This window comes from Nuphar pumila, chromosome 6, assembly GCF_984573655.1.
Source record: "Nuphar pumila chromosome 6, dmNupPumi1.hap1.1, whole genome shotgun sequence".
Classification (NCBI taxonomy): domain Eukaryota; kingdom Viridiplantae; phylum Streptophyta; class Magnoliopsida; order Nymphaeales; family Nymphaeaceae; genus Nuphar; species Nuphar pumila.
Window position 1 is genome coordinate 5,382,499 of NC_143254.1, and position 59,786 is coordinate 5,442,284.

Consider the following 59,786-nt stretch of genomic DNA (forward strand, 5'->3'; position numbering starts at 1 on the left):
TCCATTGCTTCAATAAGAGAATATGTAAAAGAAGTGGAGAGAGAGACAATATTTCACCTTGAAAGAATCAGATGGCTCTGATACCATGTAACGAGATATGTGAAAATATAAAGTGCTATAAGCACTTGTAATGTCCTACAATGGACAAACAAAAGAGACAATAGCCAAGTCCACTAAAGGACAACACATATACAAGCCTTGAGAAAGGCAAAAATATAAAAGCCTCTTTATTGAGAGAGAGAGAGCTCTCAAGCATAAAAAAAAATACAAAGGGGTTCATCCCTATTTATACACAAAGAAATGAGAGGAAGGAAGGTCACATGGCCTCAAAAGAAGAGCCAAAAAGGGGGCTTCCATGGAGTCGTTGGGAGCCCCCAACAGTTACAATTGTGACCGTTGGGGGGCTCCAACGACTCTATGGTGGGGCCCCTTAAGTGGCTAAAAAGAAACAAAATAAAAAAATAAAAAATAAAATAAATAAAAAAAAGAAAAAAAACAAGTACCCCTATCGGGTATTGAGTGAAATGACCATAATACCCCTAACAAGTATTATGGTGTATTAAAAGATATATATATATATATATATATATATTAACATGTCTCTCCTCTTCAGAAAGGATGATAGAAGACCTGCCTGGTGGACACACATATCACCCACATAGTGGGGTTCCTACACGCACACAAAGAAAGGCACAAGCACATTCCACAGAAGTGAAGAGTACACAAATGTACTGGCATGAACATGTTCAGAGAAAGTAAAGAGAAATGGCTAAGTACATATTAGTGATTCCAGCAACCAACCATATATACAAAGAGCAAACCAAACACTGCATATGCAAGTCTTTAAAGGAAAACAGGAAGAATGCAACACAAACCAAGACCCACATCTTTTTCAACACTGAAGATCATAACACAATTGTTAAGAATGAGAAGAAGATGACTGAAGTAGACCATCTCTAATCTGGGTTGCCACATCTCGAATAGCTCCAGGCCCATGTGGGATGAAAACAGCAGAAGATTTTGATGCAGCTCCAATTTCCTTCATTGTGTCAAAGTATTGTGTCACTAACACCATGTCCATAACATCTTTGGCAGTTGTTCCTGGCACATTCTCAGAAAAACCAAGCACGCTGTCCCTCAGGCCGTCTACAATAGCTTGGCGCTGCCGAGCAATACCCAGGCCTGCTAGGTACTTTGACTCAGCCTCTCCTTCTGCTCGTTTGATTTGTAAAATTTTCTCAGCCTCTGCCTTTTCATTTGCTGCCACCCTAAGCCTTGCAGCTGAAAATAATTAACTCAAAGTTAGCAACAAACTTGGTGAATTACCCTTGATGATTCTTTACTCCAATAGCATCTAGCTTCCTATAACAATGTAATATCTCACACTGGGTAAATCCTTAGCCCTTTTCACGTGCATGTGTGTGTGCATGTATCATGGTACCGAAACATCATAAGTTATGGCCATAAACTCTTGAATTACATAGATCTAATCTTAAAGCAAGAACTAATGTGTCTACTTTGGTACCAAACCACCCTAACTTCTGGGGGTAAACTCTTGTTTTGCATAGATCTGATCTTCAAAGTCAAGAACTAACCTTTGGATCATGTTTAACATTCTATTCACTGTTTTCATGTGTTTAAAGTTGGCACCAACATCATATTTTGGGCCACTCTTAAACGATCCTCATCTTAATGAATTGTGAGTTGTAGATTTTTTGTTACGTTGAAACATTGAATCTCATCATATATTGGAGATAATTAAACCAATTAATATGGTAAAAAAAGCCATGCTAAATGTATCTATATGGTTAGATCCAACTCTTAAAATGTATTCTTCAATCATTGTAATCATATATATATTATATATATATATATATATATATATATATATATATAAAGGTTTATATATATACATATATGGTATATATGTATATGTATTTACCTAATTATATATATAAAATATATATTTATCTATTATTAGCCGTAGGGGTAGTTTAGTCATTTCACTTAATTTTATGCATATTCTATCTAACAAATATGATTGTAATCCTTATTATTTTTTATTTTCGTACTTCTCAAAGTACAATAAGAGGCCCACTCTTAGAGACGTTGGGCCCCTCCAACGGGGGCCTCCAATGTCTATAAGAAGAGCCCCTCCTTACTTCTCTTGAGGGTTATAAATAGGGGACTTTCCCTTGTATTTTAGATATTCTTGAGGGAGCTTTAGCTCTATTGTAAAAGGGTTTTTACCCTATTTCTCATAATAAAGAAATATTCTTTTAGTCTTTTGGCTTAACCCCTTTGTGGGTTTATGGGTTTAGCACTTTATGTGCTTTTGGTTGCCCCTTAGTGGGTTTGTGTATTTGCACCTTAAGTGTGCATTTATGGGTTCATTATTGAACCCTTTGTTTTCTAATATGGTATCAGAGCAAGGCTATGATCGAGTTGTCTTTTGGTGCATCAGAAAATGTGTCGCTCAAGAAACTTCAAAGAATGGTGAAACATTCATTGCTTTTTTTCTCTTTCATGAAGCTATTCGGTATATATCTTTTTTTCTTAAAGTATTATGCATTATGAAACTATTTTCTTGCATGTATTTTGCACATTTTAGTGTTTGTGGTACTTGAGAACCCTTTCTTTTGGCATATCACATTTCATTTGTTCGCATGTTTTAAAATTTTTCTTTTTAAAATTGGTAAACTTGTTTGTTTTCTAGATATATGATTGCTCAAAAATGGGTCTTATATCATATTTTTTAAAAATTTAATGTCAATCCTACTTGAACTCGTGTATGGCTTTAGGAGTTTTATATTTCTATGTTGACTTCAAGTATTAAAAGCTTGAAGTTCATTTTTTCCATGCCTTTGTGCACTTGTGAGAGTTCTTCTTATGCCCTTGTGCACACTTCTTGTTTTTAGCATTGTGTTTATACACATTTTTTTTTATATAGAGATTTTTACATAAATGAACACACATGGTTGTAATAAAAATCTTTTATATGTGTAGGAAGCTCTTAAAGAAAGTTTGGTTGAGATTAAAAATTGTAGTATATGAAGGATTGTGATAATTCACTATGCATTCATCGATTACCCATCACATATAATAATAATTTATGTTTTTTCAAAATTGTCTTCAATTATATAAGATTGATGATTTTTACATAGTTGTTTCATGATTGACTTATAAGTCAACTTCTAAAATTATATATGTTTTCTTGCTAAATGAGTATTATTAGTTTTTGCTTAATACTCTTGAGTCTCATACGAAACCTAATTTGTTTTGAGGTCCTCTCTTGTTTGTGTGTCTTAGTGCACTTTTTGCGAAAAATTGATATATGAATTTGGTAATTCTTGAATATGAATTTCTCACATTTGAATTAAGTCTTTCTTTTTGTATGAACCCTAAGTGGTTATTGTTAATGATAACTATTTGTGAGAATTTCACGATCTTTGTGAAAAGAAGGATTGTAAAGGTCCTTCAATGTTTTTGGTTTATTTAAAGAATCTTTAAAAGTTTTTGTGGTAAGCAGTGTTATTAAAAACGTGCCTCAAAGCGCAAAAAGCGCGCCTTGCCTCGAGGCAAGGGCCTTTTTGCCTTGAGGCACACTTAAAAAGCATAAAACCCGCAAGGCGTACACCTCATGCACCTTGAGGCGTACGCCTTGAGGCGAGGCATGCCTCACCGTGAGGCGCACATTAGAAAATTGGATGGGTCCAGACCCAAGTTCGACCCGGACCCATATGCTCGAAGGTTCGAGAGAACCTATGTCTTTAAAAAAGACACAGGCGCCTCGGGCGAGGGGCAAAAGCCCTCGCCCCTTTTCTCTCCACTCCGTCCCCTCTCGTCCCCCACGACCACTGTTGCCGGCCACCACCCGCCGCCGGTCATCGCCTCTTCCATCTTCTTCTTTCCTCTGCTGAGAAGGCGTCGGCAACCCGCCGGCCACCACCGTTTTCTTTTCTCTGTTGCGAGGGTGCCAGCGACTCATCGCCACCGTCGTCCGTTCTGGCGACCTCGACCGACTTTCCTCTGCGTTTTTTGGTGACGTCGAAGTCGTCACCACCAGGTAAACCCTCTTCTTTACTTCTTCTCCATAAGGGGTCGATCGACAGGGAGGCAGAGCCCCCTGTCGTCGCCTCTCGTCGACAGGGGGTTACCCCCTCCTCTGCTTTTCTCTCTTGGTCGACCGACAGGGGGGCGGAGCCCCCTGTCGTCGCCTCTCGTCGGCAGGGGGTTACCCCCTGCCTTTCTTTTGGGATCGTCCAACAGGGGGGTGATGCCCCCTATCATTGCCTCTCGTGGGAAGGGGGTTCCCCCCTCTGCTTTTTCTCTCTTGGTCGACCGACAGGGGGGGCGGAGCCCCCTGTCGTCGCCTCTCGTCGGCAAGGGGTTACCCCCTGCCTTTCTTTTGGGGTCTACCGACAGGGGGGCGGTGCCCCCCTGTCGTCGCTTCTCATGAGCAGGGAGTCCCCCCCTCTCTGCTTTTCTCTCTTGGTTGACCGATAGGGGGGCGAAGCCCATTGTCTCTTTCTTTTTCGGTAGGGGCTCCGCCCCCTGTCGCTCACCTTGTCGTCAGGCAGGGGGCTCTGCACCCCTTGTCCTTCTTGCTTTGCCGGCAGGGGGCTCCACACCCCCTGCCATTTGCCTTGTCGACAGGGGGGCTCTACTCCCCCCTGTCCTCCTTGCTTTGCCGACAGGAGGCTCCAACCCCCCTTGCCATTTGCCTTGTCGACAGGGGGGCTCTGCTCCCCCATGTCCTCCTAGCTTTGCCAACAGGGGGCTCCACCCCCTGCCAGTTGCCTTGTCGACAAGTAGCGAGGAAGGAAGCTAATAACTGTGACTGTTTGCAGGGTTTGCTCTCTTATATCTCTCTCCCTCTTTGTTACTGTCTTTTTAGATTCTTTTTCTTCTAATACATATTTGGTTGTTTATGTTAAGTGTTATTTCATTGATACAATTCTTTATAGATTTTCTTATTTCTTGTTTTTACATTTGTTGATTTTCATGCTAGTGGAATATTATGTATTGAAGAACGTCTTAGTTTATTATGTTTGATGATGTGTTCCAGTATTTAATCAAATTGTTGATGATGGTCGCCTTATTTATCATTTTATTTAGTTGTTCTATCATTTTGTAAACAGAGTGATGTTTCTAATTCATGTATAATTTTTAACTTTTAGTTGTTCTGTCTCTCCTCGAGGATTAGCTTGTTTCAGGACAATGCTATAGGCCTTGGATATGTCTGTCCATGAACATGAACTTGCTTTTGATTAGCTTAGGCTGGTATAGGTGTCATGCCACTGGATGTTGGGTTGTACAGTATACTTCTATATGCATTGTTAGTAATTTATCGCTGATTCACATATCAAATTTGCCTAAATGTTGGCATTGTTCTTCTTGGATTAGTTAACTACTTTTAACTTTACTTTTAGTTGCTAATTTGTGTTTGCATCACTACTAATTGTTCTCTGCATCGAGTGTCTTATTGTATGCTGATTTTTAGATTTCTTTAAAAATCTGAATAAACATGACAAGTTTTGAATGTGGTATACACTTTTTGCATTTGTTTTCATGTAATGTGGTAAGCAGAATACATGATGTTAATATATATTTTGTTATACGTATTTTTGCAGTTGAACAATGGGAAAAGATGTAAGATGAGATCATGAAGTTAAAGTTCCAAATCCAATTAAAGATCCCAAACTCGTAGGACATGTAATTTGCAATTACTATCATAAAGTGACTACAGGAGGCATCTATAGGCTAAAACATCACTTAGCTGACACAAAACATGGTGTAAGCATGTACGAAGCAGTTTTACCTGATGTGAAAAGTTTTTTTCAGAATCATCTAAATAATAAAAAACAAAAGAAAGAAGAGTTAGAACAAAACAAGTAGGATATCGGGAGAAGTTCTTATTTTGGGTCATCAACAGGCGATAATGTGAATAAAGAAACTAGTAGATCATGTAGTGATGCAAAAACAAGTACAGGTGGTCCTATAGACCTTTTTGTGAACAAAGAAGCACGACAAACCACAATAAACACTGCTTTCAAAAGGGATGAAAGAAAAAATGTATGTCGTGCCATTGGTAGATTTTTTTATGCAAATGCCTTATCATTTAATCTTTACAACAGTCCATATTTTGGTGCAATGGTAGAAGCTATTGCAAATTATGGGCGAGAGTTCAAACCGCCTTCTTATCACGATATTAGAACGTGGATTTTCAAGGACGAGGTAGATTGTACTCATGAAATTTTAAAAGAGTTCAAAAAAGAATGGCTAAAGGTTGATTGCAGTATTATGACAGATGGAAAAGAAAGAAGCTTAATTACTTTTCTTGTGAATAACTCATTTGGGACAATATTTTTGAAGTCCGTTGACATCAGCGACATGAAAAAAACTGATGCAAATTTGTGTAAGTTGTTTGGAGAAGTTGTTAAAGAAGTTGGTGAAAGTAATGTAGTGCAATTCATTATAAATAATGCACCAAATTATGTGGCAACTGAGAATAATGTTAACAGTAGGAAAAACATGTTTTTGAACACCATGTGCAGTGCACTACTTGGATCTTATGTTAGAAGATATTGGAAAGATATCAATTTTTAAAGATACAATGGAAAAGACAAAAATAAATTACAAGATACATTTATAGTTATGCATGTGTATTAAATTTAATGAGAAAATTTACAAAGAAGAAAGAACTTTTGCGTCCAGCCATCACTCGTTTTGCCACAACATATCTTACACTTCATAGTATTGGATGTTATAAGAAAGAGTTAAAATCGCTGTTCTTATATTCAAATTTTAGATCATCTAATTACTATAATAAATCTGATGCTAAGAACATTTCTTATATTGTTCTTAATGATCATAAGTTTTGGGCTGCCATATCATATGCAATTAAAGCTACATTATCTCTCGTAAAAGTGTTGCGACTAGTTGATGCAGACGAACCTGCTATGAGATTTTTGTATGAGGCAATAGATAGAGCGAAGGAGGAAATTGCTTCAAACCTTGACAATGTCGAAAGAAAATATAAACCTATTTGGGATATCATTGGTAGACGATGAGACTTGCAACTTCATAAGCCTTTGCATGCAACTGCCTATTATTTAAATCCACATTTTCATTATGCTGACAACTTCAACCCTGATGGAGAAGTTATGAGTGACTTTTATGATTATGTTGAAAAATTAGTTTCTGATGCAAATATTTGGTTGAAAATTACAACACAAATCGATGCATTTAAAAAGGCAAAGGGGTTGTTTGGCAGAGAGGCAACTGTTACAACAAGAAAATTAAAAAGTCCTGGTAAGTTTGCAATTATGTTGTTATTTGTCAATAATTTTTTTATGTTTTTTGTTAATTATGACATTCTTAATGTTTTTATCATTTTTTATTATTTTATTTTAATGCAGCTGATTGGTGGAGTTTATTTGGGAACGAAAATCCTGAGTTGATGAATTTTGCAATTCGAATTCTAAGTTTGACATGCAGTGCATCGGGCTGTGAGAAGAATTGGAGTACTTTCTCATTGGTTTGTGATTTTGTATTTTATTTTTGAAATACATTTTTATAAGTTTAATTATCTTATATTTGATTATCAATAATTTGAAATTATAGGTGCATACAAAACGAAGGAATAGACTTGAACAAGAGAAGATGAATGCATTGGTTTTTGTAATGTACAATATGAAATTAAGAGAGAGAAATATGAAGAGGAGGGCTACCAAAGACCCTATATGTCTAGATCATATAGACTCAGACGATGAGTGGATTGTGGAGAAGGAAGATCCAGTGTTGCCAAGTGATCCCAATTGGTTGGGGGATTCATGGTTGGATCCGAACTTCGACATAAATGCCATTGAGCATATGCCTATTGAAAAAGTCACTTCACCTCATGTTTCACAAAGTGGTTCTAGGCAAGACATGTCTTTAAGAGATCGAGGTAAAGTTATATTCATTTTACCTAGCTATAAATATAAATATATTTTTTAATTACATAACATAAATATTTAATACATGATTTTTTATTGAAGGAAAAAGAAAAGCAAAAGAAGTAATTGAGGACGTGGATGAAGAAAGTGTAGATGATGAAGAGTCAGAGAATGAAGAAGAAGAAGAACCTATTTATATGGATTCTTCAGATGATGATATTGAAGACTTAAATATTGATGATGACGAGACACAACAAGAGCCTAGGCCCTAATTCATATCATAGAGCTATTGGCCATTTATATGTTTTTTGGGTCTTTCAGTTGTAATTGTGAATGTTAACACTCTCATTTTGAAGAGTTCTAGACAAATACATTAACATTTGGTTATTAATGCTAACACGCATTTTCTAATTATGACATGATGTTGTAAGTGCTAATATGCATTTTGTTGTTAATGTTAGTTTTTTATTGAATGAATGCTCATATTTAATTTCTTAGATACTTACATAGATCAAGTTGTTGCATTAATGTTACTTTTACATGTTAATCTCATGTTTTTTCCGTATTTATTTAAGATTTTTTATTTCGTGTTGGTTGGAGCTTCATCAATAAAGCATTTCTTATTTATTTATAATTTTAGATAATTTTTATAGTTTTTTTTAAGTTAAAAAAATATTTTTTGAGGCTTACGCTTTGCGCCTCGAGGCTTACGCCTCGCCTCAGATTTTGGTGGAGCGCCTCGCTACGCCTCAACGCTTTTCACAACACTGGTGGTAACTGGTAAGTATTAAAATTTCATATTGTATTCATTGCATAATAAGATCTTTTGGTATAAAAGATTTTATTAGTTTGGATTTTCTTCTAATGGTGCAAGTTTATAAACTTGTTCGTTTGTATTTTTCACATGAGATTTTCAAACCCCTTGATTATATCACTTCTATTAAAAGATGCCTACGTTGGCCGTAATATGTTCTCATTTTCTTACATTGAATTGAAAATATAATTGCATAATTAAAGCTTGAGAGTCTCAAGTATTGCCCCCTTTCAATAGATACATGCGTTTGTGAATGTTTGCTTACTTTTACTCCTTTGTGCATATTTGTTCAAGTGTTGTGTGAGTGCCTTTGTGCATATCTTCTTCAAAGTATTTGTGCTTGTATGTGTATTGTCTCTTTTGTGAAAGTATTAGTGTTTGTTTGAATACTCTTTAAAGAAGCTTTTATATTTTAGTATCTTTCTCAAGGCTTGTGTATGTATTGTCCCTTAGTGGACTTGGCTATTGACTCTTTTATTTGTCCATTATAGGACACTGTAAGTGCTTATAGCATTTTTATGTCTCCGCATATCTCATTACAATCAAGGAATATTAAAGCATGGTTTTAGTCTTGATTATCTCAAAATGATTCTTTCACATAGCATTGCGTATTCGAAAGAATGTTGTCTTTAAAGCGTATTCTTTGCCTTTTATGACACTCTTATGTTGTCCATCACAAGTTGTTATATAATGCATCATTTTTTGGCCTTATTATTACATAGATGTTTGTTGGGGTGAGTTATGTGCACCTTGTGTTATATCATTTTAGATTGTCAACTTATAGTTTGACTCTAAATGACATGTTATGTGATCTCTGATTATGAGTGTGTCACTCATTTGTTTTTTGCCATTGATTTTATTTTGGATGCTTTTAATTATGTATACCTGTGATGGATGTCTAAGGTTTGAAACTATAGTGTTTCAAGGTATATTGAAAAATTAATGTTCTTTAATTGTATTTTCATTACAAGCTTTCTTATCTCAAGTGTTTTCTCCTTTTATGCCTCTTATCTAAGTGTCATCATATGTAGACAAGAAATATGTTGGCCTTGTTCTCTTGATCTAGTAGCTGAAAACACTTGTTTTGAGTGTCATTATATAGTAGACTAGATCTTTTTCTTGATCTAGTAGACAAAAAATATGTTGGCCTTGTTCTCTTGATCCAGTGTGTGAGGAAAGTTTATCATTTTTGTGAGTTAGAACATAACATTTACATCAAAAAATTCTTAGTCTTCTGTAGTCGGGAGACATATTATAAAGTTTTTCAAATGGAGAAAGATTTTTTAAAGCGGAAGATGGTGTTTTATTGATTAAATATGTTGAGGTTAGAACCGCTTCGGCCCAAAAATATTTAAGAATATTCTTGAAAATAAGTAAAGTTCTTGTGGTTTCTATTATGTGTCTATGTTTTCTTTATGCAAGACCATTTTGTTGCGGAGTGTTAGGACAAGAACGTTGATGACAAATTCCATTTTCTTTTAAGTACATTTGAAATTCATTGGACATATATTCGCCTCCCGAATCAGATCTAAGAATGGATAAGTTTCCTAAAAATTGGTTCTTAACCATTGCACAAAATTCTTTGAAAAATGAAAAAAACTTTAGATTTGCGATTTAGGAAGTAAATCCAAGTAAATCAAGTGAAATCATCAATAAAGATCACATAATATGAAAAACCTCCTTTGGATAAAATAAGAGAAGGTACCCATACATCGGAATGAACAATTTCAAATGGCCGAGTGGTGACATAATTTCTTTGAGGAAATGGAATAGCTTTCCCAAAAATGCAATCTTTACAAGTCATGCGTTTGACTTTACAAGTATTGTCCAAAAAAGGAAAAAGAGACATTTTAACAAAATTTGGATGACCAAGTCTCTCATGCTAAACTTCAATACTTTTATAGTTTACAAAGTTACAAAATGACTTGGACGGAAGAGTAAAAAAATCCATAAAATAAAGATCGCCCCTTTTATAGCCTTGCCCAATCAGCTTCCTTAACTGAAGATCCTGCACGGTGCAATCTTTAGGTGAGAAAGAGATTTGGCATCCATGATCGGTAATTTGAGACATAGAAAAAATATTTAGATTAACTTTTGGAACCACTCTTACTTTAGGAACATAAAAAATTTGAGAGGTTTTTAAATCAAGAGTTCCAATACTTTCGATTTTTAAAGATGTCCCATCGGCCGTTGAAACATAAGAGGATATGGATTCGGCAAAGACATTAGAAAGAAAGTTTTTATGAGATGTCATATGAAAAGAAGCACCAGAGTCTAGAATCCACATACCTGGAGGTGATGAAGAATAGGCTATGGTGGCTCCCAATGTTGAAGATGAAGTAGTTTTGAGAAGATGTTGGAGAACTTCGAAAATATGGCTAAGAGTTTCTTTGATATCTCCTCCTTTGATATTTTCTTCTTCCTTCTTTGGAGAATTCTCTTCAACCGTGGTCACTTTTCCTTTAAGCTTAAGACACACCGGCTTAATATGCCCTGGTTCATTACAATAGTGACAAATCACTCCCTTTCTATATCTATTATTTTTGTTAAAATGAGGAGGTCTATAAGCTTTTACATTTGATACGGGCCTAGTAATTGCCAAAAATTTCATCACTCTTAATACTTACGCCAAGACGAGTTTCCTCTTGGCATACTTCGGCAAGAGCATCTTCAATAGGTAAGGCTTTACTTCTATGAAGAAGGGATGCCCTAACTTATTCAAATTCCGGCCTAAGCCCATGAAGAAATTAGAACAAATGTTTTTTTTCAATTTGTTCTCTTCTTAACTCAACATTTTCTGGAGCCACCCACTTAGGCTCAAGAAGAGCAAGTTCATCCCAAAGAGGGGTTAAGGCACTAAAATAGTCACGAACACTCATATCCGCTTGTCTAGTGGATCTAATTTTTTCTTGACAAAAAAATTGTCTAGCAAGATCCTTTTGAATATACATAACCTTAAGAAAGAACCATGTCTCATTGGCTCTTCTAAATTTAGCAATGTTGGCACAATTTTTGAGGTCAACATTGTTCATGAACCATGCCAAGATTTTGACATAGTTACTTTCCCAATCCTCTACTTTGGATTGTTGATCATTAATAGCTTTGATGCGTTCATCACCATCTAAAGCATTTTCAACTCCACTTTCATTTTTGGTGAGAACAAGAGAGGGTTCGGGAGTAGTTCCCATAACAAAATTTCAAAGCTTCTTACCTCTTAGATGATTTTCCATAGCGGAGGCCCACATGAGGTAATTGGATCCATTGAGCTTAAAAGAGAGCTCCACTTTAGATTCGTGCTCTATGAATGCAAAAAATAGTCTTTCTTTCTTCAAACAAAATTGAGAGGCACGTATCCTAAGGCACCAACAAGAAGAGAGGCACGATCACCAACCTTGCTCTGATACCATGTAATGAAAAAGGCGAAAGCATCAATAAAGCAAACCACTCTTTTAGAAGAGTGATGCCAAGAACACAAACACTAAAAGTGTAAACAAAACCCACTAAAGGGAAAAGTGCCTAAAAGGCATAAGTTGGATATTATTGAAGAAAGAACGAAGAGGGTGAAAAACCCATGACCATACAAGAGAGAGCTTCCTCTATTTATAGAGGAGGAAACTAAAGATGAGAGACCACAAGGGGGCTCCCATCTAGTCGTTGGGAGCCCCAACGGTCATAAATTATGACCGTTGGGGCCCCAACGACTAGATGAGTGGGGCCCTTGTGGTCTTATAATATGAAAAACAAAAAAGAAAAAAAGAAAAAAAGAAAAAAAGAAAAAAAGAAAAAGAAAAGGTAAAAAAAGAGAGAAAAAGAAAAATACAAAAAGAAAGAGATTACATGGGGATTTACCAAAATACCCCTATTGGGTTTTTGGGGTACAAGAAAACAAAAAAAGAAATATGTATATATATACATATAACTGAGGTAAATTTTCTAACTGTGGTTTTTCACAAAACACTTTTTACATCCCAGTTACTTCACCTAAAACTTTTATCAAAGTTAATATTCAGTTTTGGGAAAAAACCGCAGACACCAGTCTCAACGGGTGGGCCATTTCTGCAAGGCAACGGCTCCTAAGGGTGGTGTATCTCATATGTTAATAAGTTGAGAAATTCTCTAAGGAGACATAAAGATACGAAGAGTAAGAAACAAATAAAAAAACCCTTAAACGGTGCCGACCTTGTCGATTCGCAGCTGAGAAGCATCTTGCCCACTGATCCTTGTGGCTCACCCTATTAATTGCTTCCGCTGCTCTCGATCCTACATGTGTGTGTCTATGAGAGAGAGAGAGAGAGAGAGAGAGGGAGAGATAATCTATTGTGGTTCTGAACTACAATAACTTATGGTGGTACACACTTTCATTTATGTGTATCTTGCCACCATATGTTGGTGTTAGAAAACAAAGAGTTCAATAATGAACCCATAAATGCACACTTAAGGTGCAAATACATAAACCCACTAAGGGGCAACCAACTCACATAAAGTGCTAAACCCATAAACCCACAAAGGGGTTAAGCCAAAAGGCTAAAAAAATATTTCTTTATTATGAAAAATAGGGTAAAACCCCTTTTACAATGGAGCTAAAGCTCTTTCAAGAATATCTAAAATACAAGGGGAAGTCCCCTATTTATAACCCTCAAGAGAAGCAAAGAGGGGCTCCTCTTATAGACGTTAGAGCCCCTCCATCGGTCACAAGTGTGACTGTTGGAGGGGTCCAACGTCTCTAAGAGTGGGCCCCTCATTGTACTTTGAGAAGTACGAAAATAAAAATAAAAAAATAATAAGGATTATAATCATATTCGTTAGATAGAATATGCATAAAATTAAGTGAAATGACTAAACTACCCCTACGACTAATAATAGAGAAATATATATTTTATGTATATAATTAGGTAGATATATCATATATGTATATGTATCAACCTTTATATATATAATATATATATGATTACAATGATTGAAGAATACATTTTAACACCCCCCCTCAAACTTTGCGTGAGGGAACGAAAAGATTGAAGAATACAAGAGGAAGAATCTCAAGGCTTCAAGAGTCTTCAGTAAGGATGTCATTGAAATTTGCAAATGTCTTCCTCTAATTGTCTTTAATGGTGAGCACCTTCTATGAAAAAGATATCTTTGCACTTTAATCAAGTGGAATATTCCAAACAAGATGAATCAATCAAAATCATGTCATATGATTCATAAAAAAAAGAACAATGGTGCAAAAATATATTATATACATAGTAAAGGCATAATTATTTTATTTAAAGCACAGTATCCGTCAGGACAAGATAATTACTTATACATGCAAACTGTTTTTAGAAGACCAACCTTTAAAAACATATCCTTGAAAATAAGTAAAAATGAGAAAATTTTAAAGTGTATATGAAAATGTATAATACCATGTAAGAAAGTAGGCAAAAATTAATAATAAGAATGCTTAATGCATTCATAAAGTCCAACAATGGACAAATACGAACCCACAATGAGAATAAAGAAATAGTCCACGAAGGAACAACACAAGAAACCTTCAAAGAGGTAACACATAAGAAAATATATGAATCTTAATTAAGTGAGGGATTAAAAAGCCATTGTGAGCATACACATACGATATCATGTAATGAAATGAATCAACACTAAAAAGGTCATTTAATGAACATGCTCCAATCATACTTTAATCAGGTATATTACTTGAGCTTACAAGACGAGAAAGACAAGTGTTATTGAATTGAGCAATTCTCTTAGAGATTTCAAAAAGGAAATGAGAGCATATGATAAAAGAGAGTGTAACACAAGAGTTCAAAAGTTTCACTTATGAGGCAAAACAACCAAAATCTATTCTTTGATTAAAAGAAAACATGTGCACGTAGCAATTGTGCTATAAAATAAACATGAATTAGAAAATCTCATATTAAAACCAAATTTCAAATTCCTATAAATATGAAATTTTATAAATCTCAACAATAGTTCATCCACTACAAGCAATCACCTTATTAGACCCCCAAAAACCCTCAAATCAAGTGTATAAGCGACTAGAACAAGAACATAAATATAATGCCACCAAATGGCCAAAGACACACACGAAGGTGTGTAAACATCTCTTGTCTACACATAATAATACTTGAAATGAGTGTATCAGCGACTAGAAAAAGAGTACAAATGCCAACATGGACTAAAAATCACACATAAAAATATGAATAAACAATTCTTGTCTACATATAATGACACTCTAAATCAAGTATGTTCAGCTACTAGAACAATAGTACAAATCAAACCATGGGTTAAAACAAACACTAAGGTATGGCAACACATCTCTTGTCTACATAAAATGACACTTGAAATGAGTATATCAGCGACTAGAACAAGGACACAAAAGCCAACCATGGGCTTGTTAAATTATGTATAGATAAATATATATTTATACATATACTTATATATATATATACATACGTATATATAAGTATTTATATAGATCAGGCTCCCACTAATTACGTGAACTCCGGATGCGGCATACTTGGCCACCAGACTTATCTCTAAGGCTAACATAGATGTGGGTTAATGTTTGCTACAGCCGATTGTATTTACAATCGACTTAGCAAACGTCTTTTTTTTTGTTTTTTTCCTCACATCTAACACCATAGATGTGATCTACACGTTTATATTAGTGGGAAGCAGCTTCCATATGGTCGGAACCCAACCTGTATACAAGTTATTTTGGTCCAAAAATCAATGGCTATGAATGCATCAGTTTCCCGACTCATAAAAACATATTTTCGCCGAAAAAACATGATCCAAGGGTCGATTCCTACTAAATCGAGCATGCTCAACACATCTATGAGGTTAGAATCTTGAGTCAAAACAACTCGCATCATGGGATTCCAACTCCATTTTAGGTACAATCGATTGTAGCAAATATGTGTGTGTGTGTGTAAAAGGGTGGGTGTGCACTCCCCAAGTGCACTTGTGTAAGACTCCACTTTTTGGCAATTTTCCTGTATAGATGTGTCTGGCATGTTCCATTTGTTAGAAACATTTTTTTTTCAAAGAAAAAATACATTTTTTATAAGGTTTAAAATTTTTAAAAAAATGTGAGCCATTGATTTGTCAACCCTTATAAAAACCTGGCTGTGTTGGAATTGGATGATTCAAAAGCCGATTCTCACTAATTTGGCAATGTAGAGCACATCTGTATGGTCATAAATTTTTAAAAACATAAAAAAATTAGTGAAAATTGGAATGCATTCCGTGCTCATGGATAAATCCATGCACACCTAGAGAGAGAGATTTACCTGCATTTATTTCATTCATTGCTCGTTTCACATGCACATCTGGTTCTATATCAACAATGAGTGTCTGCACAATCTCATATCCGTATGCTGACATTGCCTGTAATAGACATCAACGTGAGAAATAGAATCTGAGATTCATAAGGGACCCTATTAAATGGTGTCAATAATCCTAGAATTACTGAACCACGGAGTTAATATGAAATCAAACTGAATTGCTCCAATTAGCTTTTGAGTGTTGATAGGATGGGTGATCAGGCGTAGGGTGTCAAGATAAGAGCATCACACTGCCATGTTTATTGAGGCATGGGTGCTTCCAGAAATAACAAAAAAAATAAAGGATAACTCAGAAAAAAGAATTCACAAAAGCTTACACATGGCAGCAAAAGCAACCATCATAACTTATTTTTCAGTCAAGGATCATAGTTCATAAACATTCTGCCCTTTCAAACAGCAATCTGGGAATTCCTGAAATTCTTCCAAAAGAATACTTAAACATTACCTTTTCAAGTTCTGCCTCCACAGCTTTTGCAATCTCATTCTTTTGTTCAAAGGCATCATCCAAATTAAGCCTTGGAATGCTAGCCCTGATCACTGAAATTGAATAAACAGACCAGTCTTCAAGCCATGTGCACACACACATACACATCAAAGAGACAGACATTGAGGATTACCATCAAAAACATATGCCTGGATCTGAGACCTTGTGTTTGTCAGTTTGTAGAATGCGTCACTTGCCTTGTCTGCCAGGGCACGAAATTGAATAGAAGCAACAACATTGACAAATACATTGTCCTACAGTCAAGAAAAAGTTCAGAAGTTTCAATACTAAATTCGCAAGTCACATTTTCATGTGTACCCTGTTGAATGGAATGAATGACATGTTATTGTGATGGATTATTTGCCATTCCTTAAAAAACAAGAAGCTGGCCAACCTACCACGAAATAATCACAAATGTAAAAGCTTATAGAATTCAACAAGATACTCTATCTGCAATAAAAGAATCAGAAAGCAACAAGTTTAACAACAGTTATCAAGAACAGCATCCTTATATTGGGACCACAGCTATTAAACTGATTAAAAAACCTTGCACCGTTTAACACGAACTATCTATTTGACCTAGTCTAGTGAATTTAACAGAAAATGAGGATCATAAGTAATTTTATTATATGAGAAGACTTAAGTTAAAATTACAAACTAAAACAGATTAATAGGTCTGAAGAAAAAGCAATTGATCCATATGCACTAGAAGCCTTGAAGAGAGACTACTGTTGTTAAAAGCAAATACATGACATGCCAGACATGATGTTGCTAGAGAAATATTATGGCCCCTTCCATTCTTCTAACTAGACATTATTGGGAATAAGGACAAAAAAGATGCTGCCAAACCTAAGAACTTTGCAAAAGTTAATTGTTTCAGCACTCTAAAGGCACCAAGTAAAGTACTATAAGTTCATCTCTACATGACAGGATGGATGAAAGCCTCCAACTTACAGGTTAAAAGTTTTGCTTTGATTCAATTTCTCTTTTCTTTTCCCACTTTCAGTTTCCAAATTCCATCATTCTCATTTGTTCATGAAAATCAAACTAAAAAGAAGAAGATGTTATTGATGATGAAATATACTTCAATACAGTATCTTCTGAGCAGACATAATGCTTCAAGAAATAGACTCAAGGAATAGGGTTTAGCTCCTGGTAAGTCATTTCAAAAGCTGTCCACCTATGTCACATAGATACGGGTGCATATATGTATGTTTGCATCATAGTCACCTGTATCGTTAAAGGTAATTTCTCGGCGAGGGTATTTCTTGGAGAGATTTTCAAAAGTTGATAAATCTTGGGAATATCTCGACAATATATAAAAATTAAAATAAAAAATCTAAAAATAAGTAAAATTACAGAAAATAGATAAATGAAAGAAAACTAAGATAAAGACCTTAAAATAGACAAGCTAAATTGATAAATAAGCAACTCACTTAGCAACCAACAACTAACAAGCAATAAATTAGTAACTACATAACACAACATAACAAGTAACAACAAACTACATAACTAAGTAACAAAAAAATCACAAAATGTGCAAAACTCATCGATTTGATTTGGTTTTTGAACTAAATGTAATGAAGTGCCAATCGAGAGAGGCAAGAACTCCAAGAGCAAGCACGGAAGCATGCACATACACAAGAGGCCACTAGAGGGCACACAATAAACCACAAAAGGTGGTCAAGCATACAAAGAAGAAAAAAATATATTTCATTCACTAAATGCTTCACAAGAAGCTTAAGAGATACATGGGGCCATGCCCCTTATTTATACACAGCAAGGGACCCAAGGAGGGGCTCCCATAGGGACGTTGGAGCCCCTCCAACGGTCATATTTATGACCGTTGGAGGGGGGTCCAACGTCTCTATGTGGGACCCCCTTTAACAATAAAAAGAAATAAATAAAAAAATAGAAAAAGGAAAAAGAATAAGAAAGGAAAAAGAAAAGGAAGCATATCTAGGATATGCGTGTACATGTGAAATGACATAAATACCCCTATCGGGTATTACAATATAAATATATATATTTATATATAGATAGACATATAGACATATATATGTCAATATATATGTGTATATGTCATAATCTAAATATATAAATATATATATACAACATATTTTAACACCCCCCCTCAAACACACGGGGAAATCACCGAGAGTTTGCTAAGGAGAAAGAAGAAGCGAGGCGATGGCAAGGCTTTGGTGAAGAAATCCGCCAGCTGATATTCAGTAGGAACATATGGGAGTTGAATGGTGCCCCGTAAGAACTCATCACGAACATAATGACAGTCCATTTCAATGTGCTTTGTTCGTTCATGAAAGGTGTGATTGCTAGCAATATAGATAGAGCTCTTGTTGTCGCAACACAACTTTGAAGGAGTTGAGAAGGAGACACCCATATCTTTAAGCAAGCGTCTTAACCATACAATCTCAGTTGTGGTAGTGGCTATCGCACGATATTCTGCTTCGGTAGACGAGAGAGAGACTTTATGCTGCTTCTTACACCTCCATGAGATAAGTGAATCACCAAGAAACACACAATAACCTGTGGTAGAAATACGATCATCGGGGTTACCCCCCCAATCGGAGTCAGTATACGCAAGTAAAGTAAGAGGTGAAGAAGAGGATAAGAATACTCCCTTAGTTATGGAATTTTTCAAGTATCTGATAATCCTCATTACTGCTGCCATATGAATAGTAGAGGGAGCAGTCTGAAATTGGCTTGCACTATGAACTGCATGAGAAATGTCGGACCTGGTGATAGATAAATATGTTAGAGATCCAATCAGTTGACGGTAAGGCGTGGGATCTGCTAAAGGAGTGCCATCACTGGCTCTCATCTTGGCATTGATGACTTCTGGAGTCTCCACCCTTTTGTCATCTGTCAGCCCAGACCTAGCAATAATGTCAGAGGCAAGCTTCATTTGAGATAGGACATACCCCTTGGGGGAGTATGCAACTTCAATACCTAAGAAATATCTTAGAAAACCCAGGTCAGACATATCAAAATTTTTCTTAAGAATATTTTTAATAAGGTCAATACCTTTCTTATCATTACCTGTGATAATCATATCATCAACATATAGCAATAAGATAGTTATGTATTCATTAGAGGATTTAACAAACAAAGCAGTATCGGTGTAACATGAAGAAAAGCCATTATCAAGCACTACTTTGCTAAAAAGATCATACCAAGCTTTTGGTTCTTGTTTAAGACCATAGAGAGCTTTGTTCAACTTTAGAATATTTCCTTTCCCAATTTCAAGACCCGGCGGAGGATCCATAAGAACTTCTTCACACAGATTTCCATTTAGAAACGCGTTTTTAATATCAAGTTGATATATCGGCCATTGCTTAATGGAAGCTAGAGCAATTAAGGTTCGTACACTAGTCATCCTAGCTACAGGAGCAAAGATTTCTTCATAATCAATCCCATATTCTTGGGCGTAGCCTTTTGCAACCAAGCGAGCTTTGTATCTTTCTAGGGATCCGTCACATTTGGTTTTTACTTTATATACCCATCTACACCCAATTGCTTTTTTTCCTAGTGGTTGAGGAATAATGCTCCAGGTTTGGGCTTTATTAAGAGCCTCTAACTCAATTTTCATAGCTTCAATCCAATGTGGATGATCTTTAGCTTCCTTAAATGACGAAGGTTCATGGTATGAATGTATTAACATAAGGCAAGACCTATAATTCGGAGAAAAGGATTCATAAGACACAAATTTTTGTGGTGGCCTACTAGTACGAGAAGATCTCCTAGGTGGATTGTTGTCAATAGATTCTTCTAAGGAGAAGTCTTGAGAGTATCTGTCAATAGCAGGTTGATGTTCATTTCCTAACCGCCGGGTATATACATTTATATCATTTAGACTTTCATTTTGGGAACCATTATCTTGTTGTGAGATATCATTATAGTGTAAGATGCCATCACAAGTAGTATCACAAATAATTGCCTCAGGGGATTCAAGTCTAGGAGCTAAGTCAAATAGAAAAGAATAATCAATGTCTTCCCTAGATGTGTGGATATCGAAACCATTTTGTTCTTCAATGAAGTTCACATTTCTTGACACATACAATTTATTATTTCGAATATCATAGCATCTATAGCCTTTTTGATTCTCACCATAGCCAATGAATACACATTCAAGAGCTTTAGGAGACAATTTATCTTGTCCTTGACTAAGTACAAAGCATTTGCATCTAAAGATTTTTAGTCTATTAAAATCTGGAGTAATTTGAAATAGTTTTTCAAAAGGTGAAATATTTTTTAAAGAGGAGGAAGGCATACGATTTATAAGATATGTTGCGGTAAGAAGGGCTTCGGCCCAAAAGTTTTTGGGAACTTTTTTTGACACAAGAAGAGTTCTTGTGGTTTCTGTTAAAATGTAAAACTGTACATATATGTATATATAATAATATTATATTATTATATATATATATATAAATACATTTTTTAATTTCTTTCTTTTCTGTATTTTTTTCCTTTATTTTTATTTTTTGTCTTTATGTCATCTAGTTCAGTTTGAACTAGAATGACTGTTGCTAGTCAAGTCCTGTCCAGACTTGACTAGCAATAGAGCTGTTGGACTGACACAGTCCAACAGCTCTTAATAGAGCTGTTGGACTGACACATTCCAACAGCTCTAGATAGAGCTGTTGGACTGTGCCCAACAGCTCTATTGAGTCCTCTTTCAGCTGTGTATATAAAGGGGTGCAGCCCCTCTTGTATTTCACTCCAATGCTTCTTAAGCAATTGGTTTTTCATATCAATAAAGAATACATTTTTATTTTTATTTTGTTTCCAGTTATACCCTTTTTAAGGGTTATGCTTTAGTGTCATTCTTGACACTTGCTCTTGTTAATCAAAGCTCGTGTTTCGAAGATCCCCATTTCATTTCATGGTATCAGAGCCGCGGAAGTACTAAATCTTGAGGAAAAGCTGCCTCGGTTTCCGTGCCCGTTTGCAAAAGTGTTCGCCACTTGAAGAGAAGTGTTTTATCACTTCATTGGAAAAGATTTCACATCTTGTTGTATTGTTTTTTTTTCTTTCTTTCTCATTTTCCTTCTTGTTTCTCTTCTATCCCTATTATTTCTCTCCTTGTAATCGATGGATGACAATGATAAAGTCACCATCATGCCTATGAAACTAAGCGATACGAACTATGTAACATGGGCTTCAATCATGAAGCACCATATATGGGGAAAAGGCTTATGGGGGATTGTGGATGGTTCCGATTCGGAACCTAAGCTATTTCTTACTAAAAAGGAGGGAGATAAAGACGTCCCTCTATCGGAAGAAGAGAAAATCAAGGCTATTGCCTCATACGAGAAGAAATGGAAAGAATGGAGAATATCTCATGCGAAGATAATGTCATGGCTTATCAATAGCGTTGACATTAAAAAATGCTCAAGTCTTGCCAAATTTGATCATGCCGATAAGGCATGGGAATACCTTAAGAATATGTATTCCCTTAAAGATATTGCACACGTGTGCAACCTCCAAGAAAAAGTTCGAATGATGACACAAGGAGACAAAACTATTCGTGAATATTACAATGGGTTGTCCGAACTTTGGGACGAACTTTCCCTTTTAGAACCAAAGTGGCATTGTGCCGAAGACATCGAGCTTCGTCAGAAACAACTCGATGTTGAACATTTTTACCAGTTTATCACTGGATTAAGGCCGGAATTTGAAACCACTAAATCGGCCCTACTTCACCGGGGAAAAATTCCTTCTATTGTTGAAACTATTGAAGAGTTAACAATGGAAGAAAATCGTCTCCGGAAAGGTTCTTCAAAAATTGAAGATGATTCCGTTTTAGCCGTGTCTAGACCAGGGAATCATGTTCGATCATATAGGCCTCCTCACTTTAACCGACAAAATGGTGACTATGATAAGAAGAAAGTTATTTGTCATCACTGTCATGAACCGGGACACTACAGGCCACAATGTCCCAAACTTAAGGAGCTGAGAGAAAAAAGAGCTGCAATTGCTGGATCGGAGCCTAAAGATCAGGATGCACCAGTTTCCCTGGCCCAACTAATGGAGATCCTTCAGCCTCTCATCAAAGGTGCCTCTTCCTCATCTGAAGCTTCAACCGGCGCAGCAGCCTCATCTTTTTCTGATTTAGGTAAAATTTCTTGGCTTCTTGACTCTGGTGCATCTTTTCATATGACCCCAAATAATCAAAGTCTATCCAAATGTGTTAAAAATAAAACAAGTGTGTCAAAGGTCTTTACTGCTGATGGGACTTCTCTTGAAATAGAAGGAATAGGAGATTTTGAAAAAATTTATAAAACAAAAAATTTTTTTATTCCAGAAATTAGACATGTTCCCAAATTAAATTTAAATCTTTTATCTGTATCTCAAATTTCTGATTATGGGTGTAATATTTCTTTTTCTTCTCATGGTTGTTGGGTACAGGATCGCCAGTCAGGCAAGCTGATTGGGGAAGGCCATAGAGAAGGAGGACTCTATTACATGGATTTTTTGGAAATGCCGAAGAAAGCTTTTTGTTATAATATTCAAAAAATAGAGTTGGAACTGTGGCATAAGAGACTTGGTCACCCACATATAGCCAAAATCCAACATTTTCCAAATCTAGGGAAATTTTGTAACTCTGAATCATTTGATTGTAAAGATTGTATTCTCGGCAAAATGAAAAGATTACCATTTCAGAACAGAACCTTTTTCTCTTCAAGACCACTTGAATTAATACACTCGGATGTTTGGGGTCCTGCACCAGTAATTTCTAAAGGAGGATTTGTTTACTATGTTATTTTTGTCGATGATTTCTCCCGACATACGTGGATGTACTTTCTCAAACATAAGTCTGAAGTATTTTCATACTTTCAAACTTTTCATAATATGGTTAAAAACAAATTTCAAAATGATATTACTATTTTTCGCACAGATTCAGGGGGAGAGTTTTTATCCACAGATTTTCAAAATTATCTTAAATTGCATGGCATCACACATCAAAGATCTTGTCCTTATACACCTCAACAAAATGGACTGGCAGAACGAAAACATCGCCATATTATAGAAACCACTAGAACTTTATTAATAGCAAATCAAGTCCCTAAAGACTTTTGGGCAGAAGCTGCCTTAACTGCCACCTATCTCATTAATAGGATGCCATCTTCTTCGTTACAAAATATCACTCCCATTGAAAAACTTATGAACATTTCTCCAGACTACTCTAGATTAAGAATATTTGGGTGCAAATGTTTCATATTTACTGACAAAAATGATAAACTTTCCCCTCGTGCGATTCCCTGTGCCTTTTTAGGATATGCTGAAAACCAGAAAGGTTATAGATGTTTTGACTTCAAAAATAATAAACTATATGTGTCTAGAAATGTTTCCTTTCTTGAAAAGGAGAGCTTCTTTGATTTTAGAAAATTAAAAGACGTCACTGAGTACTCCTTTTTGCTAGATCTAACATCAACATCTGATGAATATGACCTTGATTATAACTTTGATGATGATCCAAGAATTATTGATCTTAATGTTGAAAATGAAGAAGTTCATAGAGATACTAGTATTCAATATTCCAGGCGACAAGAGTCTAATACTCCATGTGCACTTGAGAAATATTCTAACATTCCAACTAGACAATCATCCCGAATCTCGAGGCCTCCAGAAAAGTTTGTATCATACGAGTCTTTCTCACCCACATATAGGGCAGTTATTGCATTAATTCACTCATATGAAGAACCATCCACATATTTTCAAGCAAAAAATGATATCAAATGGATAGAAGCCATGAAAGTTGAATTAGATGCACTTGAAAAGGCTTCTACATGGAATATTCAAGATCTTCCTCTAGGGAAGAAAACTATAGGATGTCGATGGGTTTATAAAATTAAAACCAAGAGTGATGGTACTCTTGAAAGATATAAAGCCCGTTTAGTAGCCAAAGGTTATGCCCAAGAATATGGGATTGATTATGAAGAAACCTTTGCTCCGGTGGCTCGTATGACTACTGTCCGAACCTTAATTGCCTTAGCTTCTATCAAAAAATGGTTTATTTTTCAAATGGATGTCAAAAATGCTTTTTTAAATGGAAAGCTAGTTGAAGAAGTATATATGGAACCCCCTCCTGGTCTAAGTATTCCTAAGGGTAAAGTCCTTCGCTTAGAAAAAGCTCTTTATGGACTTAAACAAGCACCAAAAGCTTGGTATGATAGGTTTAGTCGTGTTATGATTGATATTGGTTTTCAATTCTGTTTAACTGACACTGCTTTGTTTATTAAGAATTCTGATGCAGGGATCATTGTGCTTCTTCTCTATGTGGATGATATGATCATCACCGGAAGCGATAAACAGGGAGTTGAAACAATCAAAACACTTCTTAAATCTCATTTTGAAATGACTGATTTGGGCTTGTTGAGATATTTTTTAGGCATTGAAGTTGCTTATTCTCCTAGAGGATATTTATTATCTCAGACTAAATTTGCTTTTGATATTGTTTTCAGGTCTGGTATTACTGATGATAAGAAAGTTGACACTCCAGAAGTTGTTAATGTTAAAATGAAGATTGATGATGGAGAACTTCTTGCAGACCCTACTCCTTACAGACAGCTTGTCGGGGCACTTTCCTATCTATCCATTACCAGACCAGATATAGCACATGCTGTTCATACAGCAAGTCAATTTCAACATGCTCCTACTTCTGTTCATATGGGAGCAGTATGCGTATTATCAGATACATCAAGTCCTCTCTTTCACGAGGACTTTTCTTATCTTCCTCCTCTTCTCTTGATTTAATTGCATATACTGATGCTGATTGGGGAGGTGATCCCAATAACAGACACTCAACCACTGGCTTTTGTGTCTTTTTAGGGGAATCATTAATCTCGTGGAGGTGTAAAAAGCAGCAGAAGGTATCTCTCTCATCCACCGAAGCTGAATACAGAGCCATGGCAACCACGACCATGGAAGTAGTTTGGCTCCGACGACTGCTTGCTGACATGGGAGTTGAAGCAACAAAGGCTTCACAAATGTGTTGTGACAACAAAAGTGCGATCTACATTGCCAGTAACAGAACATTCCACGAACGCACCAAACACATCGAAATGGATTGTCACTACGTCAGAGAGGAATATCTACACGGGATAATTGATCTGCCATATGTCACTTCAGAATATCAGTTAGCAGACCTCTTTACAAAGCCTCTCGCTGCTCCCCGATTTCACTTTCTCTTAGACAAACTTTCGCTCATTGTACCGTAAGTTTGAGGGGGAGTGTTAAAATGTAAAACTGTACATATATGTATATATAATAATATTATATTATTATATATATATATATATATAAATACATTTTTTAATTTCTTTCTTTTCTGTATTTTTTTTCCTTTATTTTTATTTTTTGTCTTTATGTCATCTAGTTCAGTTTGAACTAGAATGACTGTTGCTAGTCAAGTCCTTTCCAGACTTGACTAGCAATAGAGCTGTTGGACTGACACAGTCCAACAGCTCTTAATAGAGCTGTTGGACTGACACATTCCAACAGCTCTAAATAGAGCTGTTGGACTGTGCCCAACAGCTCTATTGAGTCCTCTTTCAGCTGTGTATATAAAGGGGTGCAGCCCCTCTTGTATTTCACTCCAATGCTTCTTAAGCAATTGGTTTTTCATATCAATAAAGAATACATTTTTATTTTTATTTTGTTTCCAGTTATACCCTTTTTAAGGGTTATGCTTTAGTGTCATTCTTGACACTTGCTCTTGTTAATCAAAGCTCGTGTTTCGAAGATCCCCATTTCATTTCAGTTTCAATTAAATGTCTATGTTTCCTTTCCGCAAGACCATTTTGTTGCGGAGTTTTAGGACAAGAACGTTGGTGCACAATTCCATTTATTTTAAAGTAATTTTGAAAATCTTTAGACATGTACTCTCCTCCCGAGTCTGATCTAAATATGGCTATATTGTTTTGAAATTGGTTTTGAATAAGAACATGAAATTCTTTAAAATTAGTAAAGACATCGGATTTATTTTTAATAATGTAAACCCAAGTATATCTAGTAAAATCATCAATAAAAGAGACATACTAAGAATAACCTCCTTTGGACATAACAGGTGTCGGCCCCCATACATCGGAATGCACAAGTTCAAAAGGTCTTTTTGACACAAAATTACTATGTGAATATGGAAGAGAGTGAATCTTTCCAAGAATGCAATCATTACATGTAAATGTATTTGTATTACAAAATTTTTCCAAAAAATGGAAAGAGATTTAACTTGGAAATACTAGGATGTCCAAGCCTCTTATGCCAAGTCTCAATATCTTTAGTTTGGACATAATTACAAAATGATTTGGATGGCAAAGACAAAAAATCCATATAGTAAAGATCCCCTCTTCTATGGCCTTGCCCAATCCGCTTCCCGGACCGGAGATCCTGCACATAGCAATGAGTAGGTGAAAAGGAGACATTACACTCAAAATCGGTAATTTGAGACACGGAAAAAAGATTTAGGTTAAGTTTTGGAATAATACGAATTTTGGGAACAAAAAATTCTTTATTTTGGTCATAGATTTTCTCAAGATTTCCAATGCCTTCAACACCCAAGGATGTTCCATCGGCAGTGGAGACGTATGATTTAAATTTATTGAGACTTGGTTTTGACAAAAGTGATGCATTTGGGGTCATATGAAATGAGGCACCCGAGTCAAGAATCCAAGAGGTCATACTTGGAAAAGAGGAGATGGCGGCGCCGGACGTGGAGGGTGAAGACGATGATGAAGAGTTCATCTTTATGAATTGTTGGAGAGTTTCAGTTAGATGAGCGATGGACTCCTTTATGTCTCCATCCTTCTTTGAATCTTCATTGGCGTTTGGAGGAGTTTCACCAACGGAAGCCACCTTCTTCTTGAACTTGGGGCAATCCGGACGAATATGGCTCGGTTCATTACAATTATGACAAACGATTTTCCTTCCTCCACCACCATTATTCTTCCAAAAATGTGGTGGTTTATATGTTCTTACATTGTTGTCGGGTCTAGACACGGCATGAACTTCATCAACATCTCGTTTTAAAGCCAAACGAGTTTCTTCTTGACATAAATCGGCTAAAATATCACTTAGAGGAGTAGAGGCCCTATGAAGAAGGGATCCTCTAAGTTGCTCAAATTCGGGGCGAAGCCCATGAATAAATTGAAAGAACCTTTCTTTTTCCATTTGCTCTTGCCTCATGGCAATAGCACTACCTTCCCATTGAGGTTCGAGAAGGACAAGTTCATCCCATAGAGAGGATAGGGCACTATAGTAGTCCCTAATACTCATATCACCTTGCTTGGTAGCCCTTACCTTCTCTTGAAGAAAAAAGTGTCTAGCAAGGTCCCTTTGAGTGTACATGCCTTTCATAAAAGACCAAGCTTCATTAGCCTTCTTGAATTTGGCAAGATTTGCACAAATCTTCAATTCGACATTGTTCATGAACCATGCTAAGATTTTAGCATGCTCACTTTCCCAATCTTCTATTTTAGAAGAATAGTCAAGGATAGCCTTCTCCTTTTCTTCTTCATTTAATGCTTTTTCCTCATCACCTTCAAATTTAGTCAACTTCAATTGTGGTTCCGGAACGGTTCCACATACATAACCCCAAAGTTTCTTACCTTTGAGATTGTTCTCCATTGCGGCTGCCCACATGCGATAATTGGTCCCATCCAATTTGAATGAGAGATCGATTTTTGCATCCTTGTTTGCCATTTGTAGAAGAAGACTATGAAGGCAAGAAAGAGAAGGATATTGCTTGTCAAAAGAGGATCCGATGAAGCTTTTTCAACCAAGGCTCTGATACCATGTAATGAAGTGCCAATCGAGAGAGGCAAGAACTCCAAGAGCAAGCACGGAAGCATGCACATACACAAGAGGCCACTAGAGGGCACACAATAAACCACAAAAGGTGGTCAAGCACACAAAGAAGAAAAAAATATATTTCATTCACTAAATGCTTCACAAGAAGCTTAAGAGATACATGGGGCCATGCCCCTTATTTATACACAGCAAGGGACCCAAGGAGGGGCTCCCATAGGGATGTTGGAGCCCCTCCAACGGTCATATTTATGACCGTTGGAGGGGGGTCCAACGTCTCTATGTGGGACCCCCTTTAACAATAAAAAGAAATAAATAAAAAAACAGAAAAAGGAAAAAGAATAAGAAAGGAAAAAGAAAAGGAAGCATATCTAGGATATGCGTGTACATGTGAAATGACATAAATACCCCTATCGGGTATTACAATATAAATATATATATTTATATATATAGATAGACATATAGACATATATATGTCAATATATATGTGTATATGTCATAATCTAAATATATAAATATATATATACAACATATTTTAACACTAAATCAAACCAAATTTTGAGGCCAAGGTCGGGTTTTTTATTATAGTGATTTTCCAAAATTTTATCTTTAATAAATTTGGGGATTTTTTTAAAAAGCAAAATATGAAAACAGACGCAGTTTTCTGTAGCGATAATATCGTGAGATATATAATTTGCTAATATATTGAAAATATCACAATAGATTCCCAATATTATCGGCTAGCTTGAAATAACCAATAATATCACGATATTTTCAATATATCGGCGACATCGGTAACTCTGGGTTGCATATATGTATGTGTTTTTTGAGGAAAAGTACGTGAAAAAACTACAACAAAATACCTTAAAGAACTTCCGGAATTTGAAACTGAGTATAAGAAGCACACAACACATACATACACGGCATGTGAATGCATAAACATACAACACATTAATGCACAAGAACATACATTCAAAAGATCGCCACTTCAAAGTAGATTTAGATCATCAAATTTCAGTAGCAGTTGTTCCAGATTCACAACCAGCCTACTAAACAATTAGTAGCTTGTTCTTCAAGTACTCTCGGTGACAGAAAACAAAACCTTCCATATGAAACTATCTCTGGTTTGACATAATATATGCTTATGTTCGCTTATGTATGCATATGTTTCTACCAATCTTTTGGTAAAGATTTTTTAAAAGCCATGTAGAGAAGTGCTTAAGCCTAGTTCATCATTTATCAGAAATAATAATCAACAAAATAGTGACCGTGGCATTTGTCTTTAGGCATGCTTTTCCAAGATATTCCCAACATATTAACAACAGATCATGACAAGAAGCATATATCAATTTAGCTAAAGTTTTTCCACATTAAGCTGCAAGTCTGAAAGAGCTATCAACAGCATGTTCCTTTCTGGAACTTTAGTCAAACAAATTAGTGAAAATATAAACCAGAAAAATAACCCATAAAAGAAGATTGAAGAGTTGAAAAATCAAACACTAGACAACAAAATACCTCTGTTGTGCATTGGCATGTGCACATGCACACCAATATGCACGTTTCTATTCTTGCATGCATGCAAGTCTAGGTTCATGAAAATCCGCCCCCCCCCCTCTCTCTCTCTCTCTCTCTCTATATATATATATATATATATATATATATATATATATATATATATATAGTGGCACTTCCAGTACAACTACAGAAAAGAGCAAAACTCAGAAAAAAATTGCCCTATATTAAACGGAAGTATCAAAGATTCATATTTGTGCTCAAACACCACATCATTGATATCAATTAAGAAAGGCACAAAAGTTTTAGGAAATAATCTGAAATAAAAGTAAAAATTTTCTTGTGCTGCAAAATCAGTCTTTCAACCATTTCAAACATCAATCAACATATTCTAGGTGGTTGAAATAAGAAGCCATGTGAAAGTTATTACTATAAGAGAACTGGAATATGGCAAACCAAGTATCAGTGTAAACCTGTCATGCAGTCCACTGATTGCTTTTAGGGAAAAGGCAATTCTAACATCAGACCAATTTTTAGAAAAAACTATCCTGTTATGCTGTATCAAATAGAAGTTACAAGCTTGAAATCCAATAAAGCACACAAGTTGAGGAAGATGCAGGCTGCAACTATAAATATACTCTCAAAACAGAATAAAACATGTTAAATGCATAAAGTATCCCTATTGATGGATAATATGCAACATGGAGTTCTTAAAGGATAAACAACTAGCAGCACTATGATATATGACATAAACAAAATCAGTGTACCTTCGTCTTAGTTTCACAGCGAACATCCAGTTGTTGCAACCTAAGGGTGAGAGTTCCAGAAAGCTGACTACCAAGAAACCAAGGCAGGCAATGGCATCCTGGCCCTAGTACCTCATCAAACTTTCCAAATCTCTCCTTGATGGCAACACTTGATTGCTTCACTTGTACACAGCAACAAAGATAATTTCCCATGGTTTACTTTCTGTAAAGAAACATATTAAAACCATGGAATGTTAGAAAAAGCACACTGAGATACAAGTTTAGAAGTCTTCAAAGATATATCTCCTATTTCAGCATCATAAAATATTAAAATGATCATAATTACCATATCTAGCTACATCAAATAATTGAGAACAGCACAGCACCGTAAAAGATGGTTCTACAAATTCTAGAATCACTTATATGTGTGATAGAAAATCACAAGTTAAAAAAATCTCCAGAAGTGAACTCTAATGAACAAGATACAACTTTAGATTAGTTGCAGAAAAAAATACTCTAAGCTCTATGTAATAGTAAGAGTTCCAAGTAAATTTAAGGTAGTGATTTAGTTTTTGTTTTTGGCAACAATCTTATGCCAGAATACGAAGTTTCTTCGTTAGCAATATGTTTGCTCACTTAAGCCATGACCTATTGATTCAACCTTTTGATTTCTTACCAGTAGGCACCTCCTGATCAAATGATCAACTATCTTAATGTCATCATGAAATGAAATATCAAACTAATAGAAAATCAATTCTTAGACTTGTCTAACCAAGGGTTTCTGGTTCGAATCCCACGGGAGTTATCCCGCAGTTTACCTATCAAAGAAAGGAAAACAAATTCTTCATGCAGAAAAGTCTAAATCTAATACTGGCAACATATTTAGTCATGTTTCATAGTCCAGAAACATGTGTACAAAATAAAGTAATAAATACATTATATGTATATCTGTTTTAAGATACGAAAACAGAAAAAATAAAAAAATTACAGTTACTAAATATAATTATCATAGCCCATGACCAACTCCACATTCATATAGAAACTTTGAAAAAGTAACCATGAAAATTAGAAAGATACAAGTTTGACATATGTGTGGGGAATTGGGCTCTTCATTGAATGGAAACCATGGCTAATGAACTCGATACATTCAATAAAGAACAACAAAATTACACATTCCCCTGCATTTAGCAGCAGGAACATATAGAGCCTGAGAAACTTCAAGGACAAGATATGGGCCCAAGAAAGGTTCGAGAAGGAAACTTCTTTATCGGCATATCCTGTGCGCTTGTGAGCTATCAATCTATGGTGGGTAATGCACCTATTCTAATTTCATTGCTAACCAAGTGAACTTGACCTAAAACAAAGATGATTAAACATTTGAGACATTGGCTGTCTTCATAACACAAGTAGGCCAAGTAAACATCACTAGTCAAGTTCATGCATACCAAACAAAAAGGTTCTATTGAAAAAGTCAAAGAATCAAACATATCTCAACCTTGAGCAATTTTAATTACGAACATTTGATTGACATCCATTGCTATAGGCCTGAAAATTAATGCAAAAACTTCTCATTTGCACTAGTATGCTACATATAATTATAATAGACACCCATCCCACTAACAACGATCTTTCAGCAACCACATAGGCACAAGATAAATCCAATCAAATTCCACATTCTCAGGCCACCTAGAAACCTTCCATGGAACACAAGAGGCAAATTCAGATAGTTCAATATTGGGAAAATACCTCAGCGTGGAGTTCTTGGAATCTTAAACCGCGTCCCCTGCTTGGAGATAGGCAACCTCCCCCTTTGCTTGGTTGACAGGTAGCCTCTCTCTCTCCAAGCAATTCATTAGCAAGTTCTGAAGCCTATATAAGCAATGCATTTGGAAGTAAACGCCTATAAAAATCTAAGTGGATATGCATGGCAACAATGAGCTGGAACATGCTGAAAGTTATCTCTCATATAAATTTCAAGATCAGATATTTGTAATAAACTAAGAGTTAGTCTGTCCCTGAAATCAGACTTGTAACAAGGCAACGTGAACAGTAGAGAAGAAAATTATTGAAAGTGATATAAAATAATTAATTAAAGGCAATGCCATCCCCATTCCCCACAAGTTGGCCAATAGCAACCCTCAATTCCTCAGAACCGCTAAACCGGCCTTAGACTCTCCAAATTGACCAATAACCCATTTCTAAACCGAATTTCAAAACAAATATACCTTCCTTCCCATTCTTCTTTGGGTAAATTGAAGAAGACATTAAAAAAATAAAAGTTTCAAATGATGCATTAAAGAAAAGCATAGGGCATTAAAAAAACCATAGGATAGCTTACAATTTAGCTCTAAAGTTATCTCATCCTCTTAAAAGATTGGAAAAAAAGAATTAGAAAAAACCCAAGTGGGTTTCCATTGCTTCTTCACAAATCAAACCAGAACAAAGAAAGAAAGAAAAGTTGAACAAAAACAAAGTTGACATCACAAAAATTCTCCTCAAATTACGATGGGTTGCTGAAAAACTAAGCAAAAACTGCTTGACATTACTATCAATCTCTTTAAGAAACTTCCTTGCATACGGTAAGATAATTGACAAAAATCGATACGCATCCACCATCCCAAGAAGAAACCCAACAAACCAAGTTGGGTCACTGTTGATTTCAGCAGGTAATCTAGAAGAACAAAAAAAAAAAAAACAAGACTAACCTTCAGGAAGGACAAAGTAGGCAGCTCAAAAACCAAGAAGTTCCACCCAATAATTTCTACCTCTTTGTTAAGCTTTACATAACTAGAGATTTTAAATAAACAAGGGAGAGAAAATATCTCCTACCTCTATCTTGCTATGCTCTACATGTAGAAAGCTCTTTCTTTTCGCATCACAATCCATATGCCTCCTAGTTTGCGTCCTGGTTTACATCAAATCTGTGGGTGGTTGGAGTCCGACAAACATAATTAATTTAATTACCCCCTTCACTTTTGTACTGTTTAAAAATGCCAGTTGGTGGTGAAGGAATCAGTGATGAGTGGATCAGTTTTTGCTTTCTATGGAAATCTGTTGAAAAGATCAGGTGCAACATGATTGCACAAATATTTGTGCATTAAGCACTGATCGCCCTCCGTCTTGGGCACAGGCCCGTCAAGTATGGGGCCAAGACTTGATGGATGGCGATCGGATACCTAATGCACAAATTTTGTGCAATCATATTGCACCCGATCCTCTCTATTAACATTGAGGCCTCTTTGTTTCATGCAGCTACTGAACTGGCAATCCTGATGTAATATTCTTTCATCATTAATGAGTCGGATCGGTTCTAAGCATTATTAAGTCTGACTTAATCGGGCATCGGGCTGGTCCTAATTGAATTTAGGATGAGGGATAAAACCAAACTTAGATCCGACTAGCTTAAATACCGGTATTTACACTTAATTGGCATGGGTTTTTAGTCAGATTCATGTTTTGGCTTTGAATGCAAAGCTTTGTATCAAACCCAGAACTGATTATTAATGGGATCGAAAATTTAGCTGTCAAGGGTATCGGATTGCACCTGAACCATGAACATCTTTACATGATAAAACAAACATCAAATCATCATGGTAGGAAAATGTCATTTTCACAAGTGGGTCCTAGTCTTTTTCACCGCATACTACTTTTTATAAGTCTCTCAGCGAAAGTTTTCTTAGGAAAAGGCTAAGCTGGCAAGATTTTTTTTTTAAAAATCTATTTTTTATACGTCTCTCAGTGGAAGTTTTCTTATGAAAAAGGCTAAGCTGGCAAGATTTTTTTCTAAAAATCTGTACTCTATGCACACGAAAAGCCTTTCCTTTACAGAGAGTGAAACAAACGAAGCCTCACTTGTCAAGGACCGAAAGCACCTTCCTCCAAAGAACAAGTTGAATTTTTTCCCCTATGCTTTTATGAATTGGTTAAAAGGATCGGTAGGGCCTGTTTGTTTTTCAACACTTTTTCATGGGAAAAGCCCGCACTGACAAGAAACGAACACCAGACCAAAGGGAGGTCGACTTCAGCTTTTTCCCACCATGGTTTCATCAGATCCAGTTCTGAATGGGGTCTAATATTTTGATCCAGAAACTATTAAGAGTCGGGTTCAGATTTTGGATATGCTATTTATTTCAGACTCATATGGGGCCATGGTTTGGGTGTACATCAGGAACGGGTCAGTCTGTTTCGGGTGTCAATTGTAAAACTGCACCACGTCTAACGCTTTTGTTAAAATTTGAAACATGTCGGGTATGTTTGCAATGTCCTGTGATTCTTGGATTTAGGGATGGTGTTGGACCGGGGGGAAATGGGCCCCGCCCCGCCTCACCCTGTTTGAACCGAGGATGAAGGATATGAAACAGAGATGGAGGCGGGGATGAAGGTTAAAATCAAAACCTGTGGACTTACACTTTCCCCCACCCCGATCCCCACCTTGTCTTGCCCCGCTCTGTTCCCAATCCTTCTAAGGGATGGCAATGGACCGACGGAGCCTCGTCCCACCTCACCCCTGTTTGGACCGGGGATGAAGGACATGAAACGGGGATGGAGGGGGTGAAGGTTAAAATCCAAACCCGTGCGGAGATGGAGGCAGGGATTTTGAGATGGGGCGAGGGTGGAGACCTTGTCCCCCGCTCCGGCCCCGGTCCATTGCCATCCCTACTTGGATTATGTGATTGTAAATCACAATCACCATACTTTCACAATCACTGCTACTTTCTCACCTGCCAAAGCAAATATGATGTTCAATTTTACTTAGCTTGGGTAAAAATTTCAGGCTTTATTTAATTCGGGCGCGAACTAGGTAGGTTAGCCATTTGGGTTGACTAAATGTAGGTAAGAGGATTGAACTTTTGTAGGAAACCCCTTAAGGGTATCAAGAGTTGAATATAGATATTGCAAAGAACATTCACAAGTCATCTGATAGGGATGACTTGTGAATGTTACCAAGCTGAAGGGGACATCTCCAGTTTCAAACTCATGGGTGCATGTATCACGCCACCAGGCTGAAGCTGGGGGGAGCAGATCAGGTCATGCTGAACTGAACATGAGCGTTTTTGCTCATGCGGATATCGTGGCCGTCTGTTTGCATTTTGGATGAATGCCACGTGGTTTTGTTGACTTTTAAACTTTTTAAAATGCAAATCGGACGGCCATGATGTCAGCATGAGAAAAAACACTCATGTTCAGCATGACCTGATCCGCTTCCGAAGCTGGGTATACTCGGTAATGGACAAGGATGGTATGGGGTTTTTACATACATCATCCAAAGGAAAAAAAAGATACAGCTAATTTTGATTAGCCAACTTTATAAGATGAAAAATATCTGAACATTCATAGGGTTTGACACAACTTCATTCTTGGCTTTTTCTGCGAGTCCTTAGCAGTTTGGGTGGTTATGGGTTCAGGTATAAATCAGTTCGGGTGCAAATAACTTCGGATCCGAGTTTGGTTTGTGTTTGTGTCGATTTGGGTGTGTGTCATAAGGAAGCGATTGCATTGGGGATATCGATGAATCGGGTACAAGCAGGTTCCATTTTAACTTTTCATACCCGAGTCATTGACCGCCCCGTTTGAAGTCTTGGACCCAACTTGACTCACGTTTACTAAATTAGGGTTGGGTTAGACTTGATCAATTTGGTTCATCTGTTTGGATCGGGTTTGGCTGACTAACTTCCACCTTAGTATCACCAGTTCAGATTAATAGCAGATTTGATTTAGATCCACTTGAATAGATGGAGCAGAAAGATGAATGAATCAAAGGGTGACCAAACTTATATTAGAATGTTTTCTTTCATACTCTCACATCCTAGCCCACAAGACTCCAACTCCTCTGATAGGGCGGCCTCTAGTACAGCTGAGGTAACGGTTGAAGATATCTAAAAAAGAAACAAAGAATAAAGCCCACGTGACAAAGGAGTCGAGGTGACAAAGACAAGGCATCGAATGAGAAGACACCCACCTGTAACAATGCATTTATGACAAGATAACAGACCAACCTGAAAAGTCATTGAGTGGGTCTATTGGCCTTATCCGAAGGCTGTACAACCGCAATCATGAATATCACATATCATGGAGATATTATCTTCTGCGATTACACTACACAAATGCATATCATGGAGATATTTATCTCCTTTATCTCTTTTCTGTTTTGTTGTTGTACTTTTTTTTTTCTTGTAACATCTTAAATACCACGATCTTTCATTGAATCAAATACAACAGTTTTCAGAATTATCTCTTGCTTCACTTGGTATTAGAGCTGTAAGGGCGATCCCGTTTTCATCATTCTACCATGGCCAATCAAGCTCAAGCAGCACATCATGTTTACGATGCTTGTCAAGATTCATCCTCCGAAACATGAGTTGATGTCTTATCGCCATATTTGTTGCATCACCTCAATAATTCGAGAACCGTGCTTGTTACATCGATGCTTACGGGTGATAATTACTCAACTTGACGACGTGCTATGCGGATGACCTTGAGTGCTAAAAACAAATTTGTGTTCGACGATGGTTCTCTCCCAAAGCCAACAAGTTCATCCAACGATTTTCAATCTTGGTGTCGATGCAATGACATGATTCTGTCTTGGCTTCTAAATGTCCTTTCTAAATACATCGTCAATAGTGTCATCTATGCATACACAACTTTGGATATTTAGGACGATTTAGAAGAACAATTATCTCAAAGAATTACCACTCAAATTTATCAATTGAAGAAGCTGATTTTCGATCACCATTGGGAGCGAAATTCACTCGCGACCTATTTCACCACCTTCAAAACACTTTGGGATGAACTCAATTCACATTCCTCTCTTCCCACATGCACGTGTGGCGCATTCAAAGACTTCAATGTATGTCTTGAGCGAGAGAAAGTATTTCAATTTCTTGTGGGGATGAATGAAATATTTGTTGCGATTTGAAACCATATTTTGACTATAGAACCCATTCCAAATATCAACAAAGTATATTCCATGATTCTTCAAGAAGAAACACAACGACTCCTCATGCCTCTTAGTGGTGTAACTACTGATAATTTAGCACTTTCAGCTAAGTTCTATCAATCTCGTCAGACTACTAGTGATTTTCTACCAATAATAATAAGCCCTATGCCAAATATGATAATTATGGGCTATTCTGACATGTCAAAAGTCGTTGCTATTCACTTCATGGCTATCCACCACATCATCCAACTCTAACACAAAACATTCAGATCATGAATCGGCCAACACAGCTTCTCAATAGAAGTTTATGCTCACTCTTGATGTCCCTGAATCCAAATCCCACTTTATTCTTTTAGAGCTCATGGAAAATCAACACAGACAACTTGTTTCTTGGCTTAATGATGATGTCAAACCCACCTCTGCCAACTTGGCAGGTAACTCATCATTATATTTACTTTTTCCTTGGGTCATTGACACAGGATGCTCTCATCACATGACACCACATGTTCATCTTCTTTCCAATGTTATTGTTCTACCTAAACCACATCCCATTAGTCTCCCTAATAGTGAAAGAATTCTTTCTACTCATATGAGAAATGTTAAATTGATTCTTCTCTTATTCTTATTGATGTTTTATACGTTTCAAACTTTTACTATAATCTTCTGTTCCTTGTATTGCTACTTTCTTTTCTTCCTTTCGTCTCTTTCAGGACTCTTTAAAAATGACGGTGATTGGAGCGAGTAAACTATGTGATGACCTTTATCATCTCATCATTTACAACACTCATCATGCTTTGATAGTTTCAACATCAAATAAAGGCGTTTTTTGGCATATGCGATTGGGTCATCCCTCACGTGACCATATTTCTTTATTAAATAAATCTGTTTTAGATCTTGTTTTTTATTATAACCATGTTTGTGATGTTTGTCATCATGCTAAGCAAACATGGCTTCCACTTCCAACTAGTTTAAGTCGACAAGCTTACCCCTTTGATCTTATCCATTGCGATATTTGGGGCCCTTACAATACTCCATCTTATTCAGGTGCCAATTTTTTTTTTACCATTGTCGATGATTTTTCTCGTTGCACTTGGATTTTTGTAATGAGATACAAATATGAAACACTTTATTGCATTCAACGCTTTTTGTGTCTTAGTTCACGATTTTTTTCAATCTTTAATTAAAAGTATCCCTAGTGATCCAGGCATTGAATTTACTTCTCGTTGCTTTCAAATTTTTCTTCATCAAAATGATATTGATCATCAAAAACTCTGCGTCAGAATGCCCCAACAAAATGGGCATGTTAAATGTAAGCACCGACACCGATTAGAAGTGGCTAGGGAATTATGCTTCCAATCTCATCTTTCGACATCATTTTGGGGAGAGTGTATTTTCACCTCCACTTACTTGATCAATCGCCTTCCCGCTAAAATTTTGAACAACAAAACACCCTATGAATTACTTTTTGTAAACAAACCTCAGTAGCATCATTGACGAGTGTTTGGTTGCCTATGTTTTGCTAAAATTCCCAATGTACATCAAAATAAATTCTCCTCTCGACCAAGGCAGGTGTGTATTTGTTGGCTATCCATTTGACCAAAAAGGATATAAACACTTTTATCTTGAGAACAAACAATTATTTACTAGTTACGACGTAATATTTTATGAACAAGTTTTTTCTTTCCAAAATCACTTTGAAAAAGATGACATATACGTCGTAATGCCTCTCCCATTACTTGATACTGATGATGATTCAGATCCATTCCTCAATCAAATACCCAATACACCACCATCCAATGAAACGGATCCATCCAATTCACAACCCAATTCCACCACAATCCAACCCGTTACACAAGTACGTCGTTCCCAATGACTTAAATCCACATCATCTTATGTTAAAAATTACATATGTTCGACTCTCACACCTGAATCACATAGTCTACCGTTGTCTCCAAAATCCGCTACTTCCAAGTGTTGATACCCCATTGGAGATTTTTATTCATATCCTCCATCCCATGTTGCTTTTCTCTCATCTCTTCTTTCCAATAAAGAGACTAGACATTTTGGCGAGGCAGTGAAACATCCGCATTGGTGCGAGGCAATGTCAAGTGAAATCCGTGCTTTGGAAGATAACCACACATGGTCTATCGTTACCTTACCTCATGACAAACACCCTATTAACTGTCGTTGGGTGTATAAGGTTAAACATCGAGCAGATGGATCCATTGAGCGCTACAAAGCGCGACTTGTGGCAAAAGGGTATACACAAATTGAAGGGTTCGACTATCATGACACATTTACTCCAGTAGCAAAACTAACCACTGTTCGATGCTTAATTTCTTTAGTAACTATGAAAGGTTGGTTCCTCTATCAGCTTGATGTAAGCAATGCATTCCTACATGACAATTTGCATGAGGAGGTCTACATGCGATTTTCTCCTAGTTTTTGAGTTAAATGGGAGAATAAAGTATGTCAACTTCATAAATCTATTTATGGATTGAAGCAATCCTCACAAAACTGGTACATGAAACTTAATTCTTCTCTTAAGGATGCTCAATTCATTCAATCACGACTTGATTACACTTTATTTACACAGCGAACAGTTTCATCCTCATTTTAATATATGTTGGCGATATTATTATCGCTAGCGATAATGACTTGAAGATTACCGAAATTAAGAACTTTCTTGGTACACGGTTTCACTTTAAAGACGTAGGTGAACTGAAGCATTTTTTTGGCATCGAGTTGACACGTGTCTCTTTTGGCATTTTTCTCAGTCAACAAAAATATATTTTGTCTGATGTTGTTCTTCTTGGGGCCAAGCTCATAGAATTTCCTATGGATCAGAAATGTCAACTTAGACCAGATGATGGAGATCCATTACGAGGTCCAACTCCATACCGTCAGTTTGTCGGGAGACTTATTTATTTAACTGTGACACTCAAATATTGTCTATCCAGTGCAACTATTAAGTCAATTTATGCAAGCCCCACAAACTTCATTTCAAGACGCAACCTTTAGAGTTCTTCGGTATTTGAAGTCCTTGCCAGATAAAGAGATTTTTATGCATTCATGCAATACTTTATAATTGTCGGCTTATTGTGATTCAGACTGGGCCACTTGGCCTACAACCCATCATCCAGTTACTGAATACCTCATTTTCCTGGGTTGGAATCCCATCTCATGGTGATCTAAAAAGCAAAATACAATATTCAGATCCTCTGCCGATTCTGAATATCAAGCTATGGCAATAGCTACTTGTGAGCTCATTTGGTTACGACTATTATTACAAGATCTTGGCTTCTCTCATTCACAACCAATGCAATTACATTGTTATAATCAATCAGCACTTCACGTCACTCCAAATCCTATTTTCGCTAACACTAAACACATTGAGGTGGATTGTCATTTTATTCATGAAAAATAACAAACAGAATCTCAAACCCATCACGTCTCTACCAAAACTCAGCTAGATGATGTGTTTACTAAGTCACTTACGAGGGACCAATTTCACGAACTTATTTTCAAGTTGGGCCTCATCCAACTGGCCACTCCAACTTGAGGGAGAGTATCATGGAGATCGCATATCATGAAAATATTACCTCTTTTCTTTTTTTGTTGTTGTACTTTTTTTTTTCTTTTTCCTTGTAATATCTTAAATACTGCATCTCTCTCATTGAATCAAATACAACAATTTTAGGAATTATCTCTTGCTTCACAGGGTCTCTATCGTATCATGTATCTATATAAATTAAATTGAATGGAAACACCCACACGTTGAGTTTGTGTGTGGCGTGACAAAGATCGTGGGCGTAGGTCCATTGATCAACAAATTGACAGGACATCACGAGTTTGAAACCCCATAGAAGGCATTCTTTGCCAAGGTCGAAGCTAACTATACTTTCCGGTAGGCAGAAGGGACCTTATAAAAAAAAAAAACCTCTAGTCTGTGCAAAGCGGACATCCAGCATAGGACATGGAGGCGGGGTCCTAGCATTGAAGTTTTATTATGCTGCCGACTCGTCTCACGACCAGGTCTTCATGCTGGGTGCAATTTCTTTGGGTTATAAACAAAAAAGAAAATCAAGCAGGGCCTTGTGTACTATTACTCATGGAAAATCATATAAAAATAGCCGGTGTCCTTGTGACATACACTATGGCACCAACAAACCGGGCTCAAGCACCCATTTTCCCAGTCAATCCCGGGTCGTCAAATGTCTCAGATGCATTCATGTATGCATTATCTGCTTAAACAAAAATGTGGCTCAAACATCCATTTGCATATGAATAGCAGTTTTCAATTTTGAAAAATTTACACAAATGAGTAGCAGTTTTCAAGTTTGAAAAATTTACATAAAAGAAGTTTACTTGATAAACGATATCAAAGACAGGCACCGAAAACCCCCCAGTTCACATGCAAAACTCAAAACAAAACCAGAGACAAAATAACCAATCACCAGTATGTCATCCATTTTACCTATACCTAGTTCAAGCGGTTATGATTCATATGGCACACAAGAAGATTCTGATGAAGGCTTTTACTGTGGAGTAGCCTGAAGCAACCCATTCCTGATCTGAGAAGCGATGTCGCCGACCGCACCAGGGCCGTGAGGGATGAAAACAGATGTTGACTTGGAGGATGCACCAATCTCCTTCATTGTATCGAAATACTGGGTGACCAACACCATATCCATCACGTCCTTGGCAGTCGTGCCAGGAACGTTAATGGAGAATGCAAGGACACTGTCCCTAAGACCATCAACGATCGCCTGCCGCTGACGGGCTATACCAAGCCCGGCCAAATACTTTGATTCAGCATCTCCCTCGGCACGCTTTATCTGCAATATCTTCTCTGCTTCCGCCTTGTCATTAGCAGCGGCCCTCAGTCTCACAGCTGCAAAATTTCACAGAACATATGCAAATTCAGAAATATATGCTACAAAATTGGATACAAGCCTAGTTATGATACCAAACTTCATCTGAGGACTCTCCACCAGCAACCCACATGTATGTAGTAGCAGAAAAATATGCAATCAAGTAGCAGTTGAAGCTCCACCAACAAAACATACTAGCAGATTAATCTTCAAAAACAGTGATTTGTGCAACAGACCACCTCTAATTCACACAATCTCCAGTGATATCATCATAAGAAGTGCTGTTGAGTTGAGATATTTGGAGCATAAGGTGATTAACTTTATGCATTTGTTGTGAACAATGGAGAAAAAGGTTGACTCGGATGACTTTGTTAAATCATCGCTCAACAGCCTATAAGGATACAATCACAATGAACTCTCTTTTGAGTGATCAGTCATCTCCATGATCTCATACAAGATGTTTCAGGCTTGTTCAATGATTAGGAAAACATTCTATCTAATGGTTAAGATGTAAATATGAAACGTTGGTATGAAAGAACATACCTGCGTTTATTTCATTCATTGCCCTCTTAACATGCTCATCCGGGTTGATATCGACAATGAGGGTCTGGACTATCTCATACCCATAGGCGGACATAGCCTACATTGATATGGTAAGAAAAAAAAGATGAAATTTAAACTACACTGTTGCCACCATGGCTCAAAAAATACACAAACAAATAGCCACATGAAAGCTTACCTTCTCAAGTTCATCTTCTACTGCTTTTGCTATCTCGTTCTTTTGTTCAAAAGCATCGTCCAAGTTCAACTTTGGAACATAAGCTCTAATGACTGCAACGAAGAAAAGAAAAGTCAAATTTGCTGTTCCATATTGTTCTGCTTTAATAATATCTCCCTTCCTCGATGTTAATTCTTGCCAGTATATTAAAAGCAAAATCACAATACGACATAAATCACTACACTAAGGAGCCAATGCCATTTCACATCACAAGTTCGTGTGGTCATTCAAAGTAATTGCATCTGTAGACTATTTCAGGTCCAAGTGCATGCATATATCATAAGTCATTCCTAATAGCATGAGTGTGCTAGTTTGTGCACATCTGCTCTACTAAGCAGGGACATCATCATAACGTATTGTCACAACGATTAAGATCCAAATGATGGTTGTGCATGCTTTATCGGAAACTGTTTAATAGTTCAACTGTTTAGGGCATCAAGATACTTCAAATATAATTTCAGCAAGCATCTAAGTTGGCCAGCAAAAAGAAGGATGAGAGAGTTTAAACAGGGCCAGATGCAAGTTTCACCTTTCTACAAAACATCAACACAAAGGCACACCAAAACCAATTGCCGACATACACTTAACCTTTATAAAATTGTGAAGAAACAAAAAAAGTTAGGGATCAAGTACTCTAAAATTGATAGTGGTAAGCTGCCGAAGAATCATATTTACACACTTGAATCTGAAGACATAATGCATTTTGAGTTTCGCATACCATCGAAAACATAAGCTTGGATCTGCCCACGCGTGTTGCTAAGCTTGTAAAACGCATCAGAAGCTTTATCTGCCAAGGCGCGATATTGAACAGATGCAACAACAGTAACAAACACATTATCCTGCAAAATAAAAGAAAAATTAGCTATTTGTGAGCTACTAGTAGAAGCTTTAGGAGTGTAACCGGATGGAGAACCTAATCCTTGATCTAACACCGCCCAAGAGAACCATTTTTTCAAGTAATTCAAGTTCACAGAAGGCCCAAAGGAATCATGGGTCCTATATATTAATCCAAAATGCCCAATTGTCGGCAATTATGTTATTGCTGGCTAGGACGGCAATGAATATTGGTTTTGAATTGGAGAAACTTTAGCTAAGTCAGTAGGTCCAATAGTAACTGAACCTGACTGGAGACCCTGAAAATCCGGAAGTCCTTAGTTTGAACAATAAAAATAAAGGATGACAGTCATGAGAAAAATAACAGTTTCCAACAATCATTAACAAAAGAAACCACAATGCAGAAAAGAAATCTAGATAATAAATTCATTAAGTATCAAAACCCTCGGTACACGGTCCTAATTCATCTGGACAGCCAGCCAATCTTCAAAATCTTCTAAATAAGTATTTAAACCATGTTTGTGACTACTACAATAAGCAGACTGTAGATGGATAAAATAAAAAAAGGACAAAAGGTGATATTAATATAAGTTGACAGAAAGTCGTGAACCTTGGTTTTTGTTTCACAATGAACATCAAGTTGTTGCACTCGCAAGGAAAGATGGCCTGCTACATGACTTCCCAAACACCAAGGAAGGAAGTGGCATCCTGGCTCAAGCACATCATCAAACTTTCCAAATGTCTCTTTAATAGCGACTGTTGACTGATCGACTTGAATGCAGCATAACGATTGCCCCATGATCTGCCTCCTATTGAAAACGAGTGATTATTCAACATAAAAAAAAACTGAACCACCATGCAGAAACAAGTGTACTATTTGACCTAGTCATCAAGAGGGAGAAAACTATACAGCACCAACTCCACCAAGTTTTACAATTTGGACGACTAGAATAGTCCATGAATATCATTTGTTAAGCTTTAAGGATATCTTTTGCACATAAAAATCATGTCATTGTATAAGACCAACTAGCTGTCAAATATGATTATGGCATACATCAGGCATCCAAGTATCAACGACCACATTACCTAACTACTGCAGATCATTTGCAGACTTGCATGTAGAAGTATCTTATAATTTGAGAATCAAATGCTCAATTTCTTGCTGTCTTCCTCAGAAGTACAGGAAGATACCAAAATAATAGGATGACATGAATTACCAGACTAAAAAAAAATTGCAAATCTGTTTGGGCAAAAGTAGTTTTTTGAATTATAGAGAAGTAATACCCTGAGCACCCGTTGTCCAAAACTTATAGAGAAGTCATGGTTTCACTGGAAAGATCACAACCAGGCAATTTCCCTCGTTCTCATTTTTGTTTGTCTTTGTTTCCAAAGAGTCTTAAGCATAAGCATATATTGACTCTTTTAGAAATTGAAGACGTGCAAGCAACCCACACAACGGAACCGTTCTTCAAACCATGCATAATGTAACATGTCCCCAAGTCTCTCAAAAAAAAATGTAACATGTCCCTAAGGAAAAAGGAAGAAAACACAAAGGGCTGTACGGAATCAAACAAACTTGACAGAAAAAGGGAATGATAGACTAGTGTAGCACTTGGGCTTAGAGCCGGGCCACTGACTGGTTCAACTTTCCACTGACTTGGTTTAAGGAGGGTCAGTTCCGAGATAGGCTTGGACTGGGTATATGATTCCGGGGCTTAATGAGGTGCTCACAGGTGTAGTCTCTTAATGCCTAAACTAGGATCCGTGTACCGATCCATGCATGGCCGCGTACTGATCCGTGTACTGAGGCACGTAAGGTTGGGTGGTTGCAACGTTAACCCTGTGTTTTTTTACCTTGCAGGGAGGCGAGCAATTTCAATTACGAAAAGGTTCAGGCATACCAACAAAAAGGTTCTATTGAAAAAGTCAAAGAATCAAACAAATCTCAAACTTGAGCAATTTCAATTACAAACATTTGATTGGCATCCATTGCTATAGGCCTGAAAATTAATACAAAAACTTCTCATTTGCACTAGTATGCTACATATAATTATAATAGACACCCATCCCACTAACAACGATCTTTCAGCAACCACGTAGGCACAAGATAAATCCTATCAAATTCCACATTCTCAGGCCACCTAGAAACCTTCCATGGAACACAAGAGGCAAATTCAGATAGTTCAATATTGGGAAAATACCTCAGCGTGGAGTTCTTGGAATTTAAAACTGCGTCCCTGATTGGAGACAGGCAACCTCTTCCCCTGCTTGATTGACAGGTAGCCCCTCTCTCTCTCTCTCTCCAAGTTATTCATTAGGAAGTTCTCAAGCCTATATAGGCAATGCATTTGGAAGTAGACGCCTATAAAAAACTAGGTGGATAGGCATGGCAACAATGAGCTGGAAGACGCTGAAAGTCATGTCTCATGTAAATTTCAAGATCTGAAATTTGTAATAAAGTAAGAGTTAGTCTGTCCCTGAAATCAGACTTGTAACAAGGCAACGTGAAGAAAATTATTGAAAGTGATATAAAATAATTAATTAAAGGCAATGTCATCCCCATTTCCCACAAGTTGGCCAATAGCAACCCTCAATTCCTCAGAACCGCTAAACCGGCCTTAGACTCTCCAAATTGACCAATAACCCATTTCTAAACCGAATTTCAAAACAAATATACCTTCCTTCCCCTTCTTCTTTGGGTAAATTGAAGAAGAAATTAAAAAAATAAAAGTTTCAAATGATGCATTAAAGAAAAGCATAGGGCATTAAAAAAACCATAGGATAGCTTACAATTTAGCTCTAAAGTTATCTCATCCTCTTAAAAGATTGAAAAAAAAAAGAATTAGAAAAAACCCAAGTGGGTTTCCATTGCTTCTTCACAACGCAAACCAGAACAAAGAAAGAAAGAAAAAGTTGAACAAAAACAAAGTTGACATCACAAAAAGTCTCCTCAAATTACGATGGGTTGCTGAAAAACTAAGCAAAAACTGCTTGACATTACTATCAATCTCTTTAAGAAACTTCCTTGCACACGGTAAGATAATTGACAAAAATCGATACGCATCCACCATCCCAAGAAGAAAACCAACAAACCAAGTTGGGTCACTGTTGCTTTCAGCAGGTAATCTAGAAGAACAAAAAAAAAAAAAACAAGACTAACCCTCAGGAAGTACAAAATAGGCATCTCAAAAACCAAGAAGCTCTTTTCCAGCCAATAATTTCTACCTCTTTGTTTAAGTTTTACATAACAAGAGCTTTTAAATAAACAAGAGAGAGAAAATATCTCCTACCTCTATCATGCTATGCTTCCCATGTAGAAAGCTCTTTCTTTTCGCATCACAATCCATATGCCTCCAAGTTTGCGTCCTGGTTTACATCAAATCTGTGGGTGGTTGGAGTCCGACAAACAGAATTAATTTAATTACCCCCTTCACTTTTGTACTGTTTGAAAATGCCAGTTGGTGGTGAAGGAATCAGTTTTTGCTTTCTATGGAAATCTGGTGAAAAGATCAGGTGCAAATGATTGCACAAATAATTGTGCATTAAGCACTGATCGCCCTCCATCTTGGGCACAGACCCGTCAAGTGTGGGGCCCAAGACTTGATGGATGGCGATCGGATGCTTAATGCACAAATTTTGTGCAATCATATTGCACCCGATCCTCTCTATTAACATTGAGGCCTATTTGTTTCATGCAGCTACTGAACTGGCAATCCTGATGTCATATTTTTTCACCATCAATGTAGGAATGTAAATGAGTCGGATCGGTTCTAAGCATTATTAAGTCTGACTTAATGGGGTTGGTCCTAATTGAATTTAGGATGATGGATAAAACCAAACTTAATTGGCATGGGTTTTTAGTCAGATTCATGTTTGGCTTTGAATGCAAAGCTTTGTATCAAACCCAGATCTGATTATTAATGGGATCGAAATTTTGCTGTCAAGGGTATCGGATTGCACCTGAACCATGAACATCTTTACATGATAAAACAAACATCAAATCATCATGTTTAGAAAATGTCATTTTCACAAGCGGTTCCTAGTCTTTTTCACCGCCTACTACTTTTTATAAGTCTCTCAGTGAAAGTTTTCTTATGAAAAGGTTAAGCTGGCAAGATTTTTTTTTTTAAAATCTATTTTTTATACGTCTCTCAGTGGAAGTTTTCTTATGAAAAGGCTAAGCTGGCAAGATTTTTTCTAAAAATCTGTACTCTATGCACACGAAAAGCCTTTCCTTTACAGTGTGAAACAAACGAAGCCTCACTTGTCAAGGACCAAAAGCACCTTCCTCCAAAGAACAAGTTGGATTTTTTCCCCTAAGCTTTTATGAATTGGTTAAAAGGATCGGTAAGACCTGTTTGTTTTTCAGCACTTTTGCATGGGAAAAACCCACACTGACAAGAAACGAACGCCAGACCAAAGGGAGGTCGACTTCAGCTTTTTTCCACCATGGTTTCATCAGATCCAGTTCTGATCAATGGGGTCTAATATTTTGATCCAGAAACTATTAGGGTTCAAATTTTTGGATTTTGGATATGCTATTTATTTCAGACTCATATGGGGCCATGGTTTGGGTGTACATCAGGAACGGGTCAGTCTGTTTCCGGTGTCAATTGTAAAATTGCACCAGGTCTAACGCTTTTGTTAAAATTTGAAACATGTCGGGCATGTTTGCAATGTCCTGTGATTCTTGGATTATGTGATTAGTAAATCACAAACATGTCGGGTATACTCCGTTATGGACAAGGATGGTACGGGGTTTCTTACATGCATCAATGAGCTCACAGATGAGCTGATTTTCCCTGATCATCCAAAGAAAAAAAAGAAGATACAGCTAATTTTGATTAGCCAACTTTCTAAGATGAAAAATATCGGAACATTCATAGGGTTTGACACAACTTCATTCTCTGCTTTTGCTGCGAGAACATTGCAGTTTGAGTGGTTATGGGTTCAGGTATAAATCAGTTCGGGTGCAAATAACTTCGGATCCGAGTTTGGTTTGTGTTTGTATCGATTTGGGTGTTTGTTGTAAGGAAGCCATTGCATTGGGGATATCGATGAATCGGGTACAAGCAGGTTCCATTTTAACTTTTCATACCCGAGTCATTGACCGCGCCGTTTAAAGTCTGTCTAGATTTTGGACCCAACTTGACTCACGTTTACTAAATTAGGGTTGGGTTAGACTTGATCAATTTGGTTCATCTGTTTGGATCGGGTTTGGCTGACTAACTTCCACCTTAGTATCACCAGTTCAGATTAATAGCAGATTTGATTTAGATCCACTTGCATAGATGGAGCAGAAAGATGAATGAATCAAGGTGACCAAACTTGATACTAGAATGTTTTGTTTCATACTCTCACATCCTAGCCCACAAGGACTCCAACTCCTCTGATAGGGCAGCCTCTAGTCCAGCTGAGGTAACAGTTGAAGATATCTAAAAAGAAAGAAAGAATAAAGCCCACATGACAAGGCACCAAATGACAAAAAGTCATTGAGGGGGTCTAATGGCCATGTCCACCAGGCTGGCAGTCACGATCACATATCATTCGGGCAGTCAAGATCACATATGGTGGAGATATTATCTCTAGCAATTACACTAAACAACCCATATTATAGAAGTCGCACATCATGGGGATCACATATGACATATTATGGAGATATTATCTTTTGCACAATCGCATATCATGGAGATCACACATCATGAAGATATTATCTTTTTTATCTCTTTTTTATCTCTTTTTTGTTTTGTTGTTGTATTTTGTTCTTTTTCTTTTTTCCTTGTAACATCTTAAATACCGCGTATCTTTCATTGAATCAAATACAACAATTTTCAGATGCTTGCTTTGCATGGTATCATAGCTGTAAGGGTGATCCCATTTTCATCCTTCTACAATGGCCAATCAAGCTCATGTTTATGCTTGTCAAGATTCATCCTCCGAAATGTCTTGTCGCCATACTTGTTACACCATTTCGACAATGCTGAAACCGTGCTTGTTACATAAGTGCTTACGGGTGATAATTACTCGACCTGGCGACGTGTTATGCGGATGACCTTGAGATGGTTGAACCTCGTACCGACAAGCGGATCCCATTCCACGAATTTTTTTCGCAAATTTTCAAAACAGAGGTGAGTAATTTTTAAAACTAATTTTCAAAACTTTGGTCGAGTTTAACTCACAGAATTGTTTCTCTCTCTCGCAGAGGGAAAGAAAAAATTTTACGATGATAATAGGTTTGACGACCGTGATGAGACCTGTCTTCGTCTGATCAACTGTGTGCTTTGACTTAGCTTAATTATCAAAATCGTGTTTTATGAAATGTCAGCTTTACTATCTGATATCATGTGAACCTAGAAACCTAGACTTGAACCCAACTGACATGGATTGCATGTAGACTAGGTATGGTTTGGTAGGACTAATTGAGGAGAATTATCCATGCTCACATAGACTTAGGTCTGAAATACAACCTTCCTCAGTCTAGAATTTGTATGAAAACAATGTTTGCTTCTTTAAAATTTTTAAATTTCTATCTCTTAAGGTTTTAGAGCTCTCTGTTTGCTTGCATGCGCTCATATTTCAAAAATCACCACACCTATGTCTACCTGGTCTTCACGTTGCTGGGCTTTCTTCCAGAATCATAGTTCGAGACAAAGCTCCACAACTGGGCCACTTATTTGAGCTAACGCCCCCATGCCACGTACGAAGGGCCATAGTCCAACATATATCGGTAGGTGCTCAAGAATGTTGAAAAAACACAAGCCTAGAACTGGAGATGAATCTTTATGCCACGTACATCGAGCCTCGGTTCGAGTATATCGGCATAGCATGATTGGACACAACTGATCTGAGCTTAGAGTCAGGATTAAGGTCCTACAACTCTTTCAAAATTAATGCATTTAAGAGTAAGCTTCTTAGGGAGTGTTGAATGTGCATAGTTATTTGTACAGGATGTGATTGAATGCATTCTCCTTTATTTCTCATTTCCCTTTTATTTATCTTTTACATCATTTTTCAAATCTCGTCTATTTTTCCAACAATTTTTTCAAAACCCTGGACGATTTTCAAAACCTCATATTTTTCCTCAAAAAGTCCAGGCAATTTCCCTTTTCCAACCTTTCCTCTGGATCTTGAATTTCCAACTTTATCCTGCCTGTAATTTTTCAAATGTTCAAATCTTGTCTTCCAAATTCTATCCAAAATTTTCATCTCTTTTATCATCCTCAATATCTTTCTCATCATTTACCTTTCTCTCAAAAATTCTTCAATCTAAACCATCCCTTCATTCTGCAGAGAAGATTTTCAATTCTTCATGGTGTTAACAAGGTCAGGCAAGAAAAATGCACCAGTAGAGAATGTAGTATACTCAACTACTTCAGAAGAAGAGATGGACTCCCCCGATTAGCTAAGAGCCAAGGTCAGCAAGCGAAGGACAACATCGATCCTCAGATGTACGCCCTATTTAAAAAGATGATGAGTAAGATGTTGACTGAACAAACAGGAACCCATTCTGAAAAAACCAAGAAAAAGGCTAAGGGCCGCACAGTCAAGAAGCAAATAAAAATATCCAAGAAGCGTATCCAACATGAGGATATATCTGATGAATTAGAATCGGTAGGTGACACCGATGAAGAGTGTGAAGCTCAGCAAACTTTTCAGAAGATAACTCAGGGGCAGAGGTCAGTCATCGATTCCAAGGATCAGTCTATTAACGACCCTGACCAACAATAACTTAGAGATGTGGTCAGAATAGTCAAGGATCTGCAAGCTCGCGATAAAGGCAAGAGGGTATTCACAAGCGAAGATTTCTATGATGGTTTAGGCGAGATGGCAATCTTGAGAATCTCCCCAGGAAGTTCATCAAGTTTGATGGTTCAGAAACTAAAAGGCACATCTGGCCATGTTCTTTGCCGAGTGTGCAAAATTCAAAAGGGATAATCGAGCTCTCTTTCTTTGCTTCCTTCACAGTTTGGAAGGAATGACAACCAAATGGTATTCAGAGCACATCAATCCCATTGAGTTGAATGAATTCGACAAGGTGGTTAATCTTTTTATTGAACAATTCATTTTCAACACCGAAGCGCTGTCAACGTTGAATCACCTCTACAATACAAAGCAAAGGGATAATGAGAAAGCTAGAAACTTCATCCGCAGATGGAGGGGCACTTGCAACAAAATGAGAAATCCCATCTCAGAGGAGCACGCAGTCCAGATTATTCTGAATAATTTCTCACAACCTTTGAGAGGTCTTATCTCCACCTCGCCTTCCAAATCTTTCATTGAGCTTACTGAACGGGCTGAGTGGCTCGAGATGTGAATGGAGAATGGGGTCTATGATGGCATCACCCTTGTCAAGAATAATCAAGATTCAAAGAAGAAGGCAAATTTCACCTTCTCCGCCAATGTCGGCCATAGTAACTGCAAAGATAGCAAGGGAAACCATATAGGTCAGAAAGAAAAGTCTTCAAAGAAGAATGAAAAATTGAGTCAACAGAAAGAAAATAAAAAGTGGGATGGTTGGGGGTGACGATCGTCAGTTTACTCCTCTTGAGCAGCCTTTCGATGAAATCTTTGAATATATGTTGACCATGTCGATGGTTCTCTTCCAAAGCCAACAAGTTCATCCACCGATTTTCGATCTTGTTGTAGATGCAATGACATGGTTCTGTCTTGGCTTTTAAATGCCCTTTCTAAAGACATCATCAATAGTGTCATCTATGCAGACACAACTCTGGATGTTTGGGTCGATTTAGAAGAATGATTTTCTCAAGGAAATACCACTCGATCGGATTTACCAATTGAAGAAGCTGATATCCAATCACTGTTAGGAGCAAAATTCATTCACAACCTTCAAAACACTTTGGGATGAACTCGATTCATATTTCTTCTCTTCCCACATGCACGTGTGGCGCATTCAAAGACTTCAATGTTTGTCTTGAGCAAGAGAAAGTATATCAATTTCTCATGGGGATAAATGAAACATTTGTTGTGATTCAAATCCATATTTTGACTATCGACCCTATTTCAAATATCAACAAAGTACACTCCATGATTCTTTAAGAAGAAACATAGTGACTCTTCATGCCTCTTAGTGGTAGAACTATTGATAATTTAGCACTTTCAGCTAAGTTCTATCAATCTCGTCAAAAAATGTGATCATTGTGGGTTATTCTGACATGTCAAAAGTCGTTGTTATTCACTTCATGGCTATCCGCCACATCATCCAACTCTAACACGAAACGTTCAGATCATGAATCAGCCAATGCAACATCCCAATAGGAGTCTATGCCCACTCTTGATGTCTCTGAATCCAAATCCAACTCTATTCTTTTACAACTCATGGAAAATCAACTCAGACAACTTGTTTCTTGGCTTAATGCCAATGTCGAATCCGCCTTCGCCAATTTGGCCCCCTGAGTCATTGACAGAGGAGCCTCTCATCACATGACACCTCATGTTCAGCTTCTTTCCAATGTTATTGTTCTACCTAAACCACATCCCATTAGTCTCCCTAACGGTAAAAGAATTCTTGCTACTCATATAAGAAATGTTAAACTTTATTCTTCTCTTATTCTTATTGATGTTTTATATGTTTCTAACTTTCACTATAATCTTTTATCTGTCCTTAAGATAGCATCTTTTGTTCCTTGTATTGCTACTTTTTTTTCTCTTTCAGGACCCTTTGAAGATGACGATAATTGGAGTGGGTAGACTATGTGATGACCTTTATCATCTCATCCTTTCTGGCACTCATCATGCTTTGACAGTTTCAACATCAAATAAAGGCATTCTTTGGCACATGTGATTGGGTCATCCCTCACGTGACCGAATTTCTTTATTAAATAAATATGTTTCAAATCTTGTTTTTTTATCATAACCATGTTTGTGATGTTTGTCATCATGCTAAGCAAACACGAATTTCACTTCCAACTAGTTTAAGTCGACAAGCTCACTCCTTTGATCTTATACATTGCGAAATTTGGGGCCCTTATAATACTCCATCTCATTCAGGTGCCCATTTTTTTATTACCATTATTGATGATTTTTCTCGTTGCACTTGGATTTTTGTAATGAGATACAAATTTGAAACACTCTATTGCATTCAATGCTTTTGTGTCTTAGTTCACAATTTTTTTCATTCTTTAATTAAAGGCATCCCTAGTGATCTTGACATTGAAATTACTTCTCATTTCTTTCAAATTTTTTTCATCAAAATGGCATTGATCATAAAAAATCCTTCGTCGGAACCTCCCCAACAAAACGGGCGTGTTAAACGTAAGCACCAACACCTATTAGAAGTGGCTAGGGCTTTATGCATTCAATCTCATCTTTCGACATCGATTTTGGGGAGTGTATTCTCACCTCCGCTTACTTGATCAATCACCTTCCCTCTAAAATTTTGAACAACAAAACACCCTATGAATTACTTTTTGTAAACAAACCTCAGTAGCATCATTTAAGAGTGTTTGGTTGCCTATGTTTTGCTAAAATTCTCAATGTACATAAAAATAATTTTTTCTCTCAAACCAGGCAGTGCGTCTTTGTTGGCTATCCATTTGACCAAAAAGGATATAAACACTTTGATCTTGAGAACAAACAATTATTTACTAGTTGCGACGTAATATTTTATGAACATTTTTTTCTTTCCAAAATCACGTTGAAAAAGATGACATATCCATCGTAATGCCTCTCCCATTACTTGATACTGATGACGATTCTGATCCGATCCTCAATCAAACACCCAATACACCACCATCCAATGAACTAGATCCATCCAATTTACAACCCAATTCTACCACAATCCAACCCATTACACAAGTACGTTGTTCCAAATGACTTAAATTCACACCATCTTACATTAAGGATTACATATGTTCGGCTCTCACACCTGAATCACATAGTCTACCGCTGGCTCCAAAACCCGCTACTTCCAAGTGTCGATACCCAATTGGAGATTTTCAATATTTTCATTCATATCCTCCATCCCATGTTGCTTTTCTCTCATCTCTTCTTTCCAATAAAGAGACTAGACATTTTGGCGAGGCAGTGAAACATCTGCATTGTGCACGAGGCGATGTCAAGTGAAATCCATGCTTTGGAAGATAACCGCATGTGGTCTATCTTTACCTTACCTCCTGACAAACACTGTGACGCCCCAGAATTCTCGACTTTGAAAATCCTTAAAAATCCTTTGGATTTTAGGGTAAACTTTTTTTTTTGAAAACATTTGCGCATCTGCGGAAGTACCAAAAAGGGAAACAAGCAGAAAACTCTCGGTGGGTCACAGGAGTGAATCAACAACATTATGAAACAACTTTTATTTAATACATTTTACAAAATAGTACACATCATTCCCTTTTACAAAATCTCTGCCAAGATCCTTGATGTTTTAGAAGAGTGGGTTCAGTCCTCTGACCCCGTTTTATGGGGATACATGTGTTGCTTCTAGGCGTGTGTTGGTCCAGATCTGTCAAAGGCCTGAGCTTAGTTTGGTGGGGAGTCAACCCTTCACGCCATCTCTTGGAGTTTTCGGACCTGGAGTAGCTGTTGCAGCAGTTGGGCTGCAACCGGGTGCAGGTTGGTCGGCCTGCACCCCTCCCTTGGCTGTTGGCTGAAGCCCAGCTTGGGTCTGGACACCTGGTCCAGACCGTGCTCAAGCCTGAGCACGTCCCGTATGGTCTGGACCAGTCGGTCCAGACCTGGGCCATTTGTGGTGGGAGAGCCACACTCGGTCTGGACGCCCAGTCCAGACCTCCCTGCTGTTTGAGCCAGCCCGACATGTGTTTGGACTAAACAGTCCAGACCCAGGGTTGTCCTTCGTTTGCTGAGGCCCATGCCATGGTTTTTCACTGGACCAGACCCACTTGGTCCAGGAGGTTCGGTCCCTGCAGCAAGCTGTTGTCGCCTAGCAGTTTGTATTGCTGCCACTTTTCGATTCTGCAGTGCCCTTTTTGGTTCAACAGCGTTGCCCAAACAGGGCCCTGCTGTGTGCGTGCGGTGCCCCATGGCACCGAGTGGCGGGTCGGTTGGTGAGTCTGTTTTGGACAGACTCCCGCCCAATAGCTGAAATATACATATTCCTCCATTTCGTTGTGCCTTTGAGCTCCGTTAGCGAGCCTCCCAGGCTACAACCTATGGGCTGCATGTGAGCCTATGAGTCGGGTTCCAAATGCCCCGACAATCCCATAAATGTTGACTTATCATAACGTAGACGAAAAACACGTGATGCGCCAAAGCAAATATAAAAATGTATACGTAGCTATGTATGAGCAAAGAAATGGTAAAGTCGTCAATTTGTGTAGTGTAGATTCCCCCTCATTGCGGGTATAGTCGCTTTTGCATAGAACGCAAAATGTTGCAAATGATACCTTGTTAAATGCCTTTTTATAAAATAAGGTTTTTGCGAAATTGAGAAACGTATGGCGCATGTCGAACGAAGTAATGCAATGGTGGCACTCCTTTTGTCGTACGTATTTGGCACCATGACACGTCACAAATAATCTATTTAGCGTATCATCACGTATTATGTGTTGCAAGATATCGTAACAAAGTGCGCCATAAAATGATAAACCCATCAATACGGGTAGTGTGGATGCATACTTTTAAGCATGTGTCCGCTTTCGAAATAGAACGTAAAATGCTTGCAAATGACACCTTATTGAATGCCTTCAAGTAAAATGAGGTTTTTACGTAATTAAGAAACCTACGACGTATGTCAAACAAATGAATGCAATCATCATGCTCATGTCCGTCATATTTGAATGTATGAATCACTAGGGATATTAAATATATTTCCCTAAGTACAAAGGGAGCTTGAGGCACACATATGAGAATTATGGCCTTTTGAGACTTATGTGAGATTGAAACTCCTTGGTGAGTTTTGGTGTGTTCTTTTCTAGAAATGCTTTACCGTGGCAAAATGTTTCTAATTGTCCCATCGTAATGTTCGATGTTTTGAATCGTCACATTGCCAGTTCTCGTGCTTATGTCACGATGCACATACATGTCCACTTGTATCTATACACAGTTCACGATAACTTAGTTGTTCTGTATAACACATTTCTCTATGTTGGTACATTGGTTAATTATGTTCCTTGATGCATACTATACTATAAATGCCATGAATTGTGAAATGGATAGTTGTAGTCATTTTCTCATGTTTTGCCTAATTGCATCGACTTACGTTTCTAAAAGCATGTTATTTATCACTTACACCATGTGTAGTTTGTCACTCTCTTATTACTTGCGTATGTTGTACCTATTCAGTTATTGTAAATAAGCATGCTATGTGTTTCATGATAATTCGTGTTCTCGTTTTCCACATATTGGTATATGGTGTCCTGGTTTGTCTCACCAGCTCGCAAGAGTACTGACCCCGTTTTATAGGGATACAGGTATTGCTTTTAGGAGTGCGATGGAGCTCGATGTGCAGCAGAGAACATGAACCCACTTTTCTAAAACATCAAGGATCTTGGCAGAGATCTTGTAAAAGAGAATGATTTGTACTATTTTGTAAAATGTATTAAATAAAAGTTGTTTCATAATGTTGTCGATTCACTCCTGTGACCCGCCCAGAGTTTTCCGCTTGTTTCCCTTTTTGGTACTTCCGCAATTGCGCAAATGTTTTCAAAAAAAAAATTACCCTAAATCCAAAGGATTTTTAAGGATTTTCAAAGTCGGGAATCCTGGGGCGTCGCAAACACCCTATTGACTGTCGTTGGGTGTATAAGGTTAAACATCGAGCAGATGGATCCATTGAGTGCTACAAAGCGCGACTTGTGGCAAAAGGGTATACACAAATTGAAGGGTTCAACTATCATGACACGTTTACTCCAGTAGCAAAACTAACCACTGTTCGGTGCTTAATTTCTTTAGTAACTATGAAAGGTTGGTTTCTCTATCAGCTTGTTGTAAGCAATACATTCCTACATGACGATTTGCATGAGGAGGTCTACATGTGATTTTCTCCTGGTTTTCGAGTTAAAAGGGAGAATAAAGTATGTCAACTTCATAAATCTATTTATGGATTGAAGCAATCCTCGCGAAACTGATACATGAAACTTACTTCTTCTCTTAAGGATGCTCAATTCATTCAATCACGAGTTGACTACACCTTATTTACACAATAAACATCCAACCGTTTCATCATCATTTTAATAAATGTTGGCGACATTATTATCGCTGGTGATAATGACTTAAAGATTATCGAAATTAAGAACTTTCTTCGTACACGGTTTCACCTTAAAGACTTAGGTGAACTGAAGCATATTCTTGGCATCGAGGTGACGCGTGTCCCTTCTGGCACTTTTCTAAGTCAACAGAAATATATTTTGGATATTTTGTCTGATGCTGGTCAAATTGGAGCCAAGCCCATAAAATTCCCTATGGATAAAAAATGTCGACTTAGACCAGATGATGGAGATCCATTACCAGATCCAACTCCATACCGTCGATTAGTCGGGAGACTTATTTATTTAACTGTGACACACCTAGATATTGTCTATCCAGTGCAACTATTAAGTCAATTTAAGCAAGCCCTACGAACTTCACATCAAGACGCAACCTTCAGAGTTCTTCGATATTTGAAATCCTCGCTAGATAAAGAGATTTTTATGCATTCATGCAATACTTTACAATTGTTGGCTTATTGTTATTCGGACTGGGCCACTTGGCCTACAACTTCAGTTATTGGATACCTCACATTCCTGGGTTAGAATCTCATCTCATGGCGATCTAAAAAGCAAAATACGGTATGCAGATCCTCTGTCGATTTGGAATATCGAGTTATGACAATAGCTACTTGTGAGCTCATTTGGTTATGAGCATTATTACAAGATCTTGGCTTCTCTCATTCACAACCAATGCAATTACATTGTTAAAACCAATCAACACTTCACATCGCTGCGAATCTTATTTTTCACAAACGCACTAAACACATTGACGTGGATTGTCATTTTATTCATGAAAAAATACAAACAGGCCTTATCTGAACCCATCATGTCTCTACCAAAACTCAGCCAGATGATGTGTTTACCAAGTCACTTACGAGGGACCGATTTCACGAACTTATTTCCAAGTTGGGTGCCATCCAACTGCCCACTCCAACTCGAGGGAGAGTATTGGCCGTACGTATCATGCTGGCAGTCAAGATTGCATATCATGGAGATATTATCTCCAACGGTTACACTACACAACTGCATATCATGGAGATCGCATATCATGAAGATATTATCTCCTTTATCTCTTTTCTGTATTGTTGTTGTACTTTTGTTCTTTTTCTTTTTCCTTGTAATATCTTAAATACCGCATCTCTCATTGAATCAAATACAACAATTTTAAGAATTATCGCTTGCTTCACAGGGTCTCTATCATATCGTATCATGTATCTATATAAATTAAATACAATGAAAACACCCACACGTTGAGTTTGTGTATGGCATGACCAAGATTGTGGGCATTCTTTGCCAAGGTCATCAAATTGATCACCAAATTGACAGGACATCACGAGTTTGAAACCCATGGAAGGCATTCTTTGCCAAGGTCGAAGCTAAGTATACTTTCCGGGACCTTATAAAAAAAAACCTCTAGTCTGTGCAAAGCCGACATCCAGCATAGGCCATGGAAGCTGGGGTCCTAGCCTTGAAGTTTTATGCTGCCGACTCGTCAACAGTAGGTATAACAGGCTGAGCAGCACGACCAGG

At 37.2% G+C, this 59,786-nt stretch overlaps 2 protein-coding genes and 1 long non-coding RNA gene across 4 annotated transcripts; 1 reads left to right on the forward strand and 2 right to left on the reverse strand.

The window, feature by feature from the left end:
• Positions 1–692: 692 nt before the first annotated feature.
• Positions 693–33,551, reverse strand: LOC149833734 (hypersensitive-induced reaction 1 protein-like). Of its 2 annotated transcripts, none has more exons than XM_090010983.1 (7): positions 33,495–33,551; positions 32,412–32,534; positions 30,687–30,888; positions 16,715–16,835; positions 16,543–16,634; positions 16,044–16,140; positions 693–1,281 (listed from the first exon to the last, which is right to left on the reverse strand). In XM_090010983.1, exons 3-7 carry the CDS (start codon positions 30,876–30,878, stop codon positions 920–922), a joined length of 864 nt encoding a protein of 287 aa, XP_089867109.1. In that variant the 5' UTR covers positions 30,879–30,888; positions 32,412–32,534; positions 33,495–33,551; the 3' UTR covers positions 693–919. The 2 variants fall into 2 exon arrangements, with proteins under 2 accessions (XP_089867109.1, XP_089867110.1); XM_090010984.1 differs by lacking the exon at positions 33,495–33,551 and adding an exon at positions 33,371–33,467.
• On the forward strand, positions 7,500–7,948 carry LOC149833735 (uncharacterized). Its single transcript, XR_016432478.1, has 2 exons — positions 7,500–7,540; positions 7,627–7,948. It is a non-coding gene; the product is annotated as an uncharacterized LOC149833735 (long non-coding RNA).
• Positions 33,552–41,863: 8,312 nt separating the features above from the next.
• On the reverse strand, positions 41,864–44,887 carry LOC149833736 (hypersensitive-induced response protein 1-like). The gene is made up of 5 exons (XM_090009834.1): positions 44,699–44,887; positions 43,973–44,093; positions 43,216–43,307; positions 43,020–43,116; positions 41,864–42,496 (listed from the first exon to the last, which is right to left on the reverse strand). The coding sequence occupies exons 1-5, from the start codon at positions 44,885–44,887 to the stop codon at positions 42,141–42,143; spliced, it is 855 nt and encodes a 284-aa protein (XP_089865960.1). The 3' UTR covers positions 41,864–42,140.
• Positions 44,888–59,786: the final 14,899 nt, after the last annotated feature.

Coding starts and splice junctions, on each gene's coding strand:
- LOC149833734 (XM_090010983.1), bottom strand. CDS start 30,878: ATGGGAAATTATCTTTGTTGCTGTGTACAAGTGAAGCAATCAAGTGTT. Junction 16,836..30,686: donor GCTGTGAAACTAAGACGAAG/GTACACTGATTT, acceptor TCTTGACTGTAG/GACAATGTATTTGTCAATGT. Junction 16,635..16,714: donor CCAGGCATATGTTTTTGATG/GTAATCCTCAAT, acceptor ATTCAATTTCAG/TGATCAGGGCTAGCATTCCA.
- LOC149833736 (XM_090009834.1), bottom strand. CDS start 44,887: ATGGGGCAATCGTTATGCTGCATTCAAGTCGATCAGTCAACAGTCGCT. Junction 43,308..43,972: donor CCAAGCTTATGTTTTCGATG/GTATGCGAAACT, acceptor TCTTCGTTGCAG/TCATTAGAGCTTATGTTCCA. Junction 43,117..43,215: donor TAGAAGATGAACTTGAGAAG/GTAAGCTTTCAT, acceptor ATATCAATGTAG/GCTATGTCCGCCTATGGGTA.